Source organism: Peromyscus maniculatus, chromosome 14, assembly GCF_049852395.1.
Source record: "Peromyscus maniculatus bairdii isolate BWxNUB_F1_BW_parent chromosome 14, HU_Pman_BW_mat_3.1, whole genome shotgun sequence".
Taxonomy (NCBI): Eukaryota; Metazoa; Chordata; class Mammalia; order Rodentia; family Cricetidae; genus Peromyscus; species Peromyscus maniculatus.
The window spans coordinates 11,335,974-11,396,921 of record NC_134865.1 but is presented as its reverse complement, the minus strand read 5'-3'; the positions used below and the strand labels follow the sequence as shown (position 1 = coordinate 11,396,921).

The 60,948-nt window shown below is 41.3% G+C and overlaps 1 protein-coding gene and 1 long non-coding RNA gene across 2 annotated transcripts; both read right to left on the bottom strand.

The window, feature by feature from the left end:
* Positions 1–321: 321 nt before the first annotated feature.
* Fbxo33 (F-box protein 33) lies at positions 322–27,928 on the bottom strand. The gene is made up of 4 exons (XM_042260575.2): positions 27,039–27,928; positions 5,884–5,994; positions 4,169–4,854; positions 322–2,340 (listed from the first exon to the last, which is right to left on the bottom strand). The coding sequence occupies exons 1-4, from the start codon at positions 27,662–27,664 to the stop codon at positions 2,069–2,071; spliced, it is 1,695 nt and encodes a 564-aa protein (XP_042116509.2). The 5' UTR covers positions 27,665–27,928; the 3' UTR covers positions 322–2,068.
* LOC143268404 (uncharacterized) lies at positions 19,904–26,577 on the bottom strand. Its single transcript, XR_013044256.1, has 2 exons — positions 22,166–26,577; positions 19,904–22,090 (listed from the first exon to the last, which is right to left on the bottom strand). It is a non-coding gene; the product is annotated as an uncharacterized LOC143268404 (long non-coding RNA).
* Positions 27,929–60,948: the final 33,020 nt, after the last annotated feature.

Genomic DNA, 60,948 nt, shown 5'->3' with positions numbered 1-60,948 from the left:
TCCACCATCTTGGTTGGACTTTAACCCTCTGAAACTGTAAGCCCAATTAAACACTCTCTTTTATAAGATGCCTTGGTCATGGTGTTTTGTCACAGCAACAGAAAAGTAACTAAGACATTGACCTTAAACTTTGGATCTTCCTGTCTCTATTTCTCAAGAGCCAAGATTATAAGGGTGTGTCATCATGCTTGGCTTAGTGTCTGTTTTGAAGCTTGCCTTTTCTCAAAGGGGGACTTTGAACTCTCTAAACTCTGTGGCCTAAGATTTTTATTTAAACATTGACACTTCATGTTTCATATACAATAAAATACATTACAATGGTCACTTTTTAATGCTTTATTCATTGATTAAAAGAATATACATTTAACATAAACCATACAACATCAGTCATCAGGTCAAACATTCAGCTGGTTTCCTTACAGTTTCTGTCAGGAGTTATTTTATCTGATCACATATACAAGATAAAATCTCACCACATCTGGCATTTACACACACTGTGCCAGTGGATTCACACTACTGATGTACATATAAAATCCGCATGGTATGTGCTCACTGGAGACAAAACAGTGCACACCTGTCAAAAGGTCATTTAATATAAGATGGTAAAACCATTTGTAAAACATATAAACTTTTTCCATAAATAGAATCATATCTGGACATCTGTTGCATAAATTGTGTTTCCAAAGCTTACAATAGAGCAGCCAGGTCTCAGCACTGCTGGGCACCCACGTTGGCTACTTACTTTATTATTGCAGACTGTCCTTAACGTTAAATGCACAACATTCGTACCACTTAAAACTTGGGTCAGGTGGAAGTCTCACAGAGACCACGTCTGTACCGCGGTTGCCCTGAAACAGTTAAATTGGCTTTTAAAGCCACTCAGATATAACAAGGTTTTAAAACATACTTCATGGAATGTTCTTCATGTATCATAGCAGCTCATACCTGTGATGGAACAAGCTTTTGGTTTTCCTTTCTTTCCTTTACATTCACTATTCACAGTGAAACAGGTGCATTTTTTTTTTTTTTGTTTTTTTTTGTTTTTTTCAGAGTTCTGAGGTTGCTGACTGAGCCACAGCACAGCTGTGTACCACAGGTCGAAATTCGACCTTTAATATTACAATCTAGCAGTATCTGGCTGGCCAAAGCCGGCCAGCCCCTGCCAGCATGTGGGCACTTCTTCATGTAAATCTATTCTTTGGCAGCTGACACGCGCGCTGACAGAGAGATCCAGTGACTTGTTAGGGATTTCACGACTAATGTTGGTTTGCAAGCCTGTGTGTCTACAGTTCTGTGCTTTGACTTAGCCTCAGAGTTTCCCTGGAATATGGTTCTTTCTTCATCTACAGTGTTGATTTCTGGGCTAAAGAAGCTAACTTGAATGTAACAGATGAAAAAATTACAACAGATATAGTTTAAAAAATCCAGCAATTTGAGTGTTCATGTTTATGTAAATGCATTTAAAAAGGGATTAAGCAATGTCTAACTTATACTATATGAAATTCAGAATGGTAATTGGCAATATCAATTATTATATCGGTAATGAAAGTTAAACTCAAGTGTTCTGTTAAAGAGAACTCATTTGGGATACTATTTTCCCTTCTATTTCAAACCAAAATCAATGAGATGCTATCAGAATACATAGATGCAGTGCATTGCATACAAGTCCACCAGGCTATGGATATTCATATATATATATATACGTATAAAAATATTTGGCTCCTGAGCTCTGGATTCCGACAAAGAATAAAAATGTCAAAAAGGCAGAGTAACTCAGTGAAAAATCAAGTTAGCCAGCAACCTCAGATAATCATTGGCTGTATATCCTTAAGGTTTGGTAACAATCTCATTAACCGTGAAAGCCCTATACAATGTCACTTTGAACTTCTAAAACCAATACCCGACTACGTTCTTTGATCAAGAAGTAGAATATACATATATAGTTCTATAAAGCTAATACTGATTAAACACAGCACAAAAGGATTAGTTTATACTACTGAAAAAAAAAAAAACCATAATGGGACCCTACTTGCATATGTAGCCAGAGGAATTATACATTTTAAAAAAGCTAAATGTCTTCGCTGAAGCTTTGCATCTCTCTGTAAAAATGACGATTTGGTTCAGTGAAGACACTGAGTGATTCAATGTCCAAGACTGCGTGCCAAGGCTGACCAAGGCCCAGGGATACCTGCTCAATAAGGTTATGCACTGGATCCACATCCTGGTCGGCTAGTTCACCTTGGTCAAAATCAATGCTTTCTTCGGTGACTTCAAGCACTTTTAGATCAGAGCCACGAAGACGAGCAATGGCAATGAGGTTGTGTGCCCACACGGTGTAACCTTAAAGATAAGCAAAAGGCAACTCTGTCATTCCCTTCTGTTTTAGTCTGTCTCTGACAAGTTTAGGCTGTGCCTCAGTTAAGTGCTTCTTGAGAAGTTTCACATTTGTATTTCACCATGTTTGACTTTTCCCCTTTAAACTGAGAATAAAAGAAACATGACTACCTAGGAGTTTCACATTGTCTTTAAGAACACCACAGAATGGTGGGCTGTTAAGTGGTATATAATCTTACTCTGGTATTTAATTAGCAAAAAGAAGACATTTAAAGTATATAAATACATTTTTAACTTTGGATAATGGTTTATCATTAGGAGCACATTTTATTTCCTATATAAGTCCTGATTAACAATATATAGAGCCCGGCCGTGGTGGTGCATGCCTTTAATCCCAGCACTCGGGAGGCAGAGCCAGGTGGATCTCTGAGTTTGAGGCCAGCCTGGTCTACAGAGTGAGTTCCAGGACAGCCAGGGACATACAGAGAAACCTTGTCTTGAAAAACCAAACCAAACAAAAACCTAATATATAGTAAACTGGAATTTGTCATTGTAAAGATAATTTCCTAAGGTGTCTCATAGTCCAAAGTCATGACACCTGAAACTAACTGTTCATTATCAGAAGTCATAGAAACCATAGGATTATATATCAACTTCAGAACAGAGGTCACCTCTGGGAAAGGATAAGGGCGGCAGATGATGGGCAAGCTTTACCTCTATCTAACTCTTGAAAGAAGAAAAAGCTTCCCAGCACTCGGGAGGCAGAGCCAGGCGGATCTCTGTGAGTTCAAGGCCAGCCTGGACTACCAAGTGAGTTCCAGGAAAAGGCACAAAGCTACACAGAGAAACCCTGTCTCAAAAAACCAAAAAAGAAAAAGCTTTAGTCCCACAATTGCACAGTAAGCACTTTATTCACTGAAGTATCTTTCCCGACAGCCCCTTACTACTTTTAATATGGATCTGTTTCTGGCTACTACCTTTGTGTGGCCCAATCAAGTAAAACCTGAAAATCACAACTGCAGGCTAAGAAACAGTTTAAAAAACAATGAGTTAGTATAGAGAGCTTAAGACATTCTTTGCTTGCTTTATCATTATTTATTTATTCATTCTTTTTTTTTTTTTTGAGACAAGGTTTCTCTGTGTAGCATCCCTGGTTGTCATAGAATTCGTTTTGTAGACCAGGCTGGCCTTGAATTCACAGAGATCTGCCTGCCTCTTCCTTTTGAGTGCTGAGATTAAAAGTGTAAGGCACCATACCCTGTTTATTATTATTTTTTAAACAAAGTCTCAGTCTGTAGCTCAGGCTGCCCTCTCATGACAATCCTCCTACCTCAGCCACTGAAGACCTGAGATTATGGATTTGTGACATCATACCCAGCTAAGACATTTTCATAGATTATTTTTGTAATTATCTTTGAAGTAAAATGTTCTATTAGTTTGTCTGAATAGCAACTCCATTCAAATGAGAATAGTACATATACTAAGATGAATGGCTAAGAAATAAACATGTACCTAACAGATTATTTTAAGAATAAAATAAGTATTATCAATACTAGAATCTAAAATAGGCTGTAAATATAAAAAACTATACTCCCCTCCCACTCTGTCCTAAACATTTTAGGATGTTCTGACTGGATTGAATATATCCACTGTAGGTAGACACGTATCTGTTTGCTTAGCTAAATTAGTATCAAATGCCTCACAAAAGCATTAGAGGGGTGCTGAGACAGAGCACTCAGTTGAGATAGGACTTTCTAATTTGTGATATATTTACCAGCACAAAATGCTTTAGGTATGATGTCAGTATCAAGTTATAGTGAACAAAACCACATACCATGAATTGCCAAAAGAGTAAGCTTTGTGCACCTCCATGCTAATAAAACCAACGGATCTTCATTTCGGTTGTCACTAAGATCTGGAAAACCAGACGTGTCAATGACATCATTCATCAATATAAAATGGGTGAGGAACTTGTCGTACTGCCTGGATATAAGATCAACAATAGCCCCTGAGACACAAGTGACGTAGCTGTCAAAGTGAACTCTCTCAAGTGGTATACTGGGTTTCAGAATCTTTAGCATGTCTTCACCTTTGACATCAAAAGCCATTAGATAGACCCGAAGGCTGGAGCTCTTTCGTGATAGGGCTTTCCAGTGCTCATCGTTTGGCATGTTGTCTAATGACTTGTGCATCACTGAAACATTGTGGACCAGGAGAGACAGTCGCTGCAAAGGCACATGGTTGCTTTCGGTTAAGACTCTTGCCATCTCAGCTGTAAAGTCACAGAAATCCAGGGCAAGTGAACGCAGGTTTACAAACCGCTCTAGTTCAACTGCAGTGATAAGAGTGCTGTTGCCAGGAATATTGTTGTCCAGTAAACTCAGGTGTTCCATAGTGTTGGCAATTGAGTTAGACAGAGACGACAGTGATGTTGGGGTTACTATTTCCAGCATAAATCCACAGGACAGCCATTTTAGTTGCCTACTATTGCTCAGTATTTCTTCAAACAGCTGCTGAATTCTACGAGGAAAACATGTCACAATGATGTCATGAGCACGCAGCACTAATCTTTTAATAGTGACTTTAAAAAATGGGCAATACATAGCATTCAATGTTGAGATACATTTTTTTCTCACTGATTTCTATCCACCTACAAATGCAATTAAACTCACATTACAATATAATAAATAAGATACAATAAACATGTAGAAATGTTTCTCATCTGAGGAAAATAGCATTTCTTTTTTTACTAACATTTGGAAGAAAAGACTGATGACATATGACTTATTTTATAACAAAGGGAAATGAAAAATAACACCTTTAAATAGCAGTAAGGAGCTGTGAATAAGAAAACTTTCTTTTGCAGAGAATCTGGGTTCATTTCCCAGTACCCATATAGTGGCACACAACCATCTGTAACTCTAGTTCCAGAGGATCTGACTCCCTCTTCTGACTTTTGTAGGAACCAGACACTCATGTGGTGCATATATACATGCAGGCAAAATATTTGAAAGGCATAAAATAAAATATTAAGAATTTATACAGCAACAATTACCCAGCAAGCTATATGATTTATCCTAAAAGACTTATGCCATTGAGTGTTACATAACCAACACTAAAATGAACTGTTAAGATGTTTCTAGGACATATATTCTACCCCAACACTCTGTATGTGTGTGTGTGTGTGTGTGTGTGTGTGTGTGTGTGTGTGTGTGTATGTGAGTGCGTGTATGTGTGTGTTTGTGTATGTGTGAGGCAGGCTCTCTCAATCAAACCAGAGCTTGCCGATAGGGCTCATTTCTGTTGGCCAGCTTGCTGCGGGGATCCTTGGTTTCTGGCAGAATTACAGGGAGCCACCATGCCTATGCAGGATTCACATGGAATCTGGGAATCTGGACTCAGATCTTCAAGCCTACAGATTACCTCCATTTTTTTTTTTTTAAGAAAACAAAGATCATTATTCTTGATTATGTCTTGTGATTTTTTTTCCAGTAAAAAACTAGACTCATTATTAACATAAGCCCCTGTAAAGCTTACTGTATGACTTACTGCTTAATCTTCTTGCCATCAGGGTCTACCCTGCTGAGGTACGTGCTGGATAAACTTCCTTGCTGCTGCACAACACTTATGTCTCCAAAAAGACTAAACTTCTGGAGGTTCCTATAGGAGAAAATGGAAAATGATTTTCTAAATGTTTAATACATACACATACTAAAATATGAAGAAGGGATATTCTAGAAGAGTTTCCATCCAACTCACTTAGAGCCAAATGGCCTTCGGACAGCTGTGCATATTCAGAGCGACAGTATGGAGAAACAGCAAACGTGGTGAAGGAAGTAGACCAGGAAGTACAGAGCTCGTACTCAAGATTAATGACTGTGGACAACACTGACCAAAGTCAACTGCTGAGCTCACAGGTCTCAGGTACAAGCAATGAGGCTACATGGACAACAGGAGCACTTGAAGTTATAAGAGATGTCGATCACAGGAACTTCTCAAGTGAGACAGGTGGTGGCGGCAAACAACTCTGATCCCAAAACAGGGGAGGCAGAGGCAGCCATATCTCTGTGAGTTCAAGGCCAGCCTGATCTACAAGCAAGTTCCAGGACAGTCAGGGCTGTTACACAGAGAAATCTTGTCTCGAAAAACCAAACCAAACAAAAACTGTAAAAATCTTTAAAGTTTTAGATAATTTCAGCTATAAAATAATTTTCTAACACAATATTCTAAATAAAGTACAAGAAAACAAATAAATAGTTAAGATACACACTCCTAAATAGTAGTGTTAAGTTTCAAATCTGGGACAAAAGGCTGAAGTATCTGTTTAACATAACAATGTGGACCTGGCTGCCAGGTTCTCCCAGCATCCCTCAGTCCCTACCTGTTACAGGGTACGACTGGCATACCCCGCCCTGCAAAGTCATGATTTGGGCTTCCCTTCCCTTTATAATCCAGACATTTTGCTCACCCAGCCCTTTTGTACCTTTGGCCTCCTGGCTGCTGCTTCTGATCTCATCTCTCCCTTCTCTTCTCCCCACACGGTCCATCTCAGTGTGGCCATGTCCACTCTGGACTCTCCTAGATGTCCCTATCCCTGCCTCTACCTACGTTTTCCTCTTTATAATACACTTTCTCCTCCACCATACCTAGGAACAGTCATGTCCTTTCCTTTCCACTTCTTTTTTAATTCAGGAAGTAGTAACCAACTAGAGATTTCAGTAATAACAAAACATTTAGGATAACTTTAACAATAACTATTTAATCCATGAAAGTGCTTAGAACCAATGTAAAACACTGTCAAGGAAATACATTAGAAGGATTACTAAAAGAAATAACCTAAGTTTTGTCCTTCAAAAGGTTTCAAATTCATCTTTCATGAGAGCATCTCAATGATGACTGGAAGCATTTTACTTTTTAGAAAGTTCAAAAGACAATCATGAAAAAAGACGCCAACATTTTTCACATTAACGAAGGACACAGAAAGCTGCCCTTGCCAGCTGTGGTGTACTCCTTTATTCCTGGCACTGGAAGGCAGAGGTAGGCAGATCTCTGTAAGTTCAATACCAGCCTGGTCTGTACAGTGAATTCCAGAACAGGCAGGGATACACACAAGAGACCCTGTCTGAAAACAAAAAACAAATACTCTTAAAAGAAAACCAAAAACCAAACAACAGAAAGCAAAGGCAAAACCAAAGACCAAACCGAACAACATAAAGTTATTCTGTATTCTAACTTGTTACATGTGGAATTAAAAACAAGTTAATTTCTCAGAAGAAAAAAAAAGTGTTTAGAAGATGAGAGTCTCTAAGTAAAAACTGCACCATTCTCAATGTCTACTCCTATTTAGGAGTCACACAATCTCAGGGTTTTCCCTTCAGTTCAGCTCCCACTGGTGACTAGTACATGCCCACAAGTGTGTGGGGCAGTAAAGCACACAGGCAGGAGATGTTTACTTCTGCCACGCATCATTCAAGAGCTAGAACTTCCCTCACTGTAAGTTGTTTATTAAGTTAAAATCTTTTGTTCTCAAAGACAGTTGAAAATGAAGGGCAAACTAGAGATGACAAGAACTATTTTAAGACATATATCGAATTAAAATTAATGACTGTGATCCAAAAGAGTTTTAAGCAGATGCTTGGAATTCCAGCACCTGGGAGGCTCCAGTGGGAAGGCCACAAGCCCAAGGCCACAGTGCCACACAGTGAGTGCCAGGCCAGCCTGTGCCACATTTAGAGCCTGTTTCAGAAAAAGAAAAATGAAACCCAACAAAAACCTGCAGCCAATACACTACATATGACAGGTTTGAAGGGGCACTGCAACCAAGATAGAAGGAAGGTGAACTGCATATGAAAATGATCATCATTATCATCCACCAGGGAAACGGAAGTTAAAACCACAGGGAGATAGATAACACATACCCTATAATGTCTAAAATGACAAAGATTCACAACACCAAGTGTGGGTAAGGATATGGAACAACTAAAACTTACACGTTACTTCCGGAGTGCAAAATAACACACACTGAAAATAGTTCATCAATTTGCTGAAGAGTTAGATACAGGCCAATAATTCCAATTGTAAGAACTTACCCAAGAGAGATGGAATTTGATTCAAAAGTTCACAGCAACTTTTATTCATAAGAGAAATAAAATTAGAAACAATTTAAATATTACCCAATTGGTGAATAAATACACAATTAACATATCTACACAATGGAATAAGCAATGAAAAACAAAGTGCTTATATATATTATAATATGGACATAAAGCAAAGTTGTATTTATTGTATTATTCAATCTGTATGAAATTCTAGAACAATCAATTGGTAGGGTTGGGTCATTGTTTCCTCAGGGTTAAAGATGAGGGGGGTGGGGGGGGAGAGTAGAATTTCTTTAATAAAAAAATGTTCTACATCTTGAATTTGGTGGCGATACAGCAGAATTAATATATAAGCATTTCTTAAAAATGAGGACTGAAGAGACAGCTCAGCCATTAAGTGTGATTACTGGTTCAGTTCTCAGCAGCCATGCAGTTTACAATAGCCTTTATCCTTAGTTCTCAAGATCTGAACACATGTATTATACAAACATACACCCAGGCACACACACACACATTCAGATAAAATTAAATGAATCTTTTTTGTTTGTTTTGTTTTTGTCTTCTGAGACAGGGTCTCTCTTTGTAGCCCTGGCTGTCCTGGAATTCACTATGTAGACCTGGCTGAACTTCACCTCACAGAAATCTGCCTACCCTTGCCTCTCAAGTGCTAGGATTAAAGGCATGTGCCAACACATCAAGCAAAATTAAATAAATCTTAAACAAATGGAGTTCAAGGACAGCCAGGACTACACAGAAAGACCCTGCTTAAAACCCCACTACCACCACCATTACCACCAAAATCCAATGAACAACACCCAAATACAGTGTTTTATGATTCTCAAATTCTAGCACTATTTTTCTCATCATTTTCTTTTTTAGCCACAAAGATTATTGGGGGAGCCTGTCAGAGTCCCAGCTTCAACCTGTTGAAGGGTTCTTGGGGGGAAGGGGAGAGGAATGAAGAAATATCAGATAGAAAGAAAGAAGACGTGAAGAAAGACAGAGACACAGGATAGCTTTGGGAGGGCCCTGGGTCAATTCCCAGCCACCTCAAAATTTATTCAAAAGGGCTTTTTACACCATGCCAAGGGGAGAGGCCAAAAGTCCTCCCCCTTGCAAGATCAAAGCACAATGTAGAATCAAGTGTAGACCCTTCCAAACACCTGGTAAACATGCCCATGGCCAAATCATCCCATTATGCAGCCCTGCTGGGTAAGGCAAGCTCAGACTCTCTGACATTGAGCAAGGTCTCACTAGAGAGTCTATGTGGTCCCCACAGATTATCTACTGTCTTCTCAAGTAATCCACAAAATAAGGTCTTTTACATTTTGTCACTTTAAACTCTTTTTTTTCCCTTTAGATATTGTTTATAACAGCTACCAGAGAAGATGGAACCAACATATTTTAAAGACAGTTCAAATCTATATACTAAGATTATATATGTCTGTAAAACCTACATAACACCCAACAAAACTCTAAGCAACAGGGAAAATTTCATTCACTGCGTTAGAATAATTTAGAAGGAAGTACCTTCTCAGCTTCTGAGTTTAGTACTCTCTGCAAATGAAAATACTTGTAAATGCAAGTAAGTACAGTTAGAGTTGAAGGCCATTTATGTTTATGTAAGTTGAGAAACAATAATGACTGTGGAACTTATAAAATGTATCTGTTAAGACTGGACTTTACATTTAAAAGTTTATTTCTTTGAATGAAACTATGATAAACTGATTTTCATATTTTGAACTAAGACACAAAGCTGACAGCAATATAACAATTGCAGAGTTAATCATTTGTCTTAGTGCATTTTCTGTTGCTATAACAAAATACCCCAGATCAGGTAATTTACAAAAGATACAAATCTACTTAGCACATAGTTCTGGAGACTGGGCAGTTAAAAACAGGAAGGTGGCATCTGATGAGCACATTCTTGCTGCATCACACCATGGGGAAGGAAGGGAGAGGGAATCATAGCATGACTGGTCAAGCTCACCAGTTCCTGTCTCTCTTACTTTCAAAGGCTATTAATGCCAACATAGTTTTACACTTATGATCTAATCCTAATGACCTGCCAATGGCTCCATCTCCAAATTCACATGGATTTGAGGATTAAGTTTTCTTTTATGAGACAGGTCTCACTGGGTTTGGGCCCTAGCACCCACATGGTGATTCACAATTGTTTTTAACTCCAGTTCCAAGGGATTCAACACCCTCTTCTGATCTCATGGTACATAGACACACATGCAAACAAAACACTCACACATACAAAATAGAAAGAGATCTAAAAGAAAACCTACAACACAGCGTAAAATGGGAGATCTGATATTTGCACACTAAGAAGACGCTGGGGAAGGGACCCCTGCACTAGCTTATTCGTGTTACTGTGGTGGTGAATCATCTTAGGAGAGGCATTGTAGTCAAACTTCACCTCCAATGAGAGCAGTAGCCACTGTATTTTTATATTCACAAGCCCTATAGGTATCCTCTTTCCACCAAGCAAGTGATCACCTGCGGGATATTCCTTTACACTGTATGAATGAATGTATGTTGCTGTTGTTAGTTTAATAAAGAAGCTGACTGGCCAATAACTTGACAGGATAAAGTTAGGCAGGAGAGCCAAACAGAGAATGCTGGGAAGAATGGCGGAGTCAGAGGAGTAGCAAGAAGATGCAGAGAGAAGTAAGATGGACATGCCGTACTGAGAAAAGGTACCAAGCTACATGTCAAAGTATAGATTGAACACTTAAGTGTCTGTGCCCTGACCTGCCAACACAGACTGCCTTGGCCCTGATGCTTTTCATGCTTTCAAAGTCCAAGAGACAAGTGGTAGAAATTCAGCTGCTTTGCAGGCATTTCCCAGGCCCATACTAGCACAGAGCCTCTGGCATAAGAAGGCATTTACCACCTCTCTCTCTCTCTCTCTCTCTCTCTCTCTCTCTCTCTCTCTCTCTCTCTCTCTCTCTCTCTCTCTCCTCCCTCCCTCCTCCCCCTCTTTCCTCTCCCTTCCAATTTTCCCACTTCCCCTTCCTTTCCTTTCTTTCCCCTTTTCTCTTCCCCTTCCCTTTCCTTTCTTTTTTGGAGACAGGGTCTCTCTATGTAGTCCTTGCTGTCCTAGAGCTGGATATGTAGACCAGGCTGGACTTCAACGCACAGAGATCACCTGTCTATGCCCAAGAGGGCTAGTATTAAAGGCACTGACACACCTAGCTTTGTTTTTATTTTTATTTTTCTATGCTTTTAAATATCTGGTCTGCTTCTGAACTATGTCTGCTTTCTCTCCTCTGAGTGGCAATGGGGACTGAGACCTCAGGAGCTATCTTCTACTAAGACCCCTATGTAAAAGATACAGATCCCAACAGATGTACAAATGTGCAGTACAGAAACACAAGAAATATAAAGGAAATTTGAATGCTATGAAAGTTCATTCCTCAATAACCCAATCAAATGATACTGAAATGGTCGAATTTGTTAAAGAATTAAAGCACTTAAGTTACAAATGACCAAGACTGAAAAGAAGATTCAAATAGGCCTAAGGAAGTCAATTCAAGACTAGGATGAAAAATTAAACAACTTGTATAAGTGATTCAGCAAAGGTAGATTCTAAAAACTACTCAAAACTACTCCTCCCTCATGGAAACTCTGGAAATAAAAGTTCAGCAAAAGCAAAAACAAAACAAATTTGACCCGGTGGACTGCATACCATATGGACCCAGGGGATAGCACACTAGGATCAAGCAGGAAAAGAGTACTGTCAGGAAAAGGCAAACAAATCCCCCAACACATTTAATGAAATTACAAGCAGAAAGTCCCCAAATCTAGGAGAAGTTGTAGCCATCCAAGATCAGAAAACATCTAGAACTTCCAACATGACCAGGAAAGAACCTCTCCCTGTGAAGAATTCAAACCAAAGAAAGAATATTCAAAGTTGCAAAAGAAAGGAACCAAGTTACTTACGAAGGCACACATATCAGTATTAGGTCAGACCTCTCAGAAGAAACAGTAAAAGCCAAGAAAGTACAGGATGATGTGCTTCTAGCCTTGAGAGTAAATAACTAACTACAAGCCAAGGTTTCTACATCCAGCAACGTTATCCATTATCCCTTAAATGGATGTGTAGCTAGAGTTTTCCTGCCTTACCCACAGTCAGGACAAATCTTTGTCACCCGCCAGTCCCACAGCTGCTCAGACCCAACCAAGTAAACACAGAGACTTATATTGCTTACAAACTGTATGGCTGTGGCAGGCTTCTTGCTAACTGTTCTTATAGCTTAAATTAATCCATTTCCATAAATCTATACCTTGCCATGTGGCTCGTGGCTTACCAGCATCTTCACATGCTGTCTGTCCTGGCGGCAGCTGGCAGTGACTCCTGCCTTCCTATGGCTTGCTAATAGCTCTGACCCCTGGGCAACTTTATTTATTAACATACAAATAACATTTTAATACAAATAAAATATCACCATATGGATAGATTAAACAGACTCCAGGATAAGCATAAACTAAGCATTTCCTGATCTCTAAGCCAGCACCACAAAAACATGTAGCTTTTTCAGACTGCTTTACTTAGCAACACACTTTGAGGCTTTCATATCTTCATAGTTTAAGAGCTCATACTTCTGAGCAATGAATGATATTTGATTGTCTAGATTGCCAGTTTATTCTTTCACTTATTGATTGCTTCCAAGTTTTGGCAATCATTAATACAGGTGCTATAAATATCCTTATGAAGGTTTTTGTGTGGACACACATTATATACCAAGAGGTAACGGTGCAAGACAACACATGAGTTTGTATAGTTTTGAAAAAAAAGTGTTTTTTTCTCTTGAAAGTCAGTTTTTATTAGTATAATTACATAGTGGATTTAATACATTTATGTAGTGTGTTTTGATCCATTATCCTTTTCTTATTTCCTTTCCACTCATATTAATTCCTTTCCTCTTCCCAACTAATCCCCCACCACCTTTTCTGAAGTAACTCAATGAGTTTCCTTAGGGTTGTTTAAAGGAACAAGCTGAGGAGTTGTTTGGAGCAGAGGGGTTGTTTAAGAGTCATATGAGAACCTTCTTAGTGGTTACCATTAAATGTACATAAGCCCTCAGGGTGAAATGCAGCCCAGCACTTCTTCCCCATTCTATGACAGGATGCTCACAGGCCCAGTCTTGTGCAAGTAATCATAGCTGTGAGTTAAGGAATGCAACAGCAAGGTCATGTCCATGAGTGGTACATATCACTTACCTATTCCTCTGGCCCTTACATTCTTTCCATCCCTTTTTCTGCGACACTCCTGAGCCGTACAGGATTCTTATATAGATGTCTCATATTCATTCATTCATTCATTCATTCATTCATTCATTCATTCATTCATTCATTCATTCCCAAGACAGGGTTTAACCCTGGCTGTCCTGGAACTCGCTCTGTAGACCAGGTTGGCCTCGAACTCACAGATCCACCTACCTCTGCCCCTTGAGTGCTAGGATTAATGGCGTGCACCCCTGCCTGGCTGGATGTCTCATTTATGGCTGAGCATTCAGATGGCATTTATTCTCATCACTCTGACTAGTTATGAGCCTCAGCAGGACTGCTGACAACTACAAAAGAAGTGTCTCATACCAAAGCCCACAGCAACACTAACTTGTGGACATATGCACAGTACTCTGAACAACAATTCGAAGGCATATTACCTGGCCGTGCCTTCACATTTCCATTACTGATGAATGTGAATCTTGTTGCTCTTACTATCATCCAAATGCTGTTACAGCTCTGAGCTAAAACTATCCATTCTAGGTGTACAGTGGCATCTCACTGTTTTATTTGTATTTCCCTGAGGACATATGGAATGAAAAGCGTTTAAGTTTACGTGCAACCCACATGTCTTTTTTGGTGAGGTGTCTGCCTGATCTTTGGCCTGATTTTCAGCTGGGCTGTTTTCTTGTTCAATTCTCAGACTTCTTCTTATACTCTGCGGGAAGGTTTCTCCTGTGAAATCTGCTCACAGACTTATGAAGGCACATTTTATGTGATGGCCTTATAAAGATTTCTCTTCACTCTGGATTCAGTTGGGTTACAATCATGTTGGTGTAGACCACTTGGGGCTCATTCTGACTGATATTCATTCTTTGGGCTCCATCAATCTGGACATCAGTTCCCCTTCTCAGAGTTGGGAAGTGCTGTAACTGCCCTGCTGCTGCTTTCACCACTTGCATCTATCTGCTGGTTGATGGAGTCACACCATTCTAGGTCCTCTTCATTTCAATTAATTTTTCTTTTGCTCCTCTAACTTAATACATTTCAAATCATCTTTAAGCTCACTGATCCATTTGCTTGATCATGTCTGCTATTGACTTCACAGATAATTTTCACTCTAATATATTTTTTAGCTGTAACTTTTCTCTTTGGTTATTAAAGATTATTCCTCACCCTTTATAGTATCAATTTATTCATGTATGGACTTCTTGATTTGATTTAGTACTTTCCCTCCCTTCTTTCTGAGACAGTTATTAGCTAGCCTAGACTGGTATTAAACTTACTATGTAGCCTAGGCTGGCCTTAAATTTGTGATCTACCTGCCTAAGCCTCCTGAGTGCTGAAATGAAAGGTTGTGCCGTTCATTATGTCTAGTTCTTCAAGCTGTATGTATGTGTGCATGTGTGCGCCTTATTTTTTGTAACTTACTGAGCTTCAAGATGATTTGAATTCTTTGCAAGCAATTAATAAAATTTCATTTCTTCTGAGTTGATTACTATAACTTTATTTTCTTTAGACTGAGTCTTGTCATGTCTTGATTTGTTCACATTATTTACATAGTAGTTGGGCCTTATCTGTAGGAAAATATGTTCTAAGACCTTCGACCCTCACCAGAGGCGGTGACCATGAATACACCAAACTTTGCATAGACTGTTTTTATACATGTACATATTGATGAAAAAGTTAAATTTTTAAATGAAACACAGTAAGAAATTACAACCAGCCGGGCGGTGGTGGTGCATGCCTTTAATCCCAGCACTTGGGAGGCAGAGGCAGGCGGATTTTTGTAAGTTTGAGGCCAGTCTGGTCTATAGAGTGAGATCCAGGAAAGGCACAAAGCTACACAGAGAAACCCTGTCTCAAAAAATAATTAAAAAAAAATTACATCCAATAATGAAAGAGAACAATTACAATAAACAGCAAAGAAAGTGGCAAATGTGGTCTCTTTTAAAGTGTAGTTATTTTACTGTTTTTGAGAGCTCTTGGGTTCTTCATCCTGTCAGCTTTTCTTGACTTCATAATATGCTTGGCAATACTGCCTCAGAGCTTCAGAGTTCATCTGTCCTCCCATATTTTATGCCTTGGTGCTTTTATTCTTTGGTATATTTATGAAACTGTGCTCTACTGGGAACTGCAATGTTTAATCTTGATTGTCAACCTGATGAGATGTAGAATCATCACAGGAACATACTTCTGGGTGTGTGCTGGAAAGATTTAACTGAGCAGGGAAGCCCCACCCTGAGCCGGGGAGGTGCTGGGCTGGGCTGCTCGACTGAAGAGGAGAAGATGAGTTGACCACCACCATTGGTCTCTCTGCTCCTTGACACTGGACACAATGTGATGACCAGCACCTCTCGCTCCTCTTGTCAATCTCCCTGCTATGCAGAACTGTACCCTCTCAAACGAAGTCAGAAATACCCTTTTCCCATAAGTTGCTATTGTCAGATATTTGATAACAGCAACAAATAAAGTATAGGCATCAGAAAGACTGGCTTAAGACTGCAGCATTTCTCTTAATTAGCATCTTCATTTTGATAGGAATGTGGCAAAAGCTTATTCACTGGCAGGTAGCTTCTCCTGCAACTGCTATTTTTCAGATCAAATCTATTCCTGAACCTGAGTGCTTCCAGTCAATGCCTTATTTACAATAGGGTGTCCCTTGCTCAAGTCTTTGCTTAATACTGTCTTTCTTTTTGGGGTGGTGGAGATCAGAGGGTGGACATTCAAGACAGGGTTTCATTGTTTAACTCTGGCTGTCCTGGAACTCACTTTAGACCAGACTGGCCTCAAACTCAGAGATCTGCCTGCTCTGCTGGGATTAAAGGTGTGTACCACCATCTCCCAGCTGTATAACGCTTTCTTTTTTTTTTTTTTTTTTTTGGTTTTTTTCGAGACAGGGTTTCTCTGTGTAGCTTTGCGCCTTTCCTGGAACTCACTTGGTAGCCCAGGCTGGCCTCGAACTCACAAAGATCCGCCTGCCTCTGCCTCCCGAGTGCTGGGATTAAAGGCGTGCGCCACCACCGCCCGGCAGTATAACGCTTTCTTAATGTCAACTGGGAAGATGTTTTTGGTTCATGTTTTCCACTCATAAATTTAGTACTCTTTTCATTTTAACTAGGCACTAATCACATACAGTGGCTGCAACTTCTACAGTATGAGGTACTTACAGAACACTATTTTATTTTTCTTCTCCACAATTTCAGATAATAGTTCTGTTTGTAGTATAGATCCTCCAAACCTTGGCACGTGACTGTTTTCTTTCCTTAAGAATTTAACCTTTCCACTTAATCCTAGCACTCAGGGAGCAGAACAGGTGAATTCAAGGCCAGTCGGTTTACAAAGGAGTTCCAGGCTATTGTGGGTACAAAGTGAGAACCTGTTTCAAAAAACCAAAATAACTTAATCTTTGCATTTAAAAGAATTTGAAGGCTTTTCTGTAGCATTTCTGAACTGCTGGTATCACTACTCCTGTGCTTGTGCTTGAGGTTGTTATTAAGTAAAGTATAGGTTACTTAAACTTCAGCATAGTGGTGCTTAATCAGTCAATCTGATAACGGCAGTGCCTACTGAGTGACTAAGAGGTGGGCAGCACACACAGTATCGATATGTTGGACAAAGGGATGAATCATGTCCTAGGGCCAGAATGCAGTAGTATAAAATTTCATTATTCTATTCAAAATTTCATGTGATTTTAAACATGTTTGAAATTTCCCATATGGTATTTTTAGATGATGGCTGGTGGGTAACTGAATACCAGAAAATATCAGATAGCAAAGTATGATCATGTTGATGTCTGTGCATTTAAAAAACAGTACTTTTACTCCAATCTCACAGATTATTAGAGACGCTTATCCTTCTTCTCTGGTACTAGGTGTCCTGGGCATCTATCTAGGCTCTAGAGGTCTTCTGTACTCAGTATGAAGCAAGTGGAAACCAGCCATTTGGGGATCATACTGAAAGGTAGGGTACGGGCTTACTTCATCTCTCTCTCCCCACTTCTGAGCCTTTGTAAAACTGTCAGCTCTAAGAGGAAGGTCACTTCTATTGCTCTTTGTTGTCCCAAGGGTCTATGTTCTACTAAGACTTTCTGTAGTGGTATGAGGCAGGAAAGAAACTGGCTCCTTAGGTGAAAATAAAAGGCTTCTTACAAAACCAGATGGCCAGGACTACCATCCACTGTATCCCTTACTACTGCAGAAGCCCCAGGAGGCCAAAGACACAGACACAGACACACAGACACAGACACAGACACAGACACACAGACACACAGACACACAGACACACACACACACACACACACACAGAGATGCTATTGTGCTCTTCTTATGCACAGGAGCATAAATTTCTCAGCTCTGTGCTTGTTTATGGTACTGAAACTTCTTAAGTGGATTCTGGCCTTTTACTACATATATTTTATCTGAATATTACCTTCAGTGTTTCTGTGGGAAAACAATGGCTTGATTTATTATTTCACTATCTTGTTCTCATAACAAAATTTTTCAATGTACATATTGATGAAAAAGGTATAAAATTATATAGAAGCACTACAATTTTGCAAAAAGATGCATACATTTATCCTATTTGGTGAGTTTGTTTTATTTTTTCTGTAGTTTTCAATTTTTCTATTTTTACCAACCCATTCCTTGGGAATCTAGAAAAAATTAAAATAACTGCACAGTTTTGAGTTTTATAAGAACTTAATTAACTATCATAGTAAAATTTATCTAGTTAACATACTGAGACTCTTCGGAAGATTTCTAGTTTCAGGTTCAGCTAGCTATACTGTATTTTCAATGTCCTATCACTAAAACTGCAATGGAACAAAAATTCTTTCTAACTGTGGCATTAAAGTGTTAACCATCTTTTTACAGTAAAACCACTAACACATCCACCAACTGGTTCCTTATAGACAGGAGAAAGGCGAGGTATGTGGAACCACCCAATCCGGGAAAAACACTATCATGCACAGATTAGAGTCACTTGCAGCCACAGCCATCAAGAAAGCACAGAGCTAAATGAAGCTCAGGTAGTGAAGCGCCTGGGCACAAGCATGAGACCCTGAGCTGGAGGCCCAGCAACCACTTCATAAATAAACAGGCATATGAGGTGGAGACACACCAATCGATCCCTGAAGCTACTAAGTCAGCCTAGTCTAATGATGTGAGTGCAGGTCAAGAGAGAGACCTTATTTCAAAAAGCAAGGTGGATGTCCTCTAAAGAATAACGCCTACGGCTGACTTCTGCTTTCAACATGCACACACATCATCCACATATAGTGCCCATGATGTGCATGTCAGAAAAAGAAGATTTTTCTCCTTTAGTATAAGAATTTCCTTATTACAGTTTCTAACAGTCTATAAAAAGTACAGATTAACAAATAAAATTGGGTAATTCTTCAAAAATAATATAACGAACGATCTATGTGCTCAGGAAACACTCCTCAAGGTCCAGCTTCAGGTTGTAGATGGAACTTTAAACAACTGATACTCAAAGCTTCTGAGAGCTTGGGTATGATGGCCTGTTTCTATTTTACAGTTCAGTACTGAGGCACTCCATCCATGGCAGTAACTTTGGTATTTGATGTAATCAAATGGACTAGTATAGAAACACAAAATGCAGTGGCCTTGAAATTAAAATTTAATACAGCTGGGGCTAATTATCTATAGAAACAAGGAATAAAAGAGAAGCTGGCTAAAGTCTCAATACAGAATATAGACTGCCCTTGAACCTGAGTGATCTTCCTGCCTGCGGAGATTATATGAGTACTGTGCATTATCACATCTAGCTATGAGTTCTTTAAAAATACCATCATAAAAAGAAAGTAAATCAGGTACATTTTGGACTTACCAAAATAGGATAGATGATGGAATATTTTCTCTGAGTCTGTGAAATGCAAATAGACTAGACACTGTTGAGGTATTTATTGTTTGTATATATTGTACATAGTTACTGTACTTATTGTATATAGTTTTTCTTATATTAGTTATAGTTTTTCTTTTTTCTTCTTATTAGAATAAAAGGGGGAAATGTGGTGATATTTTATTTGTGATAAAATGTGATATTTTATTTGTATGTTAACTGGAGATCAGAGGTCAAACAGCCATTAAGCACAAGTCTGGCGGTGGTAGCACATGCCCTTAATCTGATTACATGGCAGGCAGAGTCTCTGTGTGGTCAAGGACACAGCCAAGTGTGGTGACATGAACCTTTAATTCCAGTACCAACCATAGAGACCTGGAGGTCTGTATAGACAGGCAGTGACGAAGAAGTCATGTGGCTGGGCTTAGAGCCAATGAGAAGGCAGAACAGAAAGGCAATAAAAACACAAGTCAGGCAGGGAAAAGCTCTCTCTGGGGAAGCTACTGCTGATGGTAAGCTAAAGCTAGTTGTGGCTATTGCTCTGATCTCTTTGGCTATTTCCTCTGTATTTGGCTCTGTGTTTTTTATTTACTAAGACTGTTTAGAATTTCGTCTACATAAAAAGGCTAAATAAACCTTTGCCAATAATGAAAGAGAGGTTATAAATACAGTATTTGTTCTTGTTGATAAATGTTAAAATGATGTACATAAATGCATAACATTCTTTTTGAACTCCATTTTTCTAAGTTCAGTTCAACTTGAAATGTTTTTGCATTCACATAACATTCTTAAATAAAGATAATGCACTCTGATCACCCCATCATCCTGTCTTATCTCCTTTCCTCTTCCACTAGGCTCCTTCTTTTCCTAACAAGTTCTTTTCATACCTTCACTTTTTTATTTCGTTTCTGTGGTCACTGAATTTAACTAGGGCTGCTTACATGAGCATGGGTAGGGTGAATCAACATTTTAACGGTATTTAATTAATTTAAAATCTAAATAGATTTATATGGCCAGTGGCACCATAATGGACAGACAGAACATTAGAGCCAGAGAATAGGCCCTAGCCTAAAATAGTGGTTTTTATTAAGTTTTACTAGGATTCATTAATTAAAATTTCCCTGAATTTGTGAGCTCTACCTAAGAATTTCTATTATCCTCAAATCTCAAAATTAGGATTGTATTTAAATACAACTAACAAAAGTATGATTTAATATGCTACTAAAAGATAATTTTAACACTATTAAGGATGAGAAAACTGAGTCTTACAAAGAAATAATGAAAAATATTTGTTTTTTTTCTTTTATGACTCACATCTAATTAGCAAGTCCTGGGCTGTACTTTTTTCCAAGTCCACTGTGCTGACTATGAGTAAACATTTTGTTTAGATTCTTTCCTGGTTTCATGATCCAGCTACCAGAGTGATTAACTTAAAATACAGATTAAGTCACACATCTATCCATCCATCCATCCATCCATCCATCCATCTATATATCTTTAAAACAGGGTTTTTCACATAGCCCATGCTAGCCTCAAACTCACTATTTAGACAGGGCTGGCTTTAAACTCCTAGTCCTTCTGCCTCCATCTACCAAGTGCTAGGAATACAGGAATGTGCTACCATGCCTAGCTTAGATCACATTACTCGTCTCTAAGTTTTTCTTGTTTTCCATTAGCATATATTATACATCATGGGTTTCACTGAGACGTGTGTATTTATTTCAATCATGTTCACACCCCATTATACTTGGTTTCCCTCACTTATGCTCATCCCTTCTTCCCAACTGGTCTCCTTTCATTCTCCTATCTTTGTCTTTGATGACCTAATGACTTCAATAGGGTTGCACACAGGAGGACTTGGCAGGAGGAGTTGTTTGCAGACAGTAGTATGGGCACATTACCAGAAGCTGCAACATTCAAGTAAATCCCTCTCCCTCCTCCAGCAACCTTTAACTGCTCATAAATCCTCAAGGACTGTGGGGCCTTGCAAGCTCCTCCCTCCTCCATGACTTATCCCCAAAAATGTTGTCAAAGACCTCTGTTCTTGTACTGGGTGGCCAGTAGTGGCGCACACCTTTAATCCCAGCAGAGGGAGGCAGAGACAGGCGAATCTCCGTGAGTTCAAGTCCAGCCTGGTCTACAAAGTGAATTCTAGGACAAGCTCCAAAGCCACATGGAGAAACCTGTCTCAAAAACCAAAACAAAACAAAAACAAACAAACCAAGACCTCTGTTCTTGTAGGACTGTTGTGGTGGTTTGAATGAGAATGGCCTCCCCAACAACCTTATATATTTTTCAGGCTTAGTCCCCAGCTGATGATCTGTTTGGGGAGGTTTAGAGGTGTGGCCTTGTTGGTGGAGGTATGCTGCTGGAGGTGGGTTTTGAGGTTTCAAAAGCCAAAGCCAGGCCCAGCATCTCTCTCTTTCTGCCTGCTGCCTGTGGATCAGGTGTAGAACTCTCATCTACCTTTTCAGGACCATGCCTGCCTGCCATGATGACAATTGACTCTGAAACTGTAAGCAGGCCCCCAGTTAAATGCTTTCTTTTATAAGAGTTGCCTTGGTCAGGGTATCTTTTCATATCGATAAGTGATTAAGACAATTGTACAAGGTGACTCCACAAGCTCATATAACCCCATCTTTCTTCTCCCTGCCTCTCAGTTTTTTCTGACATGATTCAGTTATTCATTTGCCCTGGTTGTCACTCTTTCCAGCCCAAAAATCCTGTCAGGTTCAGGCCATGGAACTAATTGCTCTTTGTACTTAGAATGTTATTTGCTCTGAGATGCTCACGGCAACTCGTCATTCACCATACAGCTATAAATGCCCTCTCCAAAGAGGTCTTGTGTACCACCCTATCTACTGTTGTAACTTAAGTCACTATTATAATCTCCTTTTGCAAACTAGTCACCATGTGTGTGGATGTGAGTGTATGTGTATAAAGGTCACACTTTTTTAAGAAAAGGTTATATCATTGAGACCTGTGCTCATCCATTAAGGCTAGACCTGCTGACCAGGGAGCCCCAGGGATTTGCCTGACTCTACCTTCCCAACACTAGGATTACAAGTGTGTGTCTCACCATTCCTGTTTTTTCATGTGGGTGCTGGGGACTGAACTCAAGTCCTCATGCACACATGCCAAGGATTCAACCAACTGAGCCCTTTCCCCGTCCCAAACTCCTTTTGTTATTAGATTTTCACTTCATTTGCATAACCTGAAGAAATCTTTTATTTGGGTATTGTCTCCCTAGAAAGTAGATGTCATAAGAACAATGAGTTTGTCTATACCCTCTGGCACATAGTAGGCTCTCAATATTCAGAAATAAAAAGCCCGGGCGGAGGTGGCATATGCCTTTAATCCCAGCGCTCGGGAGGCCAGCCTGGGCTACAGAGCGAGATCCAGGACAGGCACCAAAACTACATGGAGAATCCCTGTCTCGAAAACCAAAAAAGAAAAACAAAACAAACAAACCCCTAAACAAACAAAAACCAAAACCCTGTATATTCTTTAGTTATCAGTTTAGGTCTCAAGTTAGGAGAACTCTTCCAAGGCTGCCTCAAGAATGACACTACATTAAAATGGACTTAGTTACCCTGTCTCGGAAAAAAAAAATGGACTTAATTATTTCACTCAAGTTTCTCAGTGGTTTAAGTCGGATTTTTTCCCCCTTTGAGTGAGTTTTATCAGTTGCTCAAGAAACATAAAATTATACCATGCCCTAGAGAGCAGTTCCCTTTCACAGCAGCCCTCCCAGCAAGTTTGAGTAGCCTCTATTCTCAGTGGTCTTTAGGTTGTCTTTGGGGAACCCCATTACTGTGTCAGTTTTAGGGTAGGAGCCTGTCGGGAATGCACAGACTGAGCACTACATCGTGGGCAGTATGAATTGGTCAGTCTCCACATTTTTTTTTTTTTAAATCTACAAAATGAACTTTTTAAAGCAGGTAATAATTAGTGAGCTCATAAAAATGAAAGCTGTCTCATATGGTATTTTGTCAGTTGCTGGGAGACATTTTCTTTCAAGATAAGTAAGATTTGCAATAACAGACAATAGGCTCACTCATTAAAAAGACTCTCTTCAGAAGCATTCCCAGAATCGCATGCATCCTAGGCAAGTGCAGTTCTTTTACAGTAGATGCGGACATATTACTATCATCTAGTTGATGTTTTTATCTTCCATTTGTTCACAGTTGATATGAGCTTTTCTGAACTGGGATGTTAGTTTTTTCTTAAGATTCAGCATTGCACCAGGCCAGAGTTTTGTCTGGGTTTGGTTCTTCACAGTTTTAGCTTTTGTCTCTCCTTACTAGTTTGTTTTTATGTTTTATTTTATTTCTTGTTTGTTTGGTTTAATCGTTGAGTGCTGGGACTAAAGGCGTGCACCACCACTTAAATCCATAGTTTTTGATCACAGAATCACAAATGTCACTAAAAACACAAATACAAAAAAAAAAAAAAATTACAGGCTTTACTAAACTTGGTAAACTTGGGTAACTAAAGTTAGTGAGTAAGAAACTTAGTTTAATGCAGGATAGTAGTAGCACAGGACTTTAACCCCAAGGGGAGACAGAGACAGCTGGATCTCTTGAGTTCTATGCCAGACTAGTCTACACAGTGAGTTCTAGGACAGTCAGGGCTACATAGAGAAACCCTGTCTCAAGGAAGGAAGGAAGGAAGGAGGGAGGGAGGGAGGGAGGGAGGGAGGGAGGGAGGGAGGGAGGGAGGGAGGGGAGGGGAGGAGGGAAGGAGGGAAGGAGGGAAGGAAGGAAAGAAACTGAGTTTAAAATAGTTTTAATCTGCTAAAGCTTAAAAGAAAAGTCCCATTTATATTTTACCATTTGAATACTTCCAGTATCAGAGTATTTAGACATTTCCAAAAATAAAGATGACATTAACTCAAAATATATAAACACAACTTTTCTTTCTTCTTTTGAGAGAAAGAGTCTTGTGTATCCCACCCTGGCCTTAAACTAGCTATACAACCAAGGCTGACCTTGAACTTGGATCCTTTTGCCTCTTCCAAGTGTTGAAGTACAGGTGTGCGCTACCACTGCCGATTTAAGTGGTGTTGGGGACTGAACCCAGGACTTCCTGTATGTCAGAAAAATACTTAGCAAAGCTACACCCCAATCCAACAAAATTTAGTTGACGAGAAATAGCACAGAGTACAAACAATATACATACATATATATACATATACATTGAATATGCTATCCAAGCAGCACAACGTACAGTTCCATCACTACAGCAGATGAAAAGAAAACCTTACACTCACAGATGACTGATAGCTGTCAGCAGAGAAGTGATTAGTGGACCCAGAAGAACAGACACATGTGGCCTCACAAACAAGTGCATTAGGAGAGAAACTTACATGGTAAGGGTGAAAGAGAAAAAGAGGAAGACAAAATGTGGTATGTTACTATTGTGTACAAGCTATGTATCCCCGCATAAATCATTAAAATACCTAAAAGAACTGTGAGAAGTGGTGCTTCCTTGAATCAAAGCTGCCTCCCCACCCCCACGGCCCCTTTGCAGGGTTCCAGCTATGTTCAACTCTGACACGAAGCCTCCAACGTAGGTAAGAACATTTTTAGCCTTATAGCCTATCTTGACAAAAATCAAAGCAAGTAAGTGGAATGGCTTAATGTGAAAAGCTTAGGAAACAGGCCCCTGGAATAACAGAGCCATGTTCCATCAACAATTTTTTTTAAAATATTGTTTCTTGGGACAGAGTTTCACAAAACCCAGGCTGGTCTTGATCTTGTTGTTCAGCAGAGGATGACCTTGAACTCCTGATCTCCCTGTCTCTAGCTCCCAAGTACTGAGATTCCAGATCTGTATCATGCCTGGCTTCCACATGATACACTATGCTACACCTCTTGATTGAGACATAGATTATGAAAAAAAATGTAATCCATACATAGACATATATGGCCTAGCCTTAACCACAACCTGCTCTCAACTCTTATTTTTCTTTTCCAAGACAGTTTGTCTGTGTAGCTCTGGAGCCTGTCCTGGAACTCGAGCTGCAGACCAGGCTGGCCTCAAACTCAGAGATCTGTCTGCCTCTGCCTCCCGAGTGCTGGGATTAAAGACATACATCCAGCCTCTCAACACTATTTAACATAATGATGGTATGATTATTTATTGTGAAAGGAAGAGCACTGCTCTTAGAGAAAAACAATGCCATTTGACAATGTGTACATCCTTTGATCTATTAAGTACCCGTTTCCGTTCTGTAAAGTGGGACAATACTTTCTACCCTGACTCTGACAGTGTCAGAGAGTCAAATCAGAAAAACACTTAAGTGTTTGTAAACTGTTACAATTGCATCTATGTAAGGTTCTCTGTCCCCCCACCCTCCAACTTTCTCCCAAATTAAGTGTTGTGAGGTTGGAATATTCAGATATAGAAAATATAAATATGGTTTGAAGGACACTAGGCTTTCATAGGACAATAGAGAAATACTGATTAGGATATAGTCTGTCCTGGGGTCCGAATATTCGTTATAAGCACTAGGTGGAATTATAGTAAAGTCCTGATGCAAAATGACAGTCTCATACTTACTCCCCACCCCACCCCGCCAGACTCTGGCCAGCTCCTTTACCCCACCCTAAGTTACACTGTGTTATTTTCCTGTGAATCACTGGGAGTAAGTTCAGTCTGATGGTGCATGGGGAGGGGTTTCAACTCTGCAATCTCCCCCAGTAACTTTAACAAGTACTCTTTGGGCCTGGCCCAAATTAATGAAACCATTCCAGGAAAGAAAAGGACTGTTACAGATTTCTTGTAGGTTAGTTAATTCTGGTCATCATGGACCCCAGCAGTAAAACTACTCACTCCCTCATTACGAATTACTATCACCAATGGTCAAGTGCCGAATCAAGATAACTTGTCGCTGGGCAGTGGTGGCGCATGCCTTTAATCCCAGCACTCGGGAGGCAGAGGCAGGCGGAGCTCTGTGAGTTCGAGGCCAGCCTGGTCTACAGAGCGAGTTCCAGGAAGGGCGCAAAACTACACAGAGAAACCCTGTCTCCAAAAACAAAACAAAACAGAGAGAGAGAGAGAGAGAGAGAGAGAGAGAGAGAGAGAGAGAGAGAGAGAGAGAGAGAGAGAGAGAGAGAGAGAGAGAGAGAGAGAGAGAGAGAGAGAGAGACAGAGAGACAGAGAGAAAGAAAGAAAACTTGTCTTGTTTCTTGAAGAAGCCTCACTCTTAACTCACAACTCTCCCACGCATAAAATAAAGAATGACACTGCCCTGTAGCTCTACCCCATGGTGAAGAACGGATGAATGAACCGTGCCTGGGAGGCGCCAGGAACAGTGTTTGGTGTTTGATAGTGTCACGCCAAGTCCCGTTATCACCTCTTGTCTCAGGAAATAGCAGGGTCAGGACCGATAGCTACATCTACCCAAGGCCACGCTGAGATCGGCTGGCGCATCCCACGGGGTCGTTCCCAGGCGAGGGAAAGGAGAGACCCTCATGCTCCCCCCGCCCCACGCCAGCCTACCTGTTGTTCCGGATGCTCAGCAGCACGCACAACACCAGCTCCAAGTAGATGCGCAGCACTTCCAGCCAGCGAGAGGAGAGCTGCAGGGCCTCCCCTTCCTCCCCTCCGGTGCCCGTGTCGGCGCCGCCGCCATCGCCGTCGCCGGGGCCGCCGCCTCCGCTCAGGTAGTTCTCCGCGGCGAATTCGACGCGCAGCTCCCGCACGAACCAGCCGCACTTGCGCATGAGGAACTCCAGCCGCGGCTGCTCCGCGGGCGAGACGCGGAGGCAGAGGCGGAGCTGGGGCCACAGCGCCGGGTAGAAGAGGCACTCACGCCAGTGCGAGCAGGAGGCCGAGGCCCGCAGCCGGTCGGGCGGCGGCAGGAAGGAGAAGATGTGCACGATGAGCTCGCTGGGCAGCGACGCGGCGCCGGCTGCCTGCCCGCACAGAGCCATCCGGCCGGGCCGCCGGCCGCCCGCCCCCGGCCGCCTGCGCAGTCCTCGCAGCAGCCCCCGCAGCCGGCGTAGCTGCCGCAGCCGCAGCCGCTGCTGCCGCCGCCGCCGCCGCCACCGCACCACCCGGGCGGCCCCGGCTCGGGTTCGCGCTCCCGGCGGTCGGGGCTGCGGCACTGACAAGAACAACAACATCAATGACAAGGAAGAAGGGGGCGGAACCGTCGTGCGCTTCGGCGGAACCAAGTGCAGCAAGAGTGGTGGAGGAGGCCGGCTCGCCGCCAGCCGCCGGTCTTCCGTACCGCACGCAAGGGCCGCCCCGGTCAGCCCACGGAACCACCTCAAAAACCCTCGTTCCAACCGACCCGGGGCCCGGAGGTGGCCGCGCTGCCTCTCAGGAAACCGCGACTCTCCCCGGACCGGGACGCGGAGGCTCGGTAGTGGTAGGGACTGAGCTTGACGTCAGCGGCGGTGGGCGGAGCCTGGCGCGGCTGTGCGCGACTTCCGGAACCGGGGAGCTCCTGGTTGCCTGAACCGCGCGGCACGTGATCCAGGACGCCCGCAGGCTGGGGGGGCGGGGCCGGCGGCGCGGGGGCGGGGCCGGCGGCTCTGGGGCGGAGCCACGGCGCGGGGGCGGAGCCATGCCGGGCGGCCCTCTCGGGCTGCGTCCGGCCCCTGCAGCGTGCTCCTGGCGGAACCGGGCTCCGGGCGAGCCTTCCCGCCGCTTTCTCATTCGCTGGGCGAGGGGCGCGGATCCGGAGGGCCTGCACCAGCGTCTTGCTCCGTCCTGCTTGCTCCGAGGAGGATCAAGTCGGCTACCGAGAGGGCGGGTCTAGGCGGCACGCGGACCTGCCTCCTCCGACGAGCGGAGGCCGCTCACGCCCCGATGCAGAACCAGTGAAGACAGCGCCACCCTTAGTTTTTAGAGGGGCAGGAAAAAAAAATATGGCTAACGATTTTTTTCTTCTTTCCGGCGGGTACCCAGACTTTAAAGGCTCTCTGGACCCTTGTCTGCAGGAGTTCTGTGTAATTAGTATGTCTTATTAACAGCTAACGATCATTTAGTGGCCACAACAGCAAATGAGGAAGTTAAGACGGAGGTTTTAATTTTCAGCTTCATAAAGTCATTGAAGGGTTTTTGAAGGGAAGCCGTAGGCGCGGATCTTCTGTGAACCAGCGTACATACACCTCCATAACAGCATACCCCTGTATATAAAAAGAACACGAGTTAAAGTATGTTTTAGTATTAACTGATACTCCTGCAAACAAGTTGGAGAGGAGAGCTTTTCTTTAGTTTGGTGCCCCGGAAGAAAGGAATTCTCAAAACATAGCCCCTCAAATTCTCAGCATCCGAAGTAGCTCACTCAGGTTGTAAGAGGGAGCGAAATCAGAAAGGAATAAGATTTTATGTAATTATTGGGGACTGCTCAACGGAGTTTGCTGCTTCAAAGTGTTTGAACAGTCTCTTGCACACCAAGAAACTAGCTATTACAGATGTTTTTAGCCCTGAGAGCAGACCTTGCTGCTCACGTTTTTAAAAATACATTTTGGTGTCATGTACTTAATAAGCTACCAATAATAGTATCCTGTTACTTCTGAATTTCCATCTGCTAACTTGGTACTTTTAATAAAAATATATTCAAGATAGGTCAGTTCTCTGGACCCTTGTCTATAAAATTCTATGTAATTATGTTTTATTAGCATTCTATGAACATTAAGTGGTAACAGTAAATTAGGAAATTAAGACTTGGATTTGAATATCAGTTTCAAAGTCATTGAAGTGTTTTGAAGAGAGTCATAGACTTCCGGAGCTTCACTTAAGTGTACACCTCTGTGCTGGCCATTCTTGGTTGTCAACTTGACAATATTTGGAATGAACCACAATCCAGAAATGCAGGGTATACCTGTGACAGATATTCTGCTTTGTTTGAAATGGGTGAACCCACTTCTAGTCTGGACCTTTGCCTGAACACTTTTAAAATTATAACTTCCTTTTCTATCATTGCATCTACAGTTATTAATTTGTATTATTCTGTAGTCATTAGAAACTTTCAAAAACCAGTAACATAAAAAGAAGTCCAAAACAAAATTAGTAACAGTTAATGCTTAATTTTTTTTATTGCCCATTTTGAAAGTAAGGCCTTTGAAAATGACAAATGAGTTTTTCTTGGTTTTGGTTTTTCTGCATATTACTCTTTATTCATGAATGTTTTATAGATTTGAATCAATCACTGCTTTTCAAATTCTGGTGCTTTCACAATCCCCTTTCAAATACATTTTTTTTCTGTGTATTATAGTTTTATTTTTTTAAGTTCTCTCCCTATTGTATGATTGGCAACTGGTGGATGCTGGGGGAGGAACAGTTATGGCCTTCAGTAGTGTAGCAGGTAGGGGGCCCATCAGGCTCCAATGAGTATTTCCAGACCTCTGGCCACACAGACAGTCCTACATACAACCAGCGGATCACAAAACAAAACAAAAGAGCATGAGTTCTGGAAGGGATCTGTGAAGAAGAGTGGGAGGGATCATGGGGGAGATAGAGTAAACAGAATGCACCAAAATATGGATGAAAGAACAAATTTAATCCATAAAAGAGTAATTTAAAAAAAAAATTCCTTGAGCAGTTTCAGTAAAATGAGTGGGAAGCTGAGTCTTTCTTCTCTTCTGAGTTGGCTGTGAACTAGCTGGGTGAACTTTAAACAAGTTGCTTAACCTCTTCTGTCTTTGCTTTTTATCAGGCAAGGATTTCTGCATTCCTGTTCTTTGACTCTTAAAAACACACATTTACTGTTCCGTCAAGATACATTTTACATGCCATAAAAATGCCTATTTCAAGTATTTAACTGAAGGATCTTTAGTAATTTTGTCAAGTGATGCAACCATCACCATAAATCAGATTGAGAACATTTTCTTCCCATGAATAAGGTTCCTTCCACATATGGCTAATCCCCCTTCAGCCATTTCCCAAACCATTGTGTACGTTTTTTGTCTGTGTTGCCTTTTTTGGACATTTCAGATGGAATTATAGAATATGTGACCTCTCAGGTTTCTTTTACTCAGCATAATATTTTGAGGTTCATTCATGAAATACCACACATTCCTTTATGTTGCAAAGTAGCATTCCATTCTGCATTTTTTGTTGTTGTTATGTCCACCCAATAATTGATAGATATTTATAGATTGTTTCCAGCCCAGGCTGTTATAAATATGCTGCTTTTAATTTAAACTAGCAACTGAGCCAAAAAAAATTCAGAAGTAGCAGCATGATATCATTGCAAGTTACCAAAATGCATCAAAAAACTGTGAATGCAAATATACTCTGATTTGTAATTGGTAGTTTTCCTTAGCATTTCACTAGAAATATGCTGCCTTCTTCCTGGGTAATATTAATGGTTAGGCTTTAATGATTAAGAATGTTGTTTAAATTAAAAAAAAGGTATTTTGCTTAAAATAAAAGTGTTTCTAGGTGTTATGTTTGTATTTTTATTTTCTTATTAAACAAAGATGATAGGAATACTTTTATCTGTAACTGTGAGCTAAGACATGAATTAATAAGATAATATCATGCCCAGTTATAATAAGAAAACAGTAAATTCCAATACTGATGCAGAATTTATCAAAGCAATACACTTAATTTAATTGTCTACTGAGTGTATGTACGTAACACATTATTTCTTTTGACATTTATGTATGTATTCTATTGCTAAAGGAACAAAGTTGACTTACAAAGGTCAGGATAAAATCACATTTCATGAAGTTATAAAGCCTGAGCTATGATTCAGAGTGTGGGAGGAGGCACTGGTGTTAGGAAGCTCATAAAAATACCTAGTACTACTGAGTTCCAGGTTCCAAAAGGGGCATATTGTCACTATGGCAACTACCATGCTTATTTGGCTTTGAATCCCAGGCAACGCGTGGTTGTTAGGACTACCTCACCCAGGTAGATGGATTGGATTAAATTACCTGCCTGTTTAACAGTCAATGGGTCTGTTTTTTCATGTAATTCTTTTATAGAGATGTATTAGTTTTGTGTTATTTTTCCAAAAGATAATTTAAGTATTCAGTGTTTTCATATGCTTCTTTTTAAAACATGCTAAGTTTAGTGCTTTTCCCAGTTAGGTAATGAGGATTTACTCCCCATTATTGCTTCAGTTTGGCAACTTGTTTTGAGCTAAATATAATTTTATAATACTGAATCATTGGCATTTTTATAACAGAAAAAAATGGCTGTGACAGAATTCATTTTATGATACTTAGGGCTATTGAATAAAAATTCCCTAAATTCAAACATTTTTTGAGACATTTTTTTTCCCCAGAGCAAATCCTCATCTTTGATGATGTTGGCAGATGAAGACAGTATAACTCTCTTCCAAATTATCTCTTAATGAATTGATAAATTGATAAATTTACCCAGAGGTGGCCCATCATATGCCTTTAATTCTATCACTTGGAGTTAAAAGCAGAACTCTGTTGAGTTCAAAGCCAGCCTAGCTCAGTGTTAGGCCAGCCAGGACTACACAGTAAGACCCTGTCCAATAGTGAGACATGCATGCACAGGGGTCTTCTGTGAAAACAGATCTTAGAATTTGAATTTGCTTTCTTTCTTTCTTCCCTGGCCTATGAGATGGAAATGTTCTTAGTGGGATTCTTTTACAGGAAAAGGAGATGAAGAGGATCTGGCTTTAGAGAGCAGTGAGCTAAGTAGGACAGAAGACCTAGAGTTGGTGTCATAGGATTATTGCTGTGATGAAGCACTATGACCAAGCAGCTCCTAGAAAGCATTTGATTAGGGGCTTGCTTACAGATCTAGATGGTTAGTCCATATTATTGTGGGAAGCAGATAGACATGGTGCTAGAGAATAGAGATGTAGCTGAGAGACTTACATTCTGTTGGAGGGAGGGAGGGAGGGAGGGAGGGAGGGAGGGAGGGAGAGAGAGAGAGAGAGAGAGAGAGAGAGAGAGAGAGAGAGAGAGAGAGAGAGAGAGAGAGAGAGAGACAAAGTTCACTCCTAGTGACATACCTTCTCCACCAAGCCACACTTTCTAATCCTTTCAAACAGTTCCACTCCCTGGTGACTGGTAAGCATTCAAATATATGAACCTATTGGAGGCCATTTTTATTCAAACTCCTATAGTTGGTGTTTTGTTTTTGGTAGTTAAGTTGTTGGTGTGTATCTGTACTTGCCCTATGCAAGCCACTTATAAGTTGGTTGTGCAAATTTGGAAATTGGTAGAGCTATACTGATAAAGTAGGGATTGGAGTCTGGTATCCCAAGAAAATCTGATCAGGAGCATTGAGAGAACTGGGTCCTATATGGTGCAGCAGGAGGTGAGGCTGGGATTTACTAGTGGGAAGGTGACCTCTATGTTCCCAGGTTTCATACTTTTTCAAGAAGTTTTGTTTATTTGAGACAGGGTTTCTCTGTGTAGCCCTGGCTGTCCTAGAACTCACTCTGGAGACCAGACTGGCCTGGAACTCACAGAGATCTGCCTGCCTCTGCCTCCCCAGTGGTGGGATTAAAGGCGTGTGCCACCAACTCCGGCACTAAACTGAATTTCTAAAGTGATGAATTCTCTTGATTGCTGCTTGATTCACATTAAAAATATCCTGCAGACATCTCAGACAAGAGTTGGTCTTTAGGACATTGAATTACAAATTTCTAGAGTTGTGAAGTCTGTGGGTGGGACTCCTTTTTATTCTTCTGTCTGGGCCTGCGAGTTTATTCTTGACATTTAAATCCACCTCAGAGCCACTTTTTCCCACCCTCCCCCATCAGTTTCAAAGAAAGAAAGAAAAAGTTTATCTTGGATGATATTTTAAAATAAGTTAATTTTTGGTCTTTTATTCAGAAGGATATTTATTACTTATATATATAATTATATATATAATTATTATTATATATAATTAAAAACCCAAATACCACTATCTTTAATTCGACCACAAAGGGTTTTTGATATATAATTAAAAATTAACAATTGGGACTGGAGAGATGGCTCAGCAGTTAAGAGCCCTGACTGTTCCTCCAAAGGACCCAGGTTCAATTTACAGCACCCACATGGCAGCTCACAACTGTATGTAACTCCAGTTCCAGAAAAAAAAAAAAAAAAACAATTTTAATGATTCAGTTACCAAGGGGCAGTCTTGAAGTAGTCACTTTGATTTGGTTTCTTTGGTTGCTAAACTAGTTGAAGCACTGACAATATTATCACCTCCCCTCCCTCTGCTCTCACTCCCCCTCCTAGCTATAACAGGGAGCTTTGAGGTCATCCACATGCTTGTAACTACGTAAACTTGACAGTGACCATTCTCTTCATCTCTTGGTGTATCACAGTTCTTCCCTTTTCTTTTCAGACTATTTAGCTAACTTATTTTACATCAGACCCCTAACTGCTGGTCCAAGTCCAGAAGACCCAGCTACAGTTTCTAATTTCATCAACAGATTTCTTCACTGTCTTCAGTTGAAATTGCTGCGGAATCTGCTGGGGTTATCTTAGGGACATACATAGGTCACAAATCATTAATTGATTTGATTGGCTGTTTTAATTCCAGATGTTTCTGTTCTTGTCTAATGAACTGAATTTAGAGTGACTGACTATTATACACAGTTCTTTGGACAGATGGACATGAAAATAAGAATTAACCGAACAAAGAGCTTTTTTTTAGGAACCAATGCTGTAGGCCTTCAACCACTCTGAAATCCATTTTGTACAGTAGATACCATGGCTCAGTTATTTTTATGCAAAGATGCCTATATTTCTATATTGAACAAAAGTGGCCTAAGATGGACACCCTGAGACATCATCTCATAGGACCTGAACTAATAAAATAAAGGGAGGACCACATCTTCAGGACTACTTAATTATGGCCCCTACCCTAATTATTTTTCTCTTAAAAGCCCAAAGTTTGTGTCAATACCCTGAAGACAAACTGGGACTCACTACACTGTAGCATGAATCTTAAAAGGTTTTATTAATAAAAACAAACCTGGAGCCATGTATTGGGGTGAACGCTGAAAGATCAGAGAAACAGAACCAGCCACAGCTAACCTCGCCTTACTAGTTCCTCAGCTGATCTCATTTCCTCAAACTGGAAGCTTCTGTGTCCTCATCTAAATGGATCTCAGCTGAACTGCTGCTCAAAAGCCTAAAAGCTTAACCAGGCTCTAGTTCCTGTTTTTCATGCTTTATATACCTTTCTGTTTCCTGCCACCACTTCCTGAGATTAAAGGCATGTGTCGCCATGCCTGGCTGTTTCCAGTGTGGCTTTGAACTCACAGAGATCCACTTGGATCACTGCTTCTGGAATGCCAGGATTAAAGGCGTGTGTGCTATCATTGCCTAACCTCTATGTTTAATATTGTGGCTGTTCTATTCTCTGACCCCCAGATAAGTTTATTAGGGTGCACAATATATTGGGGAACACAATATCACCACACTACACCCTTTTGTGTATTCCTCTTCCCTATATACGTTTAATCTTTTTTCTTTGCTTTGAAAAAGAATAGGAGCCAGGTGTGGTGGCACATACCTTTAATCTCAGCACTTGAGAGGTAGAGGCAGATGTATCTCTCTGAGTTTGAGGCCAGCCTGGTCTACATAGTGAGTTCCAGGACAGCCAGAGGTAAGTAATAGAGAGACCTTGTCTCAACATCCCCCTGCCCCCCCCCCCCAAAAAAAAAAGAAAGGTCTGATGACAGTTGGCTTTTTTGGTAGTTAGAATAGTTGAATAGTCCTAGAAGTTACTGGAGTCCTAGTCTGAATATCCATTACACTTCTTGAGACCATACAGACTTAGTCATGAAGAGGTAAATTGTGACAAATTATCGCAATATTCTTATTATAGAATGAATATGTAATTCTTTGAAAATAATCCTTTAAAAACCATTTGGTACAGAAAGAGCAGAAACAAAGTATTGTCATAAAATAAACACTAATCAAAGTATGGGGCAAAGGGCTTACTTGACATGCAGCTGTGAGTTTAGGGAATACTGCTGAGGGCAGGAGATAAAAACTGGTAGACAGTTCTCAGAGTGAATAGTTTCCTTGTCCTTGGTCAGAAGCAGGAAATATCTTTGGGTCTCAGTCCAGGAATGTCAGAAAGGGGAGGTCTGATTTCTTACCTCCTTCCATGGGAACACTTCTGCCTAGAGGAGATACGTGAGGGTATGACCAAAAGATGCTAATTCCTTTTGGTGACCAGCTTTAGATTTAGTTCTCTAGGATTTTCATAATGAAAATGGGTTATATTTATTCCCCAATTTCAGTCCATCTCATAACGATGTTAGGATTACCTCTCCTGTGGGAGTCCACAAAGGTTTCCCAGTGAAATTGGAGCTTGCTTTACACAGCAGGGCTGTACTAGGGGATGGCTTGACATGCATGGTCACCAGGTGATTGGGATGGTCTGCACTTGGCTGTGCTGGGGGGAGGTCTTTTGCTCCACCCCTTGGCATTCCTTTAAAGGCCCTTTAGTAGAGACAGAAGGGGCCAGTGGATAAGGATCCAGGCCCACCTGAAGCTATCCTGTGTTTCTAACTGTCTCTCTCTCCTCTATATTTCTATCTAAATCTCTTATCCCTCACTCCTCAAGAGCCCCTGGGGTAAATAAATGTGGGAGCTGGTCTCCCACACTCACCAGAGGGGGAAATACTATAGTAGTTTTGAAGGATATTTGTGTTGAGGCCCATTAAGATAAAGACACTTCCTTCTGGTCAAAAGAATTGAATTTTAAGTTTTATCTCCGGCCCTGAGTGGAGACCTCACATTCTAAGCTTCCCAAAACATAGGAGTTAATCCAGCTAGTTCAGTTAATCACCTGGATGTCTCACTTTAGCAAGAATAATTTACCTTAAATCATGTGAAAGAGATGGGAGGAATAATTATCCTTTCAATGAAATAATGTTCTTTTCCTTCCCAGAGCCTTTACCATCAGTGCAGTTACTTATGGAGCCGCTGACATGCAGCTGGGCTAAACCTGCCCATTTTTTTCTAAGTTACTGAAAAAACAAAACAAAACTATAACCTGTAGAACATTATTTTAAGATGTGTTACTTTTGTTTATGTTGCATTTGTTTGACTTTGGGAAGCTGTATTACTTTGCCTGTCTAAAACACCTGATGGTCTAATAAAGAACTGAATGGCAGGAGAACGGATAGGCAGGGCTGTCAGGCAGAGAGAATAAATAGAAGGAGAAATCTGGGAAAAAGAAAGAGCAAGAGAACAAGGAGAGGAGGATGCCAGGGACCCGCCACATAGCCAGCCACAGAGTAAGAGTGAATGAAAGTAAGATATACAGAAGTAGGAGAAAGGTAAAAGCCCAGAGACAAAAGGTAGATGGGATAATTTAAGTTAAGAAAAGGTGGCAAGAAACAAGCCAAGCTAAGGCTGGGCATTCATAAGAAATAATAAGCCTCTGTGTGTGATTTACTTGGGAGCTGGGTGGTGGGCCCCCCAAAGAGTAAATAGTAAAAACCAACCAACAACAATAACCTTCCCATTTTTTTCTTTCTCTCTGTTTCTTTGAAATACTTGCTATGTCCTGGGCATGCTTTCTGGATACTCTGAGATTTCTTACTCTTCTTCCAACCTTCCCCCGCCCCGCCCCCCGTTTCCACCATCTGTTTCTGCCATATGGCTGTTGGTCTGATCTCCATCACTAACCTCCATGCCTAACTCAAAAGGCATGTTTTCTATTTTTTCCCTTTAACCCCCAGCCAGCTGCTGAACTACGCAGCTTGCATGATCATCTTCAACTATATCGACAATTGACTTGGAAGCCTCTTCCCCCACATATTTACTGTATTCTTCATTCATGGTTTCCCTTAAATGCCATCTGTGCAGAAGGGCCTTTCTACACCACCTTGTCCAGAATATCAACCTCTTCCCTCTGACACAGCCCATGCTTTGAGCGTGTGAGGTGCTGGAGATCAAATCCAGGAGCTTACACTTACAAGGCGGGCACTCTCCCTCTAAGTACATCAGAACCTCATCTTTCTTCACTCAATTTTCCTTTGTAGTTACCACCTAGCACACTGTATATTTTGCTAATTTATCATTCTTCTGTTTCTCTAGAGTATAGGCACCCAGAGGTCATAACTTTCTATTTGTTGATTATTGTATCACTACTGTCAAGAGTCCTTGACACATAATAGGCACTCAAATATCTGTTTAATGATGAAACAACCTGGCAATGCTGTACAACGTACATAGAAATAAAGGAGGTTATAGTTAGAATACTATTATTTACACACACACACACAAATTGAGTACCAACTACAGATACAAAGCTTTTGTTGGGGAGAAGGAAGGGAACAAAAATGAGAGACAGTGATGAAACACAAATCAACTATAATATAAATATTCAGGTGAGAATTGGAAGAAAGTGCTGCAGGTACTAGAATGAAAATTACTGTTGGAGCTGAAGAGGTGGCTCAGCAGCTACGAGCACTTGTTGCTCTTGCAGAAGACTTGTTTGGTTCCTAGAACCCATATGGTGGCTCACAAATGTCTGCAGTTCCTATTCCAGGGGATCTGATGCCTCTTCTGACCTTCAAGATCTTCTGCATGCATGTGGTGCACATACATACATACATATACTAGGCACACACAAATATACACATAAAATGAATATACACAAAATATTTTTAAAAAAGAAAATTATGTTGGCAGATAACTATTGTAGTAGACTAGACATCAGTTCCCTGGGCCCTACACTGTACACTTTGCAGAGGACATGGGGAGGAAGGCATTAGCCGCTAGGTAGGTACTTTTATGGGTAATTACTTAGGTTTGTGCTATGAGCAAAGAATAGCTGCACTTTTAGAATCACTGTTAACCTAGTAATAGTCTTTTATTGTTGTATTTCTGTTTCTGATAAGTCCCCCCTCTCCCTGAGAAAAACTGAACGAATTTCTTTAAACCAGCCCCACAACTCCTAGGTGACCTACAATAAGCATTACTCATTATTTTCTCATTAGAAAGCTCAATCCTATAGCCACGGGGCAGTTCTGATTTTTGAAAAATCTACGTAGAGGTTAGCACGATTTCCAGCTGTGTGGGACGAGGAATGTGCCTCTATTTCATGTGATGTTTCCCCCATATGACCATGCATGAGAGCTTTAATAGAAGCTCTTTGCTTTCCTTGTTGGGGAAGGGGGCTCTGCTTTGACAACTCCCCCAAGTGCTCTTTTTACTATTATCTTCGGGCTATAATTATCAGCTTTTCACTTACCATTGCAAAGGGACGGAGCTTATGAAAATGGACAAAATTAGGATGTGATGGCCCTTTGAATAGAAGGAGAAATGCCATGAAATATAAACTTGGATAGTGACAAGAACAGTAGTGGCATTACCAAAGAGGGTATCCTAGGAGCTCAGTGGTAGAGAGCACATGCTCACTATGTGATAGGCTCTGAACCTGTCCCTAGCATCAGTCAATTAATTCATCCATCCATGCACCCACCTGAAGCATTTATCTAATGATTATCAATAAAAACTCAGGAGTCAGATATTGGGGCAAGAACCTGAATGATCAGAGAAGCAGTGAAGAAGCAACCAGTGACCCCCTCTCTCTCTCCTTTCTCGATCTAAAAAAGGCTGATACTGTTTTCTAAACCCCTCCCTACTACTTCCTGTGTCTCTCTATATGTTGTTGGTCCTCCAAAACCTCTATGGCTAATTTAGTAGTTAACTCTGCCCTTTGATTCAAAGTAAACTTTATTGGCAGTCTCAGGAGTGTCAGAGTGTGATCAAAATATCCCACAACATCCATCCATCCATCTATCCATCCATCCATCCATCCATCCATCCATCCATCCATCCATCCATCCATCCATCCAGGGATGAGTGGTGGGGGGACACAGAGTGAATGAAAAACAGTAAGTCCAACAACAACCATTTTGTTTTAGGTAATAGTAGATCATATGTGAGAAATTTTTAATGCAGAATTGTGAGTCAAATGCTAAGGAATATTGACTTGTAAGGTTATTTTCCCCCACAGAGAGATAATTGAAACAGGAAAAAGTGAGATTTTCAAACAAAAGAGTGAGGGAGAAAACCATAGGAAACTGGTGAACTTACAGGTCAGGGAAGAGAGAAGTGTAAATGAGCATGACAGGGAAGGCAGAAAGAAATAAAATCAGGACAGCTCTAAATAGACACAGCTATAAAAATTTATCCAGGTTTTATGAATAATCAAGTTGCCATCCACTTTCATATTTAATAATTTTTCGATTATGTTCATTTAAATCCTCAAAAATCTCAGATGAAATGAAAGCAATATTTCATTTAAATCTTTTTTTTATACAAATGATCAGACTGGCATATTTTCCCAGTAACCTCTGAAACAAAAATACAGCTTGTATCCTTTTGCACATTTAATTGGAATTTGGATGAAAGATAAAGAATATGATGCAACAAGACCCTGTCACCCAGGAAACCAACTAATATCACGGAAAAATTGTGCAGCCTTCTTTATAACTGTGAGTCAGCCCTGCTCGGCATCTGGGCTAGTTCTATATATAAAAGGAACACTGGCTGCATATTTATTTACACTGGTAGCAAATTGAACCAGTTAGAAAATATAGAAATAGGTAATTTTAAAGTAATTCATGGAAGGGACAGTTGTTAATTACTTCATGGAAAAGAGGGGAAGGAGGATTTTGTATTTGGTGTGTACTGAGTTTCAATTTAGAAAGATGGACAGGTTTCTCTTTTTTTATTTATTAATTAAAATTTTTTCACTTCTTTTACATCCCAACTGCAGTTTCTCCCTCTCTCCTCCTGTTCCCTCCCCTGCCTCCTCCTGTTCCCTCCCCTGCCTCCTCCTGCACCCCACCCCCACGCACAGGTTTCACACAGGTTGTACAGAGTGTGAGTGTACTCGGTGCACTTACAGTGGTTGAAATGGTAACTGTAGTGGTGTGGAAGGAAACGGCCCCCAATGGAGTGGCACTATTAGGAGGTGTGGTCTTGTTGGAGGAAGTGTGTCACTGTGGGGGCGGGCTTTGAGGTCTTTGCTCAAGCTTCCCTTCAGTATGACTGTCAGTCGACTTCCTGTGGCCTGTAAGATGTAGCACTTTCAGCTCCAGCACCAGGTCTGCCTGCACGCATGCTCCTCATCATGATGATAATGGACTGAACCTCTGAAACTGTAAGCCAGCTACCCCAGCTAAATGTTTTCTTTGTAAGAGTTTCCTTGGTCATGGTGTTTCTTCACAGCAACAAAAGCCCAAACTAAGACAGTAATCTTATGTATACTTCATCACAGTTAAAAAAATTACTTCAATTCACATTTTACGGTGTAAAATAAGTACTAATTCCCAGGAGCAATGACTATATCAATTTTACTTTAATCCCAAGTCTCCAAATTCATAACTGGAATTTAGTAATGAGGTGGGTAAAGTGTTTCAAGCCTAAGATGATATTGACAAGGAAAAATAGAGAACAGGATAAAAACAGTTCTTTTTTTTAAAAAAAATTATTTGTATCAATTATTATTTATTATAATTTATATAATTTGGTTTCATATTAAGGACATGGTTAGCAACGGTGTAATAGCCAGCACACTAATTTTCAAAAGCTAAATTTTAAAACATGGTTCAGACGTGCAAAATTTACACGGTACTCCCCATGACCAGGCCTATAGAGAGAGAATCAGTCATGAACATGGGAGGAATGAGGTTTCACCTGCCTTCATTCAAGCAGTTACCAAAGGAGTAGGAAATATTCATGCCATCTGGTATCAGGTCAGCTCTCTATGGATTTGATTTGTAACTCTGCCTCTTCTTTTTTAATTACTATTTTTTCCTTTACAATTTTTTTTATGTGTATGGGTGTTTTGCTTGCATATATGTCTGTGCACCGTGTGTGTACAAAGTGCCTACGGAGGCCAGAAGATCAGCTGGAGCTAGAACTATAGATGGCTGTGAGCTGCCATGTAGGCAACTGGAAATTGTAACAGTGAGTGCTTTTAACTGCCGAGCCACCTCTCCAGCCCCTGGACTTTTTCTTCTTGTTACCACAAAACACACCAGCTCTGGAAGGTGGAGCTTCTTCCCGGTGGTCTGTTACTTCCTCAGCCGAGCCCCTGGCTGCCCGCTCTTCTAAGTCTCTCTCTGTCTGGCCCTCCTGTGTCATGACTGCCTGTCACGGCTGTTTCTCAGCCCGGGACCGCGAGAAGTGGACGCCAGTCTCCATGTCTTGTGAGGGGTTCTTGTTCTTAGGTGCCAACGGTAGCTCAGTTTGAAATCTTTTCTGTGTTAGTTTCTTATTGCTGGGACTGAATAGTCGACAGAAAACTTAAGGAAGTATTCCTTTTGGTTTGTGGTTGATGTGGTTATGTTTATCATGATCGGGAAGCTTGGCAGCAGGAACCTCCAGGGCTGTGGTGAAGGGAAGTGACTGGTTACATAGTTAGCAGACAGAAAGCTGAGCTGTTGGTCTGGGTTCCTGGTCATGCCATACCTACAGCGCCTGCCCTCCAGTGACCCACTTTTTTCCAGCTAGACTCCCCTCCTTAAAGACGGTAGTCTCCCCAGATAGTACCACTAGTTGGGAACATTACATAGTCAAGTCATAATAAGTTCCGCATCAAGCTGCTATCCAGCCGGAGCTCACCGAGTCATGGAGTGAGACAAAATGGACCTCCTCTCCACAGCTCACTGTCACTCCAAAGGAATCACTGTCTCACCAAAACCAAGACTTGAATTTGAAGCTCGTGAGAATTCAGGGTGGGAACCAGTGCTGACCTCTCCAAAGAGCAAACAAACAAACAACATAAAACATTCTGGTCGGTGACAAGATTTTACATACGTTTTCATTTAAAAAATCTCTCATCTGAAGCTACTGAAATAAATGTTAAAAATACAGTTTTTCAAATTTCAAAATAGTCTAATGGAGCAAATTGAGAAGAAGGACGCCCCTGTTTCCTCTGATTTTGAACTCAGTTCTCCGAGCTGAGAACAAAGTATGTTAGATCCCGGAGAGCCTAAAGAGGAGTGCTGCTCCTTCTGTGTGAAGCATGAGGTGGCCCTGTAAATGGCGGTTCTGTGCAATTCCATGTTACTTGTGGCTGGTCTGCAGAGAAGCAGGGATTGTGGAATATATTCCCATTCCAGCTATAGCCAGGCCAGTTACCTATGGCAAGCTACCTTCTTGTTGTCTGCTTACAAGCAGCGGCCATGTGCTCCACAATGAGGCTGTGTTGGAGCCTTTTGTTCATTTGTTTTTATCATAGATACAGCAAGATAGGCAGGCAGTTGAATGTAGGAGCAAAAATCAGAAAAAAAAAAAACGAGATGAATAACTGTCCTGTCAGCATTGAAACACTGAGAGAGCTACCTGTTTCAGGTACAGTTGCCTAAACCCAAATCCAATCAGGTTATATTCACACTTCATTATCGTTAAGCTTGTTTTTATATATGAGCAAGGTTTATGTGGTCAGGAAGAGAGTTCATGGTTTGTTAGTTTGTGGGAAACACACGGTTTTGCTTCCAGTTATCCATACATGTATCTGCGTGCCTCCATTTGTATGCCAGGGACTTTGGGAAGCATCACTATAATTCCACACACTTGAGTTGTCGTGACTGACAGCATCTTCTGTTGCCATCGTGACTCAGACATGGGAGTCTGATTAGATTTATCTGTGAGCAAAGAAAGGCTTGGCAGGAAAATTTCTTTTACAAGTACTCTTTCCTTAAGTGTTATCTCAATTCTCTTCTAAAAAGTGCCGACGTGAAATAAAAAGTTTTATCAAGCAGAAAACATGTAATAGATTTAATTCAGAGGTTGTATTGTTGGCTTTTGGTGTTTTTTTTTCTTTTCTTAAAGATTTACTATTTATTTTATGTGTATGAATTATTATGTATAGGGTTATCTGCATGTGTGCCTGAAGAGGGCATCAGATCTCATTATGGATGGTTGTGAGCCACCATGTGGTTGCTGGGAATTGAACTCAGGACCTTTGGAAGAGCACATCTCTCCAGGTCAGGCTTCTGGTGTTTTGTAGTAAGAGATTAATATTAATATTAATACTAATATTAATATTAATGGGTGGGGAGAGAGAGAGAGAGAGAGAGAGAGAGAGAGAGAGAGAGAGAGAGAGAGAGAAGAGAGAGAGATGGTGGGGGGAGAGGTACTGAGTGCTTCTTTTGCCCACCTTTCATTTCAACCCCTGCAGGTAACTCCAGGCCTTTCTAGAGCGGAACTGCATGGAAATTTTCTCATCAGCTACCACCTCCACCTGCTAAGTAGACAGTACGGACGATCCCCTTTCTCTTTAAGATTTGGCTATGAGCTAGTAATACAGAATGCACAGGGAACTCCCTCTGGCTGCTCCAAGGTGATAGCTTTTCCAGCCATGTACACCCTTTAACCTCTCTCAGGATCATACTAAACATTTAGTCTTTGGTGCTTTAAAAAAACTAACAACTCTCCCCCGCTCCTCCCCCCAGGCCCTTTCATATTGCAACTCATATATGTTGGTTGTTGTCATTTTTTTTTTTAATGTCTAGTGTGAGTGTAGGGCCTGACAGGTAAGAATTTGTTGACTGAATGAAGGATTGAGTCTGTCAGCTGGGCAGCTTAGTCTGCTCCCATGACACTTTGTAAGTGAGAACGTTTATCAGGCACTGCAGTCCATAGAGGGCAGCTGTAGTATTATACCGCTCAGCAGAGCAAGCAAGCAGACTTTGAAGAGTTTTAATTTTGCATGTATTGGTTAAATAATACAGGTGTTAGTTATGATGGGAAGTACAGCATAAGCATAATCCCCAGTCTGCAGAAGTTTTATAAGCTGGTGGATGTAACTGAAACATTAGCCCCCTGAGCACAGGGTGGGAGACATTATGTAAAGTCTTTCTGGAGGTCCTGATTTTGAGCTGGCCTTTGATGCCTGGAGGAATGTGACCCTGGGCTGAGGTGTGGGAGAGGAATGAGCAATACCTCACTAGGAGCTGCGTGAGCAGAAGGAAAGGTGGGGACAAGGAAGAAGGGGCATGGCCCAGGAGCCAGGGCAGCATAGCACAGCTTTGTCTGGGTTCAGTGACTGGAAAGGCAACATGAGACCATTGTTCAAAGACTGAATGCCAAACAGCATTTTGAATACTTTTGAAAGCCATCACAACTCTCCAAGCAAGGAAATGTTTGGTAGATAATAACTGTGTAATTATTATTGATTGGTGCATATATGGGGATCCTCTACCAGGTTTGTAGGATATAACCATGTGAGGTTCTTACTTGGATTTGATGACTTAGAATTTACACGCTGGAATGTGGGCATTCGGGTTTTAAGCTCCACAGGTAATTAAGAACACCTGGAGTGGTAGAGCAGCTGTCAACACCAAGTGACTTAACTTTTCAATTTATAGATCTGAAAAAGATTGACTAATAAGGACTTGGCATCTATTTTGTAGTGTTATTGTGATGATCACATAATAAAATATATGAAACAGTTTGATGAACTGTGATACATATACAAGGAGAAAGAGGGATTGTGACCACACTTGCGTTTCAGCTATGAGATGCGTATTCACAGAGGAAGATTATCCAGTCATAAAGAACAGAATTTTGTTGTTTACAGCAAAGTGGATGAGCCTGGAGGACATTATATTATGTAGCTAGAGTTTTCCTGCCCTGGCCCATAATCAGGACAAATCTCTGTCACCCGCCAGTCCCACAGCCGCTCGGACTCAACCAAGTAAACACAGAGACTTACATTGCTTACAAACTGTATGGCCGTGGCAGGCTTCTTGCTGACTGTTCTTATATCTTAAATTAATCCATTTCTACAAATCTATACCTTGCCACGTGGCTCGTGGCTTACCAGCATCTTCACATGCTGCTTGTCATGGCGGTGGCTGGCAGTGTCTCCCTCTACCTTCCTGTTCTCTCAATTCTCCCCTCTGTTAGTCCTACCTATACTTCCTGCCTGGCCACTGGCCAATCAGTGTTTTATTTATTGACCAATCAGAACAATACATACAGACCATCCCACAGCAATATTAGGTGGAATAAACCAGACACTGAACGATAAATATTGCATCTTTTTTTTTCTTCATATGGGCAGGAAAAATTCAGCCTAATAAAAACAATTACTAGAGATTGGGAAAGTATGTGTGTGCTGGGGAGGGTGGACAAGAGGAAGCAGGATCTGATCAGTGCATTGTGTGTTGCATTACTGCAGTGGACTCCACTAATATGTAAAATAATACATTAATCATAAGTAAAGTAACTTGAAAAACGAGTTAAGCAATGGGCTTATTGTAAGAACACTTCAAGAGCAACATAAGGAAATGGCCACAGGGGCATTATGGGCTCCTTGCTTGAAAGACTGTGTTCTTGTGGTTCAACATCCTACTCACCTTTTTTAGCTTTTGGAACTTCTCTTCCTCATTCTAAAGACAATGAGTTAGTTTCTGTCCAACAAACAGACATCTTTGCTATCACAGAATGCTGTGCCAGTGAGAGCAAATACGAAAGCAAATGCATAAAAGGTATGAAGTACTATAGAGGAAATAGGACAAGGTAGGTACTTGGAGGTTAGTTGCTTATTTGCGAAGCATGGTTAGGGAAGCCCTCTAATACAACATTTGAGCAGTAACTGAAGGAAGAAGGAAGGACTCTGGGTTATCTATTAGAAGATATATAAGCTACCTTTGTGATTTTGAATTCCATTAGAGTGAAGTTGGGAGGTTGTGTTTCTTTATTAATGTTTTGTGCATCTGTTGGAATTGATTTGTCTTCCAGCTTTAACTTCTTGCACTTTTTGGTTTTTTTCCTGTGAGTCTTCCCAGAGGGATGTCTTGTGAAGTTCAGGGATGGGGGCTGGTAAGGCTTACAACTGATGCTGTGGTGGGGGTGACCTGATGGTGGCCAGGTGACAGTAGGACCATGAGCAGAGCTGCACACTGATCACCAAGGGGACTTGTGGAGACACAACCCTGGTAACATGTTGGACTTTGTGTACTGGCTGGGGGCTAGAGTCAGAACTCTAGTCCTGTGGTAAACTCGGGGGCCATTTGAGTCAAAACCCCAGTCCCTTCATGAACTCTGGAACTCCTGGAATATAAACTCAGAGACCCCCGTGTCTAAGCTCCAGGCCTGCTGTGGGATCTAGGATTTCTAGAGTCACAGCTCAGGTCCTGCAGTGAACTTTTGGACTACAGGAGTACATAAATTTCAGATCTTTGACCAAAATAAATATGACTGTTATGAGCCATGGTTATGGTTTGAATATGAAACGTCTTCCAAAGGCTCATGGGTCTGAACACTTGTCTCCAGCTGTTTGACCTTTGGTACAGGAGGCCTACAAGGTGGAAACAAGTCACATAGGTCCTTGGAGGTTCTAGCTTGCTTTCTCTGCTTCCTGCTTGCAGTAATGTAGATAAGCCTCTTTGTGGTGATATTATGTTCCCCAAAATATTGTGCACCCTAATAAACTTATCTGGGGTCAGAGAACAGAACAGCCACTAGATATAGAGACCAGAAAATGGTAGCCCACACGCCTTTAATCCTAGCATTCCAGTGGCAGAGATCCATCTGGATCTCTGTGAGTTTAAAGCCACACTGGAAACAGCCAGGCATGGTAACATGAGCCTTTAATCCCAGGAAGTGATGTCAGGAAGCAGAAAGGTATATAAAGCATGGAAACCAGGAACTAGAGCTAGTTAAGCTTTCAGGCTTTTGAGCAGCGCAGTTCAGCTGAGAGGCATCCAGTCTGAGGAAACAGGATCAGCTGAGAAATTGGCAAGGTGAGGTGGCTGTGGCTTGTTCTGCTTCTCTGATCTTTCAGCGTTCACCCCAATACCTGGCTCCAGGTTTGTTTTTATTAATAAGAACATTTAAGATTCATGCTGCACCTCTTCTACATGCTTCCTTCCACACATTGCCCACCACCACAGCTTCTCTGCCGTGCTTCCTTTACCACTGTGGACCTTGTGAAACCATGAGCGCAAATAAAAATTTCTTTTAACTATTAAGAAGGATTTATTTATTTTTTTATTTTTGCGAGGGTCTGATGTTTGTGTACCATTTGCATGCCTGGTGTCTACAGAGGCTAGAAGGACATTGGATCTCCTGGGACTGGAGTAGCAGGTGGTTGTGAGCCACTGTGTAGGTGCTGCGGACAGTCCCTGGTTATTCTGAAAGAACAGCAGTGTTCTTAATGGCTGAACCTTCTCTCCAGCACCACCTCCACCCTCCTAAGTTGTTTCCATCAGGTACTTTATGAGAAAAGTAATGGCTATCAAATTTTGGAATTGTTTTTTAAAATGTAATAATAGAAACTAGTAATGAAATAGAGGTCATTATCTGTTATTGGAATTCTGTGTTTTGGAAACTTAAACTTGAGGCATGTTGTGGAATATTTGTTTAACTATACCAAGATTGTTGCATTTGTTTATATTGTAGAATACTTAAGTATGCAAAGATGTGTTGCTGTTTTACCTTGCCTGCCTAAGGCACCTGATTGGTCAAATAAAAAGTGGAACAGCCAATAGTGAGGGAGGCAGGACTTCTGGGCAGGGAGAATAAGTAGGAGGAGGAATTTAGCTTTGGGAAAGAAAGAAAAAGAGATGCCAGGGAGACACCAGGAGCTAGCCAGCCAGATATGGAGGAAGCAGGAAAGTAGGACATACAAAATGAAAGAAAGGTTAAAAAGCCCGGAGGCAAAACATAGATGAATAGAAGTAGGTTAAATTAGGTTAAAAGAGCTAGTGGGACAGGCCTAAGCTAAGGCTGAGCATTCCTCATTAATAATAAGTCTTTGTGTCTTTATTTGGGAGCTTGTTGGTGGCCTAAAGAAAAAGCAAATACAAAGGCAGGCTGAGGTTAGGCTGGACAGGGCAAGAGAGTGGGCAGAAGTGAGACAGCCTTGGGAGCCTGGGAACTTGAGAGCCCTTGGGGAGGCTGTCCAGAGGACTGGAATGGAGTGGAGCCATGTAAGAGGGGGCTGACGAAAAGCAGATCACTCTACAAAAACAGAGGGCTCAGCAACATTTCCACTGTAGCTAGAGTTTTCCTGCCTGGCCCACAGTCAGGACAAATCTCTGTCACCCGCCAGTCCCACAGCTGCTCAGACCTGACCAAGTAAACACAGAGACTTATATTGCATACAAACTGTATGGCCGTGGCAGGCTTCTTGCTAACTGTTCTTACAGCTTAAATTAATCCATTTCCATAAATCTATACCTTGCCACGTGCCTTGTGGCTTACCGGCGTCTTCACATGCTTCTTGTCATGGCGGCGGCTGGCAGTGACTCTCTGCCTCAGCCTTCTGCTTCCCAGAATTCTCCTCTCTCCTTGTCCCACCTACTTCCTACCTGGCCACCTACTTCCTGCCTGGCCACTGGCCAATCAGTTTTATTTATTGACCAATCAGAGCAATTTGACATACAGACCATCCCACAGCATTCCACCATGGTGATGTGAAAAGCAGGACATGGCTATAATAGTTTGTGCGGTAAAGCTCACTCCAGGGAGAGAGTGCAAGGGGTCCGACTCCCTGCTGCTTACAGCAAGATGTAGGAGAGAGATGAGCTGAGGAAGAGAGGGATGAGCTAAAGAAGGAATGGTTAAATATAAAGGAGGCAGGGCTCGGTGGGTTTGAAAATAAAACTTTCTATTTTCCAGTTCCTTCAGATGGCAGACAATTCTAAAATTAAGAAAAGGCTGTGGAAGATCTAATCTGTGGTTGGGCCAGTAAAATATGGCATAATAGGAAGCTGAGAGTGTGACTGTGAGCCCTTAGTTAAGATGTCATCCAGACATGAGAAGATGTTTATGGAGGGGCTGGGGAGATGGCTCAGATGTTAAGAGCATTTACTGCTCTTTCAGAAGACCCTAGTTTGGTTCCCAGAACCCAGAAAAGGTGGCTCATAACCACTTTGAAGTGCCTGTAGCTCCCGGGAACCCTAACACCTCTGGCCTGTGTGGTCATCTGCACTCTTGTATACACACACACACACACACACACACACACACACACACACACACACACTACAAACATATATATACACTCAAAAATAATAAAAATAAATCTTAAAAATAGATGTTTAGGGACTAGCATGTGTGTTGGCTAATCTTGGTTGTCAACTTGGCACCCCTGGGAAGAGGGAACCTCAATTGAAGAATTTCCCCTATCACATCATACTGTGGGTATGTCCATGGCATTTTCATAATTGTTAATTGATGTCGGAGGGCCCAGACTACTGTGGGTGCCATTCCAGGCAGATGGGTCTGGGATGTATAAGACAAATAGCTGGTGTGATGCCTATGATTGAGTGACTACCGTGGCAAGATATCCCTATAGGTGCAGAAGTGGCCGTGTCTTGGCAATAACAACAGCTCTCTAACTGGAGTTAAGGCCTGTTCAACAGAGGGAAACCATACCGGATAATGGAAACCTAGCCAACTACCCAGAGCTAGAGAGCTCATGGGTCTCAGAGGAGAACCCACCACCACCACTTTCCTAAAACAATGTAATGCCTAATTGCATTCTAAATACTTAGCTTTATACCCACAGATAAGTATAGTTCTCACACCTCATCAAAGAAAATTCTTTTTGCAATAGACTGAGACTATTACAGAAAACCACAATTGGTCAAAATGCAGAGAGCAACTGATTGTTGGGTGTCCAGCCCTGGTTGATATATCTGCAACCAAATTCCTGCACCTGAGGCTCAGAGGACATCCACAAAGGTGGGACAGGAAAATTTTAAGAGCCAGAGGACATGGGAATTTGCTGTAAGACTGTCTCGTCTAGAAAGGACAAGGAAGATTTCTTTACTCACAATACCTCAGCAATATGGCTGCCTAGAGAAGACATGAACAAGTACAACACCCAAAAACATGCTAACAAAGAAGGGGGAAATCTCACAGAACCCCCTCCTAAGACAAGTAACTACAGACTGCTGAGAGCAGGAGAAATAGTTTTACCCAGGAATGAACCCCCTAATTGGCTATTTAATACCAATTGTTTAGCTCTGAAATCATACACACACACACACACACACACACACACACACACACATATATAATGTACACATTTATTTATGTGCAACAATAACAAAGAAAAAGAGGACATAAATTTGAAAGGGAGCAATGTGGGCCATGAAAGGGGATGGAAGGGGGAAAGAGGGGGGGAAATGGTGATATTATATTTTAATTTAAAGAAGAAAAAAGAAAAGAAGGTAAGTGAATGTAAGGTTTGGAGCAAGCCAGTGAGCAGTGCAATCTGTGTCCCGTGCTTTAGTTCCTGCCTCTCGGGTCCTGTCTTGAGCTCCTGACCTGGCTTCCCCTGCTGACAGAGTATAAATTGCAAGATGAATAGACTTCCCTTCCCAAGTTACTTTTGGTCATGATGCTTATCACAGCAACAGAGAACAAAACCAGTACAGACCCCCTTTACTAAACAAAAGGTCCTCTAGGAATTTAAGACTATTGTCCACAAGCATTCTTACAGGATCTTGAGAGATTTCAAGAGTTACCTAAATATTTGTAGGTTGTTTTTTGTCTAATGAAGTGGATTAAATTGAGACACAAGAAAGCTACTCTGTCTTATATTGTTTTATTTAAGAAACTTTAAAATCACGTGTGTGTGTGTGTGTGTGTGTGTGTGTGTGTGTGTGTGTGTGTGTGTAGGGGTGTGTGGGTGGAGTGCACATATGCCATGGCATGTATGTGGAGGTTAAAGGAAAACTTGAAAACTTGGAGTCAGTTCTTTCCCTGGACCATGAATCCCAGGATTTGAACTCAGATTGTCAGGCTTGGTGGCAAGTTTACTCTTCAAATTTTGTAATTTTATTCCTTAAAAAAAAGGATCTAGACAGAATACACTGCAGTTTTAGTGATTTTGCTTCATACTGAAAGGGCTTAGGATTTTTGTCTAATAATCTCTTGTCTAATCTGTGTCTATCTGTTGGAGCAGTGTTGTCCACCATGAAGAATCTCTCTCTCTCTCTCTCTCTCTCTCTCTCTCTCTCTCTCTCTCTCTCTCTCTCTCTCTCTCATTTTAATTGGCTTACAAAGTAGTAGGTTTCCATATGGGTTTCACACAACCCATATTTTGGTTAACCCTCCTGTGGTGGTTTGAAAGAAAATGGCCCCCAAGGGTAGTGGCACTATTAGGAGGTGTGGCTTTGTTGGAGTAGGTGTGATCTTGTTGGAGGATGTGTGTCACTGTGGAGGCAGGCTTTGAGGTCTCATATATGCTTAAGCCATGCCCAGTGAGACAGACCACTTACTGTTGCCAGCAAGTCAAGATGTAGGAGACTCAGCTACTTCTCCAGCACCATGTCTGTCTGCATGCTTCCTGCTTCCTGCCATTACAATAATGGACTAAACTTATGAACTATATGTGAGCCACCACAACTAAATGTTTTTCCTTTATGAGAGTTGCCGTGGTCATGGTGTCTCTTCACAGCAATAGAAATCCTAACTAAGACATCTCCTTCCCTGCTCCCTCATCTCTCCATTTCCCTGCCTCCACTTCCCATTTCCCTCCCCCCACCTATGTTCTCTATCTCCCTCCTTCAATGCATCCCTCCAGATGGCTGCTTTCTAGGTTTTTTATTTTTTATTTTTGGCTTCTACAGGTGGTTCCAGTTAAACACATGAATTTTAGGATTTGAAGTTAGGCTCTACAATAGAGAAAACATGTGACTCTTGTTTCTGGTGCTGGCTGTCCTCACTCATATAATTTTTTTCCAATTACACCCATTTATCTGCAAAAAAAAAAAAAAAAAAACAACATTTTAGGTCCTCAGTAAAGTTGAGCTTGAAGTACAGAGAGTTCCCATATACCTCATGACCTCTTTTTCTCCGCCCCCTCCCCCAGTTTTTCACAATATCAATAGTACTCACTAGAGCAATGTGTTTTCTTATACTGAAACATTATCACATCAAGTCCACAGGGTTCACTCTTGGCTGATAGTCTGTGTATTTTGATGAATAATGACGTGTGTTCCCAATTCTCGTACCTTGCAGAGTGATGTCATTGTACCTGGAATCTGTGCTCTGTATATTTGTCCTTCCCTTCCTGCTAATTTCGGGCAACTACGAATGTTTTCACTGTTTCTGTATTTGGCATTTTCCATGCAGAGTGCAGTCCTCAGCTTGGCTTCCATTAGAAGATGCGCTTAAGTTTCCTCCTTGCCTTTGAACTCCTTTGTAGCATTTATTTTTAGCACTGAATTATATTCCACTATACATATACATGTATATGTATATATAGCTATACATATACTTATGTATGTATATACACATATATGTATAGTGGGATATATATACACACGCATGGACACACACAAACACACATAGACAGACAGACACACACACACATACACACACACACACACACACACACACACACACACACACACACACACACACGGAGTGTCCTAGTTAGGGTTTCTATTGCTGTGATACAACTCCATGACCAGAAGCTACTTGGGGAGGAAAAGGTTTATTTCATCTTGTAACTTGTAGTCCATCACTGAAGGCAGTCAGAGCAGGAACTCAAGGTAGGAACATGTAGACAAGAACTGATGCATAGACCATGGAGGAACTTGCTTACTGCAGTAGTTCTCAACCTGTGGGTAGCGACCCCTTTGGGGAGGGTTGAACGACCCTTTCACAGGGATCGCCTAAAACCATCAGAAAACAAAGATATTTTTGTTGAAAACAATAATATTTGCATTATTACTCACAACAGTTGCAAAATTATGGTTAGGAAGAAGCAACAAAAATAATTTTATGGTTGGGGGTCACCACAACACATGAACTGTATTAAAGGTCTCAGCATTAGTAAGGTTGAGAACCACTGGCTAACTGGCTTGTTCCCCAAAGCTTGATCCGCTTGCTTCCTTGTACAACCCAGGACCACCAGCCCCTGAGGTGGTACCACACACCATGGGCAGGGCCCTCCCACCTCAATCATTAATCAAGAGAATAATACCCCACAGACTTGGCAACAGGCCAGTCTTATGAAGGCATTTTCTCAATGAAGACTCCCTCTTCCCAGGTATGTCTAGGTTTGTGTCACGTTGATGAAAAAAAATTAACCAGTGTCAGGTTCAAAGGGAACTCCAGGTCTCAATTCCCCAAACTCCCCAAGGCGGTCCATATATACAGAAAAGAGTTTAATCTGGACTGCAGGATTTCTGGTGGTGAGATAAAAGCCAGCCTTCCTCTGGAACTTTCGAAACCAGTTCCCCTCTGTCAAGAGGGGTCACATCCCTCGCCCCTGGCAGAAGGACACATGGCTCCACTGACGTATACCCATGGCTGCATAGCAAACCTACAGGCCTGCAGGCTCCACTAGTCTCTACTCACAAGTGCTCGTCACATCTCAAATCCCCAGGCCCTTCCCTCCCCCTAGCTACACACCCTCCTCATGACCTGCTGTTCTCCCCTATCCTGGCACCCTTTCTCATCCCCCCATCACTATTCTATATCTCTTCCTATCTTACTGTCTCCACTATTCTCTTCTGCTTCCCTGAGCCTTGGCTGTGTCCAGTCTGCTAGCCATGTTCAGTCTACTTTCTCTCTCTGCCCTGGCACATGCCGTCCTGTTCTCTCTCTCTCATATCGACAGTGAAAACCTTAACCATGTCTGCAGTTCCTTTACTACACCGCCTCACATACAACCAGGACATGCAGTTCACATGTCTATTCTCTTGTGGAAGGGCATCTTTTATTGCTTCACCTTCTTTTTTATTTAAGATTTTTTTTTCACTTTACATACCAACCATAGTCTCCCTCCCCTCTCTTTCTCCCACTCCCTCCCACCTTCCACCCCCCATCAACTCCTCAGAGAAGGTAAGGCCTCCCTTGGGGAGTCAACAGAGTCTGGCATACCAAGTTGGGGCAGGACCAAGCCCCTCCCACTGAATCAAGGCTGAGCAATGTATCCCACCATAGGGAATGGGATCTAAAAAGCCAGTTCATGTACCCAGGATAAGTCCTGGTCCCATTGCCAGGGGCCCCACAAACAGATCAAGCCACAAAGCTGTCACCCACATTCAGAGGACCTAGTTTGGTCCCATGTAGGCTCCCCAGCTGTCAGTCCACAGAGTCCGTGAGCTCTCACTAGCTTGGGCCAGCTGTCTCTGTGTTTTTCCCCATCGTGGTCTTGACCTCCCTTGCTCCTATAATCCCTCCTCCCTCTCTTCAACTGAACTCCAGGAGCTCGGTCAAGTGCTTGGCTGTAGGTATCTGCATCTGCTTCCATTAGTCACTGGATGTAGGTTCTATGATGACAAATAGGGTAGTCACCCATATGAGTACAGGGGAAGGCTAGTTCGGGCACCCTCTCCACTATTGCTGGGAGTCTTCTCTGGGGACATCTTTGTGGGTTCCTGGGGATTTCCCTAACACCAGGTTTCTCCCTAACCCCATAATGGCTCCTTCTATCAAGATATTTCTTTCATTGCTCTCCCTCTCTGTCCCTCCCCCAACTTGGCCATCTCAATCCCTCATGTTCCCACCCTCCTCCCCTCCCCTTTACTCTCCCTCCCAGTTTACCCAGGAGATATTAACCATTTCTCCTTCCTGGAGCGAGCGATCCATGGGTGTCCCTGTTAGGATCCTCCTCTTGACCTAACTGTTGAAGGACATCTTGATTATTTCTACATTTCAGGAATTGTGATTAAAGCTGCTCTAATATTTGTAGGGTTTTGTTTACTTGTACATTTTCACCCTCTCTAAGGCAGTTCCTGCCTCCAGGTTTCTGCCCTGCATGAGTTTCTGCCCTGACTTCCTTCAGTAGTGGACCACAATGTGGAAGTCCGAACCAAATAAACCCTTTCTTCCCCAATTTGCTTTTGGTCATGGTGTTTCATCACAGGAATAGAAACCCTAACTAGGAAACAGGGTTTCTCTGTGTAGCCCTGGCTGTCCTGGAACCTGCTGTGTTGACTGGGCTGGCCACAAACTTAGAGATTCACCTGCCTCTGCCTCCCAAGCACTGGGATTAAAGGCATGTACCACCACCCCTGATTGAGCAATGAACTTTGTATGTACAATAAACCTCTCACAGTTTACAACATACCTTAGTCTTAAATGTGAGCCCAGATGTTTCAGGCAGTGTGAGAGCATGCTCAGTATAATTGTACTTGTGTGTTCAGAACCAAGCATCAGTGAAGTTGTGCTATGTAACATGGACCAGCAATTCCAGAAGTAACTAGGATTCATTATACATTTCATTTTGATTTTTGGTCATCATACATTCAGAGACTTTTCAGTGTTACCAGTTGTTTTTACAACCCCGCCACCAGCATGATCCCACATGGGCTTGGGTCCAACAGTTTAAGAAGCTGGGCTTTTGGTGATGTTCTTGAGGGTCTGTGTCTATGAAGTGCATCCATACTGGGACCTTAAGCCTGAGGGGAAGGAATAAGTGTGTCTTGCCTGTGGTAGTTATGGAAGCAAGATATGAACTACCGAAGTCAGGGTGTGGACTTATGCTGTATTTTCCAAAATTAGATTTACTGATGTTTTGGGGCCACGTGCTCTTCTAATGCCTTGCCTCAACTTTTCAAGGGATGCAGTTTATTTCCCCTCCACTAGCATGTGAGTTGGACTTTCACTGATAGAATGTAGAAGAATCAACACTGTATGACTTTTAAGGATATATCAAGAAAGACAGTGTTGCTTCCTCCTGGCCGTCTCAGGATGTTACCTGGGAAGCAGCCCATCAGCTGCTTTGACAGTGTGAGGAAGGTGATAAAGGTCCTCTGCCACCAGCTAAGGTCTAGCTACAATGTTGGTGATTGAACTCTTGTGTTAATGCCTAGCCTCCTTTCTTACCACCTGAGGAAAAGAGGAGCCAAGATGCCTCCTAGAATGTATCCAAACATTGTTTCTTTGGGCCACTAAATATTGGGCCTTCCCCCCTCCCCCATGTAGCCATGTACTAACTAAAACAGCTAATTGAAATTTTTAGGCTTATTCTTTAAGTTTTGGTAATAAAGTTTATACTGGCTTCATAAATGAGCTGGGAAACATTTCACTTTTTTATTTGTCATGAAATAATTTAAGTAACATTGTATTACTTTAAAGTCACATTGTGTCCTCTAAACTTCAGGGGGCATGTGCCTGTAATCTCAGCACTCAGGAAGTTGAAGCAGGAGGATTGCAACTTTGGTAAGAGGGTTTCAAAAAATCAAACCAAGGGCCTGGTGTTATTTGTTTTTGCTGTTTGGGGGGCTCGCCACCCAGCTCCCAAATAAATCACAGATGGAGGCTTATTCTTAATTATGAATGCCTGGCCTTAGCTTGGCTTGTTTCTTGCTAGCTTTTTTATCTTTAATTATCCCCATCTGTCTTTTGCCTCTGGGCTTTTACCTCTACCTCTATTTCTGTTTACCTTTCTTTCTTACTCCATTGCTGGTTGTGTAGCTGGCCCCTGGTGTCCTCCTCCTTCTCTTGCTCCTAGATCTTTCCTTTCCCAGATTTCTCCTTCTATTAATTCTTTCTGCCTGCCAGCCCCACCTATCCTTTCTCCTGCCTTGCTATTGGCCATTCAGCTCTTTATTGAACCATCAGGTATTCTAGACAGGCACAGTAACACAACTTCACAGAGTTAAACAAATGCAACAGAAACAAAAGTAACACACCTTAAAATAATATTCCTCATCAAGCTAGAGAGATGACTCAGTGGTTAAGTCTCTTGATGCAGAAGATCAGGGTTCAGTTGCCAGCACCTCTGTGGGGCAGCTCACAACTGTCTGTAACTTCAGCTCTAGGGAATTAAACACCCTCTTTTGCCATCTTTGGGCATTGGCACAAGTGTGTGTGTGTGTGTGTGTGTGTGTGTGTGAATGCACATGTGTGTGTGTGCATATGCACACAAATAAAATGTTAAAAAAGACAAAAAGTTAGAACTGAAGTTCTAACTGAGTATATCATTTTTGTTTTTTGAAATAATAATCACCTTTCCAATCTCTTCTTTGATGATTGGCCATTTTGAGATTTGTTCCTGGCTTAATTTGGCATATATATATATATATATATATATATATATATATTCATTAAATTATATATTTCTTTTTTATTCCTAGTTTTTCCAGTGGTTTTTTTCCTTAACTTTTCAAACAGAATCACAAGGAATAGTTAGAATTCTTTGTTCTTTCTGCTGCCCCCACTCCCACATCAACAGTTAGATTTATTATCTTTATTTGCTCTCTCTTAAAATTTTCCTTTAATTATGTCCCTTCTTAAAAAGAGCTTAAACAGAAGGCATATGCAGGTTTAGCGACTTTGCTTCATAATGAAAGCATTTAGGAATATAATATTTACCTAACTCTGGGTGTTACTGTGTTCTGTAATTTTTAAAAATAAAATCATTAATTTTTCCATTGATTTCTTGATGAGTTTTTGATTTCTAGCTTTGAACAGGAATTGGTTTTCAAACCATTAAAATCTTTCAAGTCATTTACCAATCATTTATTCATAAAATTGAATTACAGTCAGTGAATTATAGTCAGTGGCCTGTTAAATGTTTATCCTAAAATATTTACTATGTATGATTTGCTTTGTGGGAAGTTTTATTAAAAACATAGTTTTGTCTTTGAACTTAAAAGTCTATACATTGATTAAAAACACAGTCAGTGTAGATAACCTTAGGAAGACCCAGCCTGGGGACCTGTCTGAATTTGTGAGTTAGAGAATTTAGGAGGGAGAAATATCTAAAAGCCGAGCACACCACACAGAGAGAAACAAATTACCACAGTTATTTAATTAAGGATTCATTTTCCCATCTCCATTCTGTGAAACTTTTCAGACCTTACAAATCATCAAAATAATGGTATGAACCAAGGAAGCAGAAAACAGAATTAGGTAAATGGAAACAATACAAAAGAGAGCCAAGAAACGGAGCTGTAGGCTTGGAAGTCAGCCAGTCCACAGAAACATGTAAGGTTCATGGAGAGCCATTGGGGAGATGAATTGATGGAACACCTTGTGAGTTTGAGAGTATAGAGAATAGATTTACGTAAGTTTTGGAGTACTTGAATAAATTAATGTCAAGCAATAGAAAAATAAAGAAAATAGAATTCTCGAGTCTAGAGAAAATAGCTATAATAAGCACATACAATTTAATAATTAACATAGTCATTATAAATAATAAGAATCAATCAAAATAATGCATATTGATTTATCATAACATGGTAAAATGACACTAGATGGTAAGGAAACCAAAGTGTGTGCTAAAGACGAAGAAATTCTCATCTTCTGTAATAACACTAGTAAATAATGAATGTAACTAAGTTAGTAAAAGTATAAAACTGTAAAAATATTATTTAGAGATTGAGGGCAAAATCCAGTAACTAGCAAAAAGATTTGAAAGCAGTTCAGGAGTAAGAAGTTTCCTGTGTGTGGGATACTAATGTTTTGTGGATAAATCTTGTGATTTTAAATGATGCTTCTGTTCAACTATGCCAAAAATAAGCCCAAACTAAATTCAAGCAGAGGCAGATAAATCCTGAAGAATGATAGAGACTCGATGGATCCAAGGGACACAATACTAGAGCTTAGAGATTAAACAAAAAGAAAAGAATCTTTTAAGGTGGCCACTCAAGTGAAGTGCTTGCCATACAAGCAGGAACACCTGAGCTTGATCCCCAGAAACCATGTAAAAAGTATGACACGGTGCTGTACATTTGTAATTCAAGCTCTGGGAAGGTGGAGGCAGGCAGAACCCTGGCACTTACTGGTCAGTAGTCTAGTTTACTTGACAAGTCCCAGGTCCCAGGGAGAGAATCTGTCTCAGAAAAAAAGGGGAAAAATCTTCTGAGGCTCTACATTCGTGTGCACACATGCCTACACACACATAATGCATGCCTTCTGTGCACATGCACTTGCAACACATGTCTGTATGTGAATGTGCGTGTGCACACACACATACACATTAAGAACAGAGAGAAAACAGTAAGCCCTCATTAAAAGATACAGATCTGTAGCTTGAAGGGTACCTTACTCCTACACTTAGTGAGAAGATGCATTTAGCAGGTATATTCGTCTAAAACTGTCAAACTCCTGGGATAGTGACAGCATTGTTTAGGGCTCCACACACTAACAAGTTACTTGCTGTGTTAGCGACTTTTGTCTCAGTGACAAAATGCCTGAGAAAACAGTTTAAGCGAGGAAGAAATTATCTGGCTCATGGTTTCAGGCTGTAGTAAGTTGACTCCATTGCTTCTGGGCACATGCAGGGTGAAGCAGAACACCATGGCTGGCAGCATGTGATAAGCAAAATGGCTCAGGTCATGGCAGATAGGAGGCAGAGAGAGCCAGAGAGGAAAGGGGCTAGGGACAAGGTATACCTTTTGAAGGTATGTCCCAAGTGACTGGAAACTTCTTACAACCAGGTGCCTCCTACTCATAGTCCACAACAGCTGCAAAAGGCAAGAGAATTAGACAGACATGGAACTTTCTCTGTGCAGCTCTGGAGACTAGAAGATGGTGCCATGGAGATGGTGTAATGGTGCCAATGGGCCAGAAAATTATACCATGGAACTCTATAACTAGGTTAAGCCACCAGTCACCTCTCAGAGACAATGCTATTTGCATATGTGACTCAGAATTGTAGAAGCTTTGAGGAAACAGGATAACCGTGAAATGGGGTTGAGCAACTAGTGTAGAATATATGAAGATGAAAAAGAGGAAACAGCTGTCAAGAATGAACTAGGCAGTGTACACTGTTTTAAGTCTCTGGTTAATGATTGACCATTAGCAAATGCTTATTGCAAATTTTAAAGGAGTGATTTTTTTCTTCATCCTCCATTTTGAACTTTCAAGCAGAATCTAAAGTAAATAAATAGATAAAAATGGAAAGACTTTCACCGACATTCAATAATTTCTCTTTCAGGGTTTTTCTTTTAACTCTATAGTACTACTTTAGAAATGGCCCGTTCCAGGGCAAGAAAAGTAGGAGATGACTCTCAGTTGTTCTCATGTCACAGACAGAAAGAAAATGCTCAAAGATGAATGGGGCCTGCCAAAGGGACAGCAAGTGCATTCATGGAGATTTATCAGGGCTTGCTCTTCAGAGGGAAAAAAAAAAAAACTCAAAGGAGCATAACAAGTCAGGACTGGCAAAGGGAGACACAGAAGTATGCCATAGGCCTCCTGCATGGGGAGCTATGGGTGAGCATTCCAAGTTGTTCTGAACAGAGGCAAGGGGAACAGGCTCTGGTGTCCCTCATGGACTGGCCACTGGATATGAACCTCTCTTAAAGAGGGGACTTAGCCTTGGGTGGAGAAGCTCCTTTTGATGAAGGACACCTTCTGGGACAGTATAAATTGTGAGCTTTCACACAATATTTTTGTCACCAAGGAAGCATCTCCTAGAGAGTATACTCAACAATTATTGCCCCTATCTACCTGTTTCACATAATATATTCACTGCATCTGGAACAGATTCCCCCAAGATTCTGCTTGATCTGCCTTTGTTTCCCATAGTTACAATGAAATACTGGAGGCAT

What these genes read in the sequence shown, in the direction of transcription:
- Fbxo33 (XM_042260575.2), bottom strand. Translation starts at nt 27,664, where the DNA reads ATGTTGTTGTTCTTGTCAGTGCCGCAGCCCCGACCGCCGGGAGCGCGA. An exon ending in GATGGCAAGAAGATTAAGCA is followed by an intron (nt 4,855 to 5,883) that starts GTAAGTCATACA and finishes TTTTCCTCGTAG; the next exon opens with AATTCAGCAGCTGTTTGAAG. An exon ending in TACTCTTTTGGCAATTCATG is followed by an intron (nt 2,341 to 4,168) that starts GTATGTGGTTTT and finishes CTTATCTTTAAG; the next exon opens with GTTACACCGTGTGGGCACAC.